The 69960-nt window shown below is 36.4% G+C and overlaps 3 protein-coding genes across 3 annotated transcripts; 2 read left to right on the forward strand and 1 right to left on the reverse strand.

The window, feature by feature from the left end:
- Nucleotides 1–5456: 5456 nt before the first annotated feature.
- Nucleotides 5457–26455, reverse strand: AP3S1 (adaptor related protein complex 3 subunit sigma 1). Its single transcript, XM_032212909.1, has 6 exons — nt 26194–26455; nt 23478–23569; nt 22178–22289; nt 17323–17394; nt 15568–15675; nt 5457–5659 (listed from the first exon to the last, which is right to left on the reverse strand). The coding sequence occupies exons 1-6, from the start codon at nt 26260–26262 to the stop codon at nt 5531–5533; spliced, it is 582 nt and encodes a 193-aa protein (XP_032068800.1). The 5' UTR covers nt 26263–26455; the 3' UTR covers nt 5457–5530.
- Nucleotides 26456–26553: 98 nt separating this feature from the next.
- Nucleotides 26554–34575, forward strand: ATG12 (autophagy related 12). The gene is made up of 4 exons (XM_032212910.1): nt 26554–26809; nt 28491–28627; nt 31437–31499; nt 31970–34575. The coding sequence occupies exons 1-4, from the start codon at nt 26602–26604 to the stop codon at nt 32027–32029; spliced, it is 468 nt and encodes a 155-aa protein (XP_032068801.1). The 5' UTR covers nt 26554–26601; the 3' UTR covers nt 32030–34575.
- A 1073-nt stretch (nt 34576–35648) lies between these two features.
- On the forward strand, nt 35649–57205 carry CDO1 (cysteine dioxygenase type 1). The gene is made up of 5 exons (XM_032212908.1): nt 35649–36680; nt 45980–46057; nt 52827–52984; nt 55499–55668; nt 56509–57205. Exons 1-5 carry the CDS (start codon nt 36502–36504, stop codon nt 56536–56538), a joined length of 615 nt encoding a protein of 204 aa, XP_032068799.1. The 5' UTR covers nt 35649–36501; the 3' UTR covers nt 56539–57205.
- The last annotated feature ends 12755 nt before the right edge of the window (nt 57206–69960 follow it).

Here is a 69960-nt window from a genome sequence, read left to right on the forward strand (position 1 = left end):
AATTAAGTTGTTAAACCATTCAAGCCTTCACTTGCAATATAAACATGAATTTTAAAAAAGAAATGGAGTAGCAAAAGCAACGTTACTTGCTTCCTAAATATAAGCCCATAATTATAATTATTGCAGAGTCCACATAATATTTTCTCCAAAGCAATAGCAATAGCAGTTAGACTTATATACCGCTTCATAGGGCTTTCAGCCCTCTCTAAGCGGTTTTACAGAGTCAGCATATTGCCCCTAACAACAATCCGGGTCCTCATTTTACCCACCTCAGAAGGATGGAAGGCTGAGTCAACCCTGAGCTTGTGAGATTTGAACAGCCAAACTGCAGAACTGCAGTCAGCTGAAGTAGCCTGCATTGCTGCATTTAACCACTGCGCCACCTCGGCTCTCTAAAAAGCAACCTATTCCATCTCACCGGGATTAATACTCTCTCAAATTTTAAAATTTAATAGATTAATATTAGCTGCCATGTTTTTGTTTGGTGACGGACCTGTTCCTTTCAATTTTTGCTCCATAATCCTTTCCAAGAGTTGCCTTTTCTTCTTCTTCTTCCAGGTCCTGCAATATTTGTTATCAATCTTTTTGGCAAGCACATTTATTTGAAAACCAGTTTGCTGCCAGATTATTACATACAAAAGCCTGAATGTTGAGCACTGCACTTTTGTAAGAGAACAGACAGTTAACACTAACTAGCCCTTTTGAAGGTTATTCACAATTGTCATTTACCAAAAGCTCAAGGAGTTTGTTACTAAAAGCTATTTGCTCAGTTTAGTGTTTCCTAGGTAAATCACATTTTGGCTTGGTGTAGTATGTTAGCAAATTGAAGTGAAATAGGAGTTTTTAAACGTGTTCAGGACATGAAAAAATGGAAGCTACCTCAAAAATAAAAAATTCTGCCCCTCCCTCATCAAGAGGCAAAACTCTAGTGACTGAAAATTACCAATAAACAAAACTTGAGCTACTTGCCACTAACTGCTGCCTGTCCATAACAAAAAAAGCAGTTAGGAGATGAGGAATTGCTGCCAGAACATCTGCCTTGCCCACACAAACCTTCAGTTGACCTTCTCTAGAGGAAGGAGAAAGGGAAAGACAGGATGGCTTTGCAAAAGGCAGGTCAGGCATGCATAATGACTGTTTTTTTGTGTTTTTGCAAGATTAACTCCCATAGACAATGTTTTCCTAGATCAGTTGATCTCAAAATATGGTCTGGGGATCCTTGAGATTAGGTTTAGGGAGAACCCTTCAGGGGGTCCATGAAGTAACATTTTTTTTTTTAAATTTCTGAGTTAAAATTTCTGATATTGACAATGACCTACACAGACAGTGACCTACTGGCACATAATGTCCATAAAACAAACATCTCTGAGGATTCTTGCTCATTTTTTAAGAATGCAAAGAGGACTTCAAAGAAAAATGTTTGAGAATTATTGCCCTAGATAAAGGTTGTTACTGTCATTTTTTGTCCTTTCTGCTATACTTTAGAAAAATGGCTTCAAATGCCCATGGCTGCATTTGGTTGAACTTTTTTAAAAATATTTTTATTATTTGTCCCAAATCTCTCATGGAACTCCAAATTGTCATGCTATATGGAAATAACTTTTGAAGGCAGGAGGAAGAACTGCAGTTTAGGCAGCCATCATGCAAAATGATAACTAAACTCACAGAAGGAAAAGCGTCTTGGAATTCTCTCATTTTCTGAGAAGTAAAGGAGGGGAGAAATGCTTTCAGAATCATAAAACTGATGGCAGCCCTTTTCTTATGGTCCAAAGAAGAAGAAGCCACGAATACTAACATTAAGTTTCTTCTAAGGATATAGTGAAAACATCTCACCTGTTGACTGCCATACCTTCTTCCCCAGTCTCCACCTCGCAAGCATCCAAGTCGCTCCCTCAGCCTTGCTTTACCTCACCTTTAAAGAGATCAAATGTCAGCCTTCGGTTCCAATGCAGCCAATTGTTGCTCACCTGTCAAGCCATGCTGTCAGCTGATTCGGTGTGCAGCCAGACGGAGGCAGGAAAGAAGGTAGGGATACAACTCTATTTTCCCTTGCGCCACCCAACCCTCAGGTTTCTGGAAGTGTAAGACCCCAACTTTCCCAAAATTCATTTCCATGGGAGTCATGTGTCCCAGCATTCTGTAGGTTAACCTTTTTAATTGATGTTACTTCAGTAACTGTTTCCCTGTATCTTTTGCTCAACTGAAGATCACAAACACAAGCTGAACTAGCTAACTCCTTCCCCTCTGCTGCCACATTTCCTCACACTAAACAACACTTATTTGAGATCTCAAGGAAAGAATGTACTGCCCCAATTTCAACTCTACACCTCACCCCTAAAAAATAGATTGGAAGCAGCAGAGGGGCCCAAATCTACCTTAGTCAGTTTCTATAACTGATTCTGGATTGGAATCTCAGATTCCCCAGGACTGATTTAATACTGGAACATTGCACAATGCTGGTTTCACAGAAACAATAATAGTTTCTAAATATATAAACTAAATGCATTCAGCGATATTCATTATTTAAAACCTAGTACACCGATTCCTCATTGATGCTTATTCCTGGTGTAGTTAAGTGATACAAGAGTAAAAATAAAAATATGTCATTCTAAAGTGTAGCCTTGGGGATGGACGCTTCAATGGAAAATGATGCCTAATATTTATACATGCCACCAAATATTTAATATACATTGCTCAATAACATTGAACTAGACCATTTTCTGGTACTGAGAAGAATGCCTATATTTCATAAGGAGCATGAAAAGGAAAGAAAGTTATTCTGAGGCTGCATTATGCAGAAAATTTCAGCAAGGAATCTTTATTTGAAACAGATTCTGGCTATTAAATTGAAGAAATTTAAGACATATTTCCTGTTTAGTACATAGAAAATTCCAGCTGCTAGAAAAACTATTCAGTACCTTGTATACTTTTCTTTTCCTTCAAGATTATGATAGTTTCAAAAAAGCCATTTTTTCAGCCTTTAAAAGGCAGTTGAAAATGTTATATGAACCTTTTAATCTGAAACTGAGATTGTGCATTATCAGTGTTTCACAGGACAATCAATTACTGAATAGTAGATATGGAAATATTTTAAAACAATTGTTACTGAAAAGTAGCATGTGCCAAATCCAGTGTCCTCTTCTATACACCACATGAGTAATGCAGAAGGAATTTGTATATTACAAAATATGCATTACTAAGGATATATTTTTTTCTTTTTGCCTCATGAGTTTTACAAAAAATAGACAGGAATCTCTTGGAGGAGGCATGATTAAATCCTTCCAGATGGTTTAAACTTCAACCCCCTTGCATAGATACGCTTCTTTTCATAATGTTTCCCTTTATCTTTTAGTAACCAATAAAAAGTTATGGTCTAACATCCCTACTTTTCATCACCTAATCCTATCAGATTACAATGGCACTTCAGTATGTGACTGCTTCAAAACTCATTAAATTTGGTATTCAGTGCATTTTGTTTGTTTGGTACTCAACACACTGCAATAGGAAAAGGGGGATAGCTGTGGAGAATGGACAGGAAGTTGACCATGCTGGGAAGGTTGCTGACAGTTGCCTTTCAAAAAGCACCTTTGGGACAACCATGACCTGGATGATTGAGAATCTTCATAGACAATCAGAGAATCAGGGCCAATTGCAAAATGACTTGGTATTCACAAGAAGTAACCAGAGCCCAACACCACCAAGGATTTGGTCACCTGATACCAGTGGTAAGTATTGATGGCTGGATATTGAGATCACTCTCAAACAGTATTCCCACCATTTCTGAGAGTGGCCTACCTTCTGTTTCTTACCATAACTACCCCTACCCATCACAACCTGCCTGTTCTCTTACCAATTCCCACCCCCAGGTCCTGCATTCAGGTCAGAACACTGATATCCTTTCTTAATCACCATCTGTCACACAAACGCAAAACATTTATACACCAAAACTGTAGCTTCCCAGCCTCTTCCAAGGCTCTAGCCATACCCAATGGCTTTCCTCCTTTCTAGGTGATAAGGCAATTTACATATCCAGACAAAGTGTAATCTGGGAAGATCTCCAAGCAGAGATCCCAACAGAGACATTCAGATCCCACTCCACTGAATGATAAGTTAGGTTCTTTTAGAGGTCTCTGAAATACAATACAGTGGCCTCCAACAGAAATGGTTGCTCACCAGCTTGGGAGACAATTTTTAGGAAATATTTGGTTGGGCAAATTAAGTACTCATTAGAACAGAAAGGTAGAATACAAATCAAATCAATAATTAAAGTTACATTTTTGATTGGACATGAGGGAAAGAATTGAGTCTCATTATCCCCTGCAGCTTCTCCTGGATATTATGAGAATCCACAGGAGGAAAAAAACCCTACCTTGAAGGATGTTCTATTTTTCAGATTTGTAGTTGCAGATTTTTTATCACACTGTAACTGGCTAAAATTAATCCTGATCTGGTCTTTAATTTATTAGAATAGACATAATGATGGCTTCATCACCAAGGATATTCAACTTTTTAAAACTCTTTAGCAAATATAAAGACTGGTAAACAACATGTTGAGATTCAATCATAAAAGAAGCCAAGAATACAACTGAAATGTCTACCAGTAAGATAAGTATGAATACAAAGGGCAGCATAACACATAGTCATGCTCAAAAGGAGTATGTTTCTGGATGAATCCTGACAAAAGCAAAATTTCAGAAGCCAGAGAGCGTATGAAGAATCTGAAGAGACAGAGTAAAAGAGAAGAATCATTTTGGAGAGAATATGGATGTTGAAAAGAAAAACAGATATTTGAAAGTTAATCTAGATTTCTTCAACTTCTTATTCAGAAAACATTAGATCATAGAGCAGGAAGAGAATTAAGCTACACGTGGAAAAAGAAAACAGTGAAGCCACAGGCATAATAACTACCAAGATCTAGTTCTTTACTGCTCTCCATATCTAAAGCAAAATGTTATATGAAATACACACATTTATGTTGAAAGAGCTGCAATTCTGCCTGTCCCCAATGGAGAATGCTGGTGAATCTTATATAAAACTTGTACTTAGCAAAAAATATAATTTCATTTTGGTTAAGACAAAATCACACCTATTAATAATTGTTAGATTTTAAAGAAGTATTTCCAATACAGTTCATGATAATTTATTCAAAAGGCAAGAGAAAATACAACAGTTGAATGTTTTCATGCAACACATCAGACAAAGAAATATGATTAGGATTGTTGTACTAGTTACAGTAGAGATTTTAATCTATACAAAAAGAGGTTATACAAAGAAAATAAATATTTTGAATTCTTTTCCAGAAAATTATATATTTTAGATTTGATATGCTTTAAAGGGACATTGAAGTATTATTTAGAATTCACAAAAAAACTACTTCTTTTAAATTTATTAAGCAAAACACAATTTCACAGTTTTACTACAGAAGATTTCTATGGAGTATGCTGATCTTTTATTCAATTAACAAAACATTGGTTTGGTAAACATTTGTGAGCAGCTAGTAATTTTTCATTTTTTACCTGGAGTGCACAAATTATTTAAAAGAGGGCAAGTTTGGCACTTTTATACTGATGTCACCAATATTAATATTTCTTGGGATCTCAGGAAGATTCATATTCTTTACAGCTGACACAGCCCGGGCTGGGGCTCCTGCTAAACCAGCCTGTATACAGAAGAAAAAAATACCACTAAGATGGCAATCATTACAATTTACAGTGAAGCATTACAAAAAATCATAAAGACACAAATATTAAATATTAGAAAAACCAGGTGATATTTTGGATTGGAATGAAATGGAAAATTCTGAAATATTCATCTGGAAAGGGGAAGTGGAAGCAGTTCACACAAAATCTAAAATATGGTTAATATGTGCAATGGCAACAATGAAAAATTAACATGTTGTCTGTAAAATAATCAGTTTGTGGTTAATTAACATTAAAGCTCATGCTAGCTTTGATTTTTACTGTTTCTAGGTATTGCACCATATACAGTAAACAGCTTGGGCCAGTTTTCCGATCCTTGCAAATGGTAAAGTTGGCAATTACTACAATATTGACACTTAGCATTTACTATACAATAGTAAATTGACAATTACTTAATTCTTACAGGATCTGTTTCATTTCAAATAGAAAAGAGTTTTCTTATAACATTAGATTTTAATCAAATACTCAACATTATACAAAAATAAACTTTTCACAGGATTTTAACCTGTTAGGTGTTTAGCTTCAGAGTTAAAAAAAAAACTAGTTTGATCTAAATCTGTTCTAATTATATGTTTAGAAATATGAATGCTAAACCATGATATAATAAATTCCCTTCCCCTCACACTTGGTGCTTTCGTTTCCAAGCTGCAGATATATACATCAAATTATTCCTGAACAAAAACTTGCTAGAACACAATCAAAATTCAGCTCATTTTTTTCCCATGCAGGAAAAAATTTAAAAATATTCTGTACATAAGAGTACAATTAAGTTTGAAGGATGTTATTTCAATTCAAATTTATTTCATTATTTCACCTAATACTTAAGCTTTAAGCCATTGTTTTACTGTAAGTGATAATATAAAAATAATAGTGGGTGAACAATGTATAAAGCTGTCTTGTATACTGTTATCAGAGTTCCTCAAATGTTTTGTATTTGCATGAGAACATTTCAAAATTGAATACCTACTAAAACAAAAAAATAAATGAAGCTTTCCAAATATGTTTGTACGTATTTTTACAATATTGAAATAATTAGAAAGCATTTTTAATATTGAGACATTACATTCCCTGTAGTAAAGTACTCACAATTCGTGTCTTCTATGACATTAAGCCTTTCTATATTTGCCTGGAACTTTGACATTGAGACACAGAAAATCTTTCTTAGACCCCAAAAGCAGCTTTGGTTAGGGCTTTCTAAAAGAAAGCACTACTGTTTTTTGTTTGGGATTAACACTTGCTATTATATTTCAGTACCATTTTAAAAAAGTGCTCCCTGACAAAACATTTAATTTATAATGTCTGTATATCACACTTGCATGTGACTTCAATGTATGTATCTGATTATTTTATTTCATAGCATTCACTTATTTTAAATATAAGTAATCTAAATTTATTTTAGATCCTATTCATCTTTTCATAAAGAAAAAAAATGGAATGCTAACTGATCATAACGTTAACCATGTTTGGGTGAACATAAGAGATACCAAGTTCACATAAATATTCCTAGGATTTAGGGCATTAATTCAGAATTTTTCATTAGCTGCCATTAATTTTCACCCCCAAAAGTTCAATTTGGTCAAGAACATTTAATCATAACATTATTTGCAAAATTCATAAAAGGATTATTGAGTAATACATTTAAATAGAGGTTAACACATTCTTGTGTAGAAAACATAATTGCCTTTTTTCCCCAAGAAAATGCAATCTCTGCTTTTTCAGCAGCTGGAACTTCCAAGTCCCAATCTTGTATTTTTGCAAGCAAGAGAAAAGCTCACCAGTATCAACACCATACAAATATTTCCCTTTAATATCCATCCCATTTTTTATAGTGTTGGTAGACAATTTGATATTCCTTGACAGTGCAAAATAACATTGTTTTATAATGATTCTTCAAACATTTTGTTTCTCTTGGTGGGTTTCCAAATACCAGAGAACTGTTTTTATTTTTTTTTAAGGAAAATAGTTTACACTCATTCTGGCACATACTTTCTTTAAGAAAGGAAAATAGTTTACGTGTACATCTACATCTACTTAAATAAAGCATATTTAGAAATACTTCGTATAAACTAGGATTCATGTCAGCTATTTAAAGATGTTGATAGACAATGTTTAATAGGATTTCCATGGCAAGAATTCAGTATATGTATCTATGTATTACTATAAATGGGGCAAACCACTTCAATTGTAATTCACTGAACTGACAGCTGCCTTTTATCCACCACCACAATTTAAAGTACGAACTAAAAATCACACCATACTTCTAAGACATAGTGAACTGTTCTGGAGTTATAATTACAGTAAGCAAAAAATCTACCAGTAATGCATAGCTATAGGCAATTGTGCCACATATGCATTTCTTTTCATGGACCCAACCAATTAATATGGAAAGAAGTAAAAGAGATGAGGAATCTAACATCCAATCTTAATAAAAATAAAAATCCAATAAAAATCCAATCTTCTACCATCACCCAGTTTATGATTACGGACTCCCTTTCTAGCTAACATCTATTTTGAGAGCTAAAAAGAAAGACAAAAAATTACAGCAATTGACAAAGGGATTCAGCATTCCTCATCTTAGCAGTTGTTCTTGAATGCATCAATTAGTCATTTTCTTACATGTATTAGAAAAGTTATAAAATATCCCATGGAGTTTCAAAAATTATATCATAAACAAGTTGCTGATGGCACATTTGTATGATTCTAATTACCCAATAAGTAAAAACCAATCTGAATCTTAGTAAGGTATTGCTCATGATCTCATAATGAGCACAAATGTTTCAGCATGCTCACATGGTATTAGAAATACAGTGTGAATTAATATACAGCTAAAATTACAACTAATCAAACAACATTTGCCCAGCTGCTTTGTAATCTCAATTTAAATAACCAAATAAGTTTGATATGTACTTCAAAATTCAATGGTCACTGAAAGATACAGGGTTGATTCCATAACAATATCCCCAGTAAGGGCATGGACACGGGGTGACTGATTTCCTTTCCTGTTCTTTGAAAACATTCACAGATAGTAGCCTCTTACTTTTGGCAAGATCCTTCCATTTTTTAAGCTAATCAATCATCAGCATGATCGCTAACCCAATCAAACAGCAAGATTCCCCCAGCCTTCAAAAGAGTGTCTTTTCAGAGCTTAAAGGGTTGCTTGTTAAAGGATGGCTGAGAAAGCCACCTCTTGTCTCTCCAACTTTCACTGACATTTGTCTGAATCAAACCTATACCAGATTGCCTTCAGTGATACTTGTAATCACAAATTACAGACTGAGCACTCTAACATGTTAAAAAGGCAAAGATGATAATAATACATTTAACCCAGCTAACACAAGTGGGAAAGTCATAGTCTTTCTAATTACAAAAATTGACATCTAGCAATGCAAAGCATATTTTAGATTCTTTTCAGGACACTATTTAGTAATATGGAAGTTGTATATTGTATTTTTTATACAGCACATTACATTGACACATAAGTGCTTAGCTTTATTGTTTGCTTAAATCATAATTATCCTCCAAATGACATTGTAACAACTCTATTTCAAGCTTTTTTTACAAGATAAATGGATAGATCCACCTCTCATGTGTTTGTGCTTGTTATAAAAGGTAGATCCTTTTATATGCACTTTTTAAATTCATTCCTCCAACATATTTTATAGAAGATATTACAACTGTTTGTGTTTTCTATCAACCCTTCTTCCCAGAACAAGTATGATTCAAAGCAGCAGGGTTATGAATAAGATGGAAGGATGCAGTACAGAATATAAAAGTATGATCATGTTCTCTTCTCATGAGGTTAAATAAATGAACAGAATTAGAGGAAAAAACAAAATGAAGTCTGCAAGTATATCAAAATGCCAAACAGATAGAAGACTTACACATACTCTTAGAAATTTCAAGCACTTGGATCACAGCGATAGTAATGGATGGACATGAATTTTTTTAAAAATTTGATTTATCTCCTTTTAAATTGCCAGACCCAAAAATAAAAACAGAATGCATATAAGCAGAAAATAAAAGAGCAATATTGCATAAAAATAAAGAAAGAGCCCTTATCTTGAATAATATATTTATATAATTAAAAATGGACTGTTTGGAATGCTCTTAACTAGACTTTATTTATTGGGAGGATCTAAAACTGTATTTTAATTTTGGACACTTTTAGCATGAACATGGCTTATTGTAAAGCATACAAACTTTAACTGGAAATAGATACATCGTTACATGATTTTTTATGATTATAGGAGAAAATTATATAGAAATGTTTAGCTATTAAATGATGTATAACAATTATCTACAAAGAATGATACAAACAAATATACTCTTTTAGGATTTTAAATGCTATTGATTAAAATTATATCTGACATGTAGCATAGACTGAGCTTTAAATGCTTTCTTATTTCAGTATTCTCTCATTTGCTAGCAGATGTCATAAAACTTCCTCAGAACATTAACTAACCATAGTAAATCTTAAACCAATCACAACATTGCCAATAATTTCTCAAAGCCCTAAAATGTTTTTCTCTTTTAATTATTTTTGTATTTAATTTCTCCAGATTTTGATTTTCAAAATGGATGTCTAATTTAAAATATTCATTATTAAATAGTATTTATATTTTTATAACTAACAAAAGTTCTCTGATAACTTTTAGATACATATAATTATTACTGGAGTTATCTAATTGTGTACACTTGTAACGCAGCATTGAAGCATTACATAAGAGCAGACAGTGAGATTGGCTTGGAGGATGCTAATTGCATTTTGTCACACTATTGGTAATGGGTTAAAAATACAAAATTCACTTCAAAGCCTTTACCTGCTATAAACTCCCTAGCATTACTGTGTAGTTTTAAAACTTGGGAGAAAAAAATACCAACAACCTTAACTGTGAAAACTGAGAATTTTAGCTTTAGAAAAATATGATTCTCCACATTTTGTTTTATTACAATCCAATGCAAAACCCTACAAATTTTTCCTATTAAGGGGAGTCCCTGGAAAAGGGGGGATGGTGGTAGGGATAGGGAAAATGGAAAAAAAAGATGTTCATTCATAGAATGAATTTAGGTGTCTTTCATTTGAACAAGGGGTCTATTACAGAAGTAGGTTGCTGCCAGTTTGGCTGAACTAGTAGCGGCGACGGAGGCTCTGCCCACCTGGCTAGACGCTTCTGCGCACTTGGGCTGGTAGTAAAAAAATTAGCAACCCACCTCTGATCTATTATATTCAACTCTTCAAAAATTTATGTCTAACAATTGATTAATTTTACAATATAAAAACTAACGTGCAGAGTTTGTACTACTGCATTCTCAGTAAGGATTAGAAATGGCAACAGTTTTGAATAAATATTAAAGAATTGATGGTGAGTAACATTGAATAAATATTAAAGAATTGATGGTGACTAACAATTTCTCCCTTCTAGCGCATCAGTTTTTAATGGCTGGCCTTGGTTTTAAGTGTTAGATCAAAGGTATTAATTACAGTCTAGTAAAGGGTAGCAAAAACTTCTTTTCATCCAGGATTTGAAATTAGCTTAAAATCTTATTTTCACATCTTCATTTTTTAAAAAAACAACATATATTGTCTAACAGATATTAATCCAATTATAGACATAATATATAATTATGGTTAAGACAGATGCTTGGATACGCTAGAAAGAAACAAAAGGCATGGGATAATAGAGTGGACATGATAGTATTCTGATTTCTGACTAGCTGATTATAACCAAACAATTGGGAACACCATATCTATATCAAATAAATTAGATTTGTTATTGATGTGGGCGTACAAATAATAAAATTACATTTTAAAGATAGAAAATCCAAAGCTAAACACTAATGAAAGAAGAAAACAAAAGTAAAAATATATGAATATATTAATGACAATCTATTAAATACACTACAGCAATAAAAGATGAAGGAAACCAGCACAAAAAGTGGGCTACGAAGACTAATATGGGTTTATCAACACATAATTTTTGAGTCTGGCCTAATTTATCAATTGCCTTTGACATCATTTTGCTTTCCCTTATTTTAAAGCAGCACATTTTTTCTGAAAATTAGCAATACCTGTATCTACCTGTCCTGTCTGGGAGACTGAAAGATAAAGGTCTGTAAAGAGAAGAATGGAAAGAACTAGAAAAGATCAGGTGGTTTGAAAAAATGAGGACTGACTTAAAACGACCAAATTCACACCCAGCTGAAGACTACAGGAAAAACACAAGAATACCAATTCTTCCAGGGAACACCTTCCATGTCACTGATAGTGCCTGACACTCAACCCAAATTTTCCCTTTTACCAAGCCTAAAGCTTTATTAATTTGGCTTATTTAAAAGGATATCAAAAATGGACAAGTAAATTTGCTCTTGTCTTGTTAAGAGAAGCAAAAGGTACTTCTGCTTTACCACTTCAGTTCATATATGTTGGGGAAGCAGGACCTTCTTTGTAAACAGTTGTCTACCTGTTTATTTTAAAACAAGGCCACTCCTTTTGAACAAAATTATCCAGGATTATTAGCTAGATTATGAAGTGAAGCCCAGCTGCCTAAAAGTGCAGCAAAACTGACACTGCTACTGAATGTATTTGAAAAAAATGGTATTTGAGTATCAACTGGAAATAATAGGGTCATGACTTAGTTTCAAAGACCCACATGCGGTATTTTGTGCATGCATCAGGGCCCAACATGATCCCCAAAAGTCATTCCACTTACACTTCAGGATAGTATACAGTGCAGTTGTGGGATGGGGAAGGAATCAGTAACATGCACACATGGTGTGCAAGCAGAAGGGGTAACGCCAAAGATTAGGATTAAGAGATGGCATGAAAACAACAGTATCTTCTCCAAAGTAAATACAAAGGAGGTTTTAAAGGCTTTCGTTAATTCATTCAACGATTATATTGCCTTTTTTCATTATTGATTTATTTTGCTCTGTAATAAGCACTGATAGAAAGTAGTGAAGTACTATTCCATTAGTACTTTGTTAAATACCTGTCAAATTTAATTTGCATACACAGAAAACAATCATTCAGTGAAGCAACAGAAATTATGATTAACCTGACCACTACACTGAAATACTTCATTATTTAAAATTCAGGAACAGGTTAATCCCTTAAAACATAATTTAATAAATAGGAACATATTTAGTTTACTAAAACTGTACTTCAAAAAAGACTAAGGAGTTCATTTATCTCTTGAACCACTCAAAGAAATTACCATATATTTAGACAATCTGTTTCCAATTTTATTATGCCTTTATTAGTTTTTTGCCCCAGCATATAACCTCATAACATAGGTATGCAAATTTCTGTGCTTCTCAGTCAGTGCTACAAAGCTCTTTAGCTAGAAAATAGCTTAAATAAAAATAATGATAAAAATGCAACCAAATGTTGAATAGAGATTTTATGAATTTTCAAAATAATTTACTTGAAAATAGTTTTATCAGTTGGAATACCTTTTTTATATGTAGCATGTATGATATATATTTTAATTATAGAGAAATAAAAATACTGTACATACAGTATACCTATTTATATATCACAATATTTATGTACCTGTTTCCATTTACCCAAAAGGAAGACAATCCTTGGTCAATCTAATTGAAATTAATCCTGGAGATTGTCTACCTCCCTACTGTCCCATTAAATATTTACATATAATATATATTTGCATGTGCTTTTTTTCTCTCTCTCCCCCTTCACTATATAAAATTGATAATTACCTGCATATGCACACATATGCATATGCCTTCTGTCTAACATACAACACAACCTCTTCTTTCTTTCTAGCAAAAATAGCAAATAAAGTAGCAGAAACGCAAATGGAAGAAAGTGCAAAGACAAAACAGAATGTAGAGGAAGCATTGGAAAGTAGCTGAATCAAGGAAAGAAAGAAAAACACAACTGACAGAAAACTCAACTGATATTTTGCATTGTGCTCAGCAAGCACTAAGCTTGGGTGTGCTTGTTCTGTAAGGAGTGAAACTCTAACCAATAACATTTACTCTCAAATAGGAAAACTTAGGAATCTTTTTAATTGGTATGAAATCCAGTAGCATTCTATTTCTTTTTAGTAGCCTCCACAGCAAACTGTGATAATGTCACAATCATGATTTACACACGGTGACATCAGATAAATGGTACAATCATCGATGTCAGGGCATGTACATAAGTTGCAACATTTGCATGATAATGCCATCATGTTCATTTTGTCATTTATCTCCTCCTCTCCACCACCCACATTTTTGTACAAGATATGGGAAAGTGTGCTAGCTGTCCAATCCTCTTGTTGCCCTCCATTGGAGATTAGTTGCTGTAGCAAGATAAAAGGAAGGAAGAATTCAAACCATCCATTATGCCTGCCTTACCAAGACTCAGGAGAGGATAAAAATGTCCCAAGTCCACAATTAGAAAGTAGCTTGCCTAAAGCTGACCTTGACAACAGCAATTAGTTGGCACTACAGATGGAGAACGTTCATGAACTCCGAATTTTTCTGAAGAGAGGCAAAAACAGTAGATACCAGCTTTTTTCAATCTCCTGCCTCTGTTCTAGCAATTCTCTTGGATTATTTGCAGATCGCTGCCTATAGTTCCTTCCTTTTGGGTAAATATGATATAAAACTAGGTCAAATTAGAAAAAAAAGCCTTAACCAGTGTTTTTTGTTACTGAAACTAAGATATCTGCAATCTTGACAGGTTTTCTTTTGCAGGCAAATAGCCATGAGAGGGCAGGAAGAGGAACATAGTTCTGGGGCAGGTGGAAAGCTTCTCTCCACAAGGCTGCTAAAGAGTAAATAAAGTTACTAAGAGGCAAAAGAATAGAAAATGTATTTAATGTTTCATTTAATTTGGTATAAGAAATGTATGATGTTATTTATAGTTTTGATATCCTCATTTTGTGGAAAGAAAATCAGTAGTTTTGTTGATTATTTAACAAACATTTTTACTTAACTCCAGATATATTACACTACTCTTTTTAAAAAAAAGAAAAAGTAATGCTATGATAACATGAACTTATCATATTTTAGGATTAGCAAAAGTTCTTGTGTGTTCAATTTTTTTAGGGCCACATGCTCATCTTATTAACATCTCTAAATTTTTATTTGCTACCAATATACTATTTAATGAAGCTTCCTCAATTATTTTTTTCTCTGAAGGTTTATCTGGTATGCAGGGAACACATTATGGGCACTTTCAAAAGTGACCTGTCAAAGCTTTTTCAGACTTGGCTTTAAGATTTAGGCTTCAACTCCCAGAATTCCCCAATTAGTGCTAGCTGGGGAATTGTGGAAATTGAAGTCCACAGATCTTAAAATTGGCAAATTTGAAAAGCACTGGTCTGAACTACTCTAAGATAAAATTTAGCAGAAGTTTAAATATTTTAGGCTGGTCTTTGCCACACTTTCTAGCATCTGAGGATTAAATAAAACATACTTCCAAACAAAGAAAATGGTTGGGGTTTTATAACATGCAAGCTTCTCATTTATTCTTTTAATTAAATGTATCTCAAAACATTAATATTAAATTGTGTACAGCACAACAAAAATGTGGTACACTACAAAAAAATATCCACAAGTACACTAATACGTTAATTATGGTTATCGCCATTTTAAACAAGCTTTAAGAGCAAGAAGCCTTGACTGAAGGAAGCTCAGAAATATTTCTATAGATAAATAAATGCAAATGGGAATCTGATATAAGAAAAATGAAAAGTTCAACTATTTAAGCACTCAACAAAGGCTTTATCATGCCACATTCTAAATGCTAATTTGTAGCAATCAAAATAGCCAAGTATTAACAAGTAGATAACTACTTTGGATCATGCAACTGTATGATCATGCTCCAACTGGCTTTACCACCTTTTATTCTTACCTCAGATTTTTCCAGTTTATTTTGAGCATCAATTTGGGTGACTATTTCATTCATGTTGGTCTCCAAAACCATTCCGCCCATCACCATTTCAGCCAGGATATTATGAACCTAAAAAGAACACCCAATAAACAATGGTTGCACAGATTATATCAATCCATCACTAATGCAGTTGTATTTTATTATGCTTTTCTAAAGTATACTTATCTTAACATAAATCAACTTTTCTAATATAACATTTGTAATAAATAAAATATATGTTCCTTTCATCTGAAGTACAAATGCTGTGTATCACCAAGAATATTCAGATTTATGTCCAAACTCTGCTATGAAAAATCATTGGATGACTTTGGTACACCTATTTGAAATCAACCTAATCTACCTCATTGATTACTCATGTGAGTGGTAGGGAGAACAGGGAAGTAGTATACATACCTCTTTGAATTCCTAGAAGAAAAATGGAATATAAATCTAATGAAAAGAATTTTGTTGAAATCTAAACTTTTGATTGTTATATCAACTAAAATTAAAAATTAAAAAAATATATATTCAGGTTTATCAAGTTTTCATACCATGTGTCAAACAGTTGACCATTACAGGCAAAATAAAACCAAGGATACTGAAACAAACATTTTAAAATAATTTGATGCAATTCAAAGAACATTTATATATGGTACATAAAATTATATAGTTTGAAACCACTGTCTTGGTATATTGACCAATTTATCACTTTATTTTGACTTGATCTGCTTTTAAAGTTTTCTTTTTATGAATAATGCATTGCCTCAGTTATATCACAGAGTTATTAAGATAATACTGAAAATATGTTTGCCTTGATAAAAGTTATTCATGAAAGAAGGCAGGGATAACACCTAGGAGTATAATGTTAAATGTGTTAGAAATGGCTCTGCCAACTCCACTGTCACTGCCATGGTGTCACCAAACACCTGATGGATGCACTAGATGTCACAGATCAGCTCTCAAGCAACTCACAAAATTCCTGAAAATTTAACAATCAGCTCTCACAAGCAGATACAAGTTGACACCAGAATACCACTATTTCACCCTGGATGACTAAACCAATCTGTCCCAACCTAGGTGACTTTTTGACATGAGGACTTCCCAGAACTCCCCAACAATCAAAGCACTGCTAAAAATTCTTGGGATTAAAATACACATATTGGAAGAGTACAAAGGTTATGAAAGCCTGTGCTGAATTAACAGAAAAGGTCTGCAGGAAAGCTACGGAGTTTTAGTTATCTAAATGGTATATCCCACTTGGACAGTTAAATTATAGCTGACTGCAGAAATTTCAATATAAAAGGAAAATTAGGTATTCTTCATTCCTGCCTTTACCACAACATTCTAATTAGTTGAAAACAGAGATAGCAGCATACTATTCCAAACATAGTACTGTATGTGGAAGAACAATCATTGTTTTTAGTTTATTTACAGCAAAGTTTTCTGAATCTTTAACTTAGAACACAATATTCAAGAGGCTGATTTCAAATAAAGCATGCAAGGATTCCATTAATAATTAGAATGTACTGCAGGTAATATACTTGTTTATTCTACAAATAAGCTTTAGAATGCCACAAATGTTAGTTGTGGCATTATTTTTTTAACTAAAAATTACTACCTTACCTATAATTGAAATTTGGGGAAAAAAGATATCTGACAGAAGCAAAAACATCTGGCAGAAACAAATGTTTCCTGTCAGAATATCATGACTTTACATTACAACATCTCACCACGTACCTTATCCACATGGAAAATTAAATCCAGTTCACAGACATTCTCAAAACACTTGTCTAAAGTTTCTACAAAAACCTGTAAAGGGAAAAAAACAAAGGGTCAAATATGAATAGCAACTCAATCTCAACATTATGAACAAATGTGGAAACCAAGTACTGTTTACTATAAAGAATTCAGCAAGTCAAATATATCTATAAGCCTTGTCCTTTGGAAGATCTCAGAAACATTACAGGTAGTCCTTGCTTCCAACTGCAATTCAGACTGGCAGTTTTGTTGCTAAGCTACATGGCTGTAAACTGAAAAAAAATCACGACCACACCAATTTATGACAGTCCTGGTAACGGTTAAGCATGACATCATGTGACCCTCACTTGCAACTCCCTTCTGGCTTCCCCGTTGATTTTGCTTGTCAGAAGCCTGTGGTAAAGCTTGTAAACAGCAATCATGTGACTGTGAGACATTGTAACTGTCATAATTGTACACGAGTTGCCAAGAATTGCGACCATATGATAGTCGATGCTATGACAGCCACAACTTCAAGGATTGGTCATAAGCCCTCCTATTCAGCACTGTTAAAACAGTTGCTGCATGAATGGTCATTAAGCAAGGATTACCGGAAAAGAGGTCAAATTTCATTAACATAATCGTCTAGCACTTACATAGAAACATAAGCTCCTATATTTCATGCTAATTCCTATTTTGACAATGCAGGAGAGCTAAATTACTGTTGAAAAGATCATTTTTAGTCTACTACTTGAACATTGCATTAATCTCAAATGTAGGAATTAGCCTACTAATCTATATAGGGTAATTTTGTAGTAGATGATTAGCATCCTTATATTGCTGCAATCTAGGACCAATAACTTACTGTTATAAACATCCGACAAAAGCTATGGTTTATTTTTATAAACATAGAAACATAATTTGTACCAAAATGCCATTGTTAAAAGTATGGCATATATTGAATGTATAGTATCAGAATATATACATATATTCTAAAAAAGAAACCTCCACAGATGTTTGCTCTAAATTTCATTCCCAATTTGACCAAGGATAACACCAGCTGTTCTTTGCTTGCTTGTTTTTCATCTGTGTATTTCTTATCTTATTGTATTAGATTTGTTGCTTTTTCAGTGAGCCTAGAATTATCCTATTTAATTATCAATATGGCTAGAAAATCAGTAACAGCCTATGATATCAAGTATTTCTAAATATGCTTAGAAACTCTTATAACTGTAAGCATAAAACTGGACTGGAAACTTTCCCAGCAAAATATGGTGGACATTATTTTAGGTATCACATAAATTAGACTCATCTGTTTAGGAGTGGAGTTCGTTTAGAATTGAAATCATATTTTGTTTTGAAGCAAGGCTATTCCCTTTGTTTACATAAAGGGGCTTATGGTTGCCAATGCGCTTAGTGATCCTTCTTCCTTCAGCATTCACCAACCAACAAGACCAATTTTGAATATTCCTCCAAGTTAAAAATGTAGCAGCTAACATGCTGCAAAATGCTAGTTTCAAGCATATTTTTATTTTGAAGAAAGTCTCTGGGTTTCATTCACTTTTAGTGCCACCAACCTAAAAAGAAACTACTTTGTTCTTGTTAGGGAAAAACAGCATTCTGGTTGCAGTACAGATGGGAGTTGCTGCTTATTGCCATTCAGACATGTATGAAGCAATTATAATTTTAATTGTTGTCATGTACAAACTTCGTTTATCAAACTGTAGAGTCAGGTTTCCACTATTTGTAAAGACACCTGTTTGTTAAGTACCAGAAAAAAGTATCCTATTGGCAATATGCACAACATATTACAATTTTAATTTGAGTGTATTTAATTAGAAATCTGAGAAATATAACTATCACAGTGGCATAAATCTCTAAATTGATGTAATAATATCCTGCTTTATGTTGCTTGTTAAACTCAAATAGCAGCAACAAAATTGCTGCATGGGTCTGTTTTCCCAAAAATTTAGAACAATAAAAATCATTTGAGGAAATACTTGGCTCTGGATCTACTGCTTGAAGCTATTTCAAGGCAGATATTTGAAGGTTCAACGCAGTTGTTTTGATGTCCTCCTGAGATCTTTTGAGTATCTGTGTGCATTTGCAAAAGACATTTCTGGGAACATGTATTTTGTGATGGTCTTAGAACAGCTGTGCATGTCACGTTTTCTCCAACAGGATTGAATGGAAATGCCACAAAAGACACACAAAACTCCTTCAGCTGCTGTATATTGACAAGGTTTGTATATTGTGGGCTCACTATCATGTTTGTACCTCTTTCTCCTATCCACCTTATGCAATGAGTTACATGAGCTTTTTGAGGCAGGAGGCATAGACTCCACTTGTCTCTTGTTATAATAACAACCAGATCTAATTTTAAAAAATCCCTCGACTATGTAAGAATTAATTCTTCCAGTGTTGTGGATTTGAGTTGCTGCTTTCTGGTGCAAGGAGCAGATTTGGAATAAAACACATCAAATTATAATGAGTGGGTACATTACAAACATTCTAAGCTAATGTATTTTAGCTAAAGAGAAAAGTTATACTAAGAGCCATTATGTAACCCTAAAAGTACTATTGAAATAGGATAAAATAAGACTATTCAGGTGTCTGCACAACTGTTTTCTGGTAGTGATGTTAACAACTCTAATTCTACAAATCACAATGTAGTATGTAGGCAGCATTTTAAAAACAACAACAGTGCACACAAAAAACTGATGGAAAGTTAAGGCAGCAAGATTAGGGAAATTAAAGCTTCACAACTGCAAACTTATGTTTTCAACTGCAAAGATGAATGGAAGCCACTAAAAATATACGTTGTTGTTTGTCAGTGAATAAAGGGCCATTCATTTTCAAATCATCACAATCAGAAAAATAAGTAAAATTAGCCTCTAATGGTAAGTTAGCACCTAGCTCCCTCTACTGCTTTATTATGAAACCAACAGTTAACAAGTTTATATAACAAGTTATAAAGAACTGGTTTAGGATGTGGGGTAAGACCTGGAACAATGTTCTAGGTTTTTGAAAACGTTTTGTGCTCTGCTTATGCTGTTTTATATTGTTGTTCTTTAATTTTCATAGTTTTATTTTTTTTCTATTTTTACGTTAACCACCCAAAAATGCACTTAATATGCTTACTGGCCACACAATAAATCAAAGAATGGGATTATCTCTATATGTAGGCAGCCCAAAAGGGATTTCATCAGTTATGGATAAGCTTGTTCCTAATACCATAACAGAAACCATATTCTACTTATGCTATGCCAAGAAACTCACAATCCTTAAACTTGATCAAAAACAATTTTAAAAAGCAGTACAATTTCCAAATAAGTCTCAATTGCAACATCATATTTCAAAAATTCCAGCTTTGTCATTAATTACCTTCCTCCAGATATTTCTCCTTTATTGAGTAATATATTAATGTGAGAATAGGGAACTTGTAGGCAAATGAAATAAACAAAATGTAAATTTTGTTTTGCAACAGCAAAGGATTACGATTATTTACAACAATATATCTTGAAATAATGAAGAACTACAGATAGTCAACATACAATCATTCGTTTAGTGACCCAAGTTACAATGGCACTAAAAAAAAATTACTTATGATCGTTTTTCACACTCAGGACTGTTGCAGCATCCCCATAGTCATGTGATCAATCAGAATAGAGCTGGAAGGGGCATTGTAGGTCTTCTAATCCAATCCCCTGCTCAAGCAAGAGACCCTATATCATTTCAGATAGGTGGCTATCCAGTCTTTTCTTTAAAACCTCCAGTGATGAAGCACCCACAACTTCTGAAGGCAAGCTATTCCACTAGTTAATTTATTCTCACTGTTAGAAAGTTTCTTCTTAATTCTAGTTTGTTATTCTGCTTGATTAGTTTCCATCCATTGTTTCTTATCTTTCCTTCTGGTGCTTGAGAAAATTGACCCCCTCTTCTTTGTAGCAGCCCCTCAAATACTGGAATGCTGCTATCATGTCACCTCTAGTTCTTCTTTTCTCTAGACTAGCAACATCAAATTCCTGCAACCATTCTTCATATGTTTTTATCTCCAAACCCTTAATCATTTTAGTTGCTTTTCTTTGCACTTTTTTCCAAAGACTCAAATATCTTTTTGTAACAGGGTGACCAAAACTGGATGTAGTATTCCAGGTGTGATCTTACTAAGGATTTATAAAGTGGTACTAATACTTCACATGATTCAGATGCTTGCCAACTGGCATGTAATTTATAAGGGTTGCAATTTCCCAATGTCACATGATCACCTTCTGTGACCATCTGACAAGCAAAGTCAACTGGGAAGTGAGATTCATTTAATTCATGTTAAGTTAACAACTGTAGTAATTCACTTAAGAATTGTAGCAAGAAAGATCATAAAATGGGGTAAAATTGACTTAACTGTCTTGCTTGGCAACAAAAAGTTTGGGCTCAGTTGTGGTTGTAAATCGAGGACTACCTGTAATCTTTCACAAACTTAAAATTATCTCCCTTATATTCATATTATGTAATTTTCCAATCACAAAGAAGCCTCACCAAGAGGTTTTTTTAGCACATTCCAAAGAATGTTTTAAAGTTTACATCAACTCCTTAACCTTTGCATTAGGGTGTTGCAACTGTCGTTATTTTCTGATACTTGCACTAATATTTAACACTGAGAAAATATTCAAATAAAAATATTGAGATATTTGAGAATGTAAAATCAATGAGTAAGAGATCAGTTTAATTGTTATCCAATTATATTATTTTAGCAAAATAGTACTTCTCAGAATTTCTAATCTTTATTATCAAGTAAAAAACAAACAAAGAACAAGCAACAGAATACAATATTGTGACCCTCTCGTAGATGACTTACTTGTATTAGATCTAGAATCCCAAGTTCACTTTCAGAAGAATCAACGCAGAAAACAAAGTACAATGTAGCATAATGGCGATATATCAATTTGTTGTCAGATCCACCTATTAATCTAAAGCAGAATACAACGTCAAAGAGCAATTAACAACATTCCAATGGTTTTGGTTGGTAGCTAAACAAAGAAAAACATGACGCATAATTGTGGCAAAAAAAAATAAGAAAGAAGGGTGTCAAAGGCAACACATAAACATTCAAAATATTTACATACCAGTAAATAGATCTTCTAAAGCAGGTTTAACAATGGGATTGACGGTCTTTGCAGCCAGGGATTGCAAGTTTTTTAGAAATACATTATCTTAAACACATGGGAGAAACAGTTACTATACCTGGGGGGGGGGGGTTGTTAAGTGAAACAGAAGCAATATGCCTCACTTTAAACTTAACTGCTTAGTTCCTGGTTTTAGGTAGAAAAAAAATTGTGCTGGCACAATTTGATAGTTTGCTGTTAAATGTTAGAGGCCTAAGACTGAGAGCTGGAATAGTAGACCACATGCAGCTTATAGCTTACTATCTCATTGAATAAAAAGATGCAAATATATGTAGAATCGATCAACAATGATATTCAAAAGTTGTTGTGCATAAGGCAGCTATTCAATGACAAGGATATTATTTAAAAAGTGATAAAGATTTTCAGTTCAGGACGATTGCATAAATTTTATTTAATAAAAAATTATTGATAATCTCAATTTATATATTTACATTACTGTTATTTTTATATTTAATAAATGTTCCGCAATAGCAGATATAGAAACACGGTGAGGATAAATTTTACCAAAGTCTCCCCTTCATAAATATATTGTGTTCACACAATAAAAAATGAAAAAATTAGAAGGTTCTTAGAGAAGATCTAGATTCTAGAATGACTAAGAGAAACAATCTGCAAACTGAGTGCTAATGAGGATTTAAGATTACAAAATAATGGTCTAACAAAAAAATTACATGTTTTTCAATGAAAGAATTCAACTATGTCAATCCCTATGATTTAAGGTTCAAATTATGATTCCAGCTAGTGGTATCAGAAGAGTGTGAAAGAACCCAAATGCCATGTTTCCAGTTATACAGGTTCCATATTTCTCTCTCTCAATCTTTTAATCTCTATATATCTCCAGAACAGGCTTGGTAAAGTATCAGACTTGGTAGAGATTACAGTTTTCTATTTCACTTTAAGTTTTTACTTTAAACCAACACTCAGCACAATGTATACTGCACTGACTCTAGCTTCTAATTTGATCATACTTACAAGCCTCCTTCTAAGAAATTACAAACATTTTCATCACGTTTTGATACTAAATGGAATGTTTCTCTGATAATCTGTTGCTGTATATCTTCACTCTGAAAAGAAAGGAAACATGTTGATGTTTCCAAATACAAGCATTTCTCTGTCACGTGTATAGCACAACTTTTATACCAAAACCACATTATTTATTAAAAATGTAAGTCATCCTATTCCGTGACTCTAGGTATTCAAAAATAAAAATATTTTCTTTAAAAAGGAAAAAGACAAAAATAAAAGATGACAAGAATCAGACAGGAATAAAAAAGAATCAAGCACACTCAATCCAGGCGTTATTCACACTTGAAAAAGGCCTTGGGAAAAGCTTAAATAGCAACTGAAAAGCTGTTGTGTTATCACAGTTTATGTCAGACCAGACCCAAACAGACTTATGTTAAACCCCTCAAAAAGTTCACTGACTCATTGTGGGACTTTAAATAGCTTAGAATGCTGCTCCAGATGAAAATGTATGATGTATTGAGCATTTGGAGGAAAGTTCAAATGTAATATTTTATTTTTACATTATATAAAATTATATGTTATAAATCTAGTGAATCAGATTTTCCCTTGAATATCCAAATTTGTTCCAATGTTAGGTAAATCCTTTGAAATAGATCTAAGCTAATAAGGCAAGTTTCTGATCAACCTATTTAATATTCCCTATCAAACCCCTATAACAAATATTTTTCATATCTTTTACATTCTGGCCACATAGCCACTTTTGGTAGCATATCTACTTTAACCAGGATAAGTAAAGATGTTATAATAAAAATGTTTTCCGTAAACAGTCCAGATTTTATTTGGATAAAATCAAGAGTGTGTAAGTTTAGCATATAAAATAAAGATCTACTATGCAAAACTTTGCTGTTACCATACTAGTGCTTAATTCCCCCCAAAAACATATTTTCAAATATAGCCACTCCTTTAGGAAGTAGCATACAGACATTCATGATTTATTGCATATCCATGCTGCTAATCAGAACTGTCATATTTACATAATAAGACATTCATACATATCATCCTACACAGTTGGTTACATGTAGAAAAATATCACATTTTTCCATATATCGGCAAAGCCTCATTTTAACAAAAAATAAGCAACTCTTAAGTTTTGCATTTCTCTTTGGTAAACATATATTTGCTGTTATTTTCTCTCTCCCATCAGGTACTAATAGCAGCAAGCTAAACACTCGACTTTTTAATTTATAACAGTGCACAGGATCAACTTATATTATTCCAATGCTGGGATAATATAAGCTAAGCATCGTATATCATCAACTTGAAAAAACCATTAGTTTTCAGGCAACATGAGAAGTTCATTGCATCCAACCAGGCTCTCCTGTTTCCTACCTTACACTAAAAAAAAAACCTTCACAAGTTGTTGCAATCAGATTACAACCTGTATCATTCCCAGCCCATTTGGCCAATGGTGAGACGCTGGAAGCTGCATGTGGGCAAAGTTGCTTAGCAATCCAGCTGGGAACAACAGGAGCTGCAATCCAATGTTTAGAAAACACCAGATTGCTACAGCAGTCGTATATTTATTTCATAAAAAATTAGATTTCTTTTATTTTTGACTTTTTTGACTTCGCTTTTTGAATTTTCCTTTGTAAAGCAAAGTTATAAGCATGAACAAATGGTTTTTACCTTTCTTGAACCTCCTTCAGATTTGCCCCTATTCAGGTGTGTCCTTTATCTTTCCTATGAGAATATGGGCACTTGTACACTGCTCTAAGCAGCTGGTCAGAAACAACCGCTCTAATTTAGCAGATTGCAGTCTGTGCAAACTGAGATCCACCATTATCTTCTCCGCCTCTCACGCAAGAGCCCATAAGAAGACGCGTAGTACATACAATTATCTGCTACAATGTCCTACCTGTCAATGAATACTCCAGCTTCAACCACAACAACAGGAGCACACAACAGATACAAACCTATAGTAAACTGTTCCAAACTCGATTGCAGAAAATACGACTTCAGTAACAGAGTGGTCAATGCCTGGAATGCACTATCTGACACTGTGGTTTCCTCCCCAAACCCTAAACTTAACTGTCTATTGTCGACCTCAACCCATTCCTAAGAGCTCTGTAAGGGGCGTGCATAAGCGTGCCTACTGTCCCTGTCCTGATGATATTCCCTTGTATTCGTATTCATTTCATGTATTCATAATCATGTTTATACTTATATCTGTTATCTAATTCATGCTTGACGAAATAAATAAATAAAATAAAATAAAATAAAATAAAGAAGCCACTAGATAAGAAACCGTGAAGGATCCGACTCGGGGGCGGGGAGACACTATTGCACACGTAAACATTTTAGCCAATAGCCTCCTTTCCATCCTTTCTTCCTAGAGCCGAATCGGGTTCCTCAATCTGGCGCTCGCCGCAAGACGAAGGCTTTTGAGGGGATACTTTTCAGCCCGCCCCGCATTGACTTCCTCGTCGCGGCGTCGAATCATTCCCAGCCCAACCAGGGCCTTCAGGCGATGTGGGCGGCGCCCATTCAACCCGTTTCTTGGGCTCGTCCCGAATGATAAACCCACCGCCTAAGTAGGCTCGCTCGCCCGCCCGCCGCGGAGACAAAAAGCTGGCTAATGTATGGTTTTCTGTGTGTCGTCGTGCCAACGCAGCCCCCTTCCCCTCAGCCATCCAACGGCGGCCTCCCCCCTCCCGACACTCACATAGCGCTGATAGAATTTGGAAAGGCGCGGCTTCCCATGGTTGTTGAAAATGAGGATCGCTTTAATCATGGTGAGGGCGGCGGTTGACGACCCCGCCACTGAGGCGCGAGGAGGGGGGCTCGCGTAACCGACTCTGCGGCGCGCGACACGGCAGAAGCTCCTCCTCTGCTCTGCTCCGTCCCCTCCTTCTCTAAGCCTGAAGCGAGCGAAGGCGGAGTCAGAGACAGAACCGTTCTACGGGCTGCAGGCCGAAGGAGAACGTCACTTGACTAACTCGGGTTAACGGCGGCCGGGAGGGACCAAAAAAAAAAAAACACCGTAGAAGGCTGAACTCACCGTCACGTGCTCCTAATGTCAGATGTTGAGAAAGGGACGGGGGAGGGGCACCACTTCCGCTTTGCCATCACTATGTCGGAGACCAGCGAGAAGCCGGAGACGCTGCCGGTTGCTGCGGCTCCCGGCTGTTCTCCCGAGGAAGGGGGCCGAGGGGAAGGTGGGGAGGAAGAAACCTCTGAAAATGGAGGAGGAGGCGTCGCAGTGGGAGCGCTCGACGCGACTCCCCCCTCGGCTCTTTCCCCGGTGGCCGAAGAACCTACGGGAGACACGAAGAAGAAAAGTAAACCGTCGGGAGGAGGAAAGATCACCTTTTGGGCAGGGCGGGAGTAGGGGGGGAACTGGCCGCCGTAGATATAGCAGCTCTTTTTCACCTTTCCAGTTTCCTGTTGATTGTTCCCCTCTCCTTGTGATTCCCAGAGTCTGCATGAAAGTGCTGCCCCCTCCCCCGATCTAGGCCTCCTTACAATAAATTCACATTTTGCTTATTCAGGAACTGAGAAAATTAATAGTAGAACTTTACGGGTTTGACTGAAACTATTCATAGATTCCAGGTTCCCCTGAAATTCTTTTCTAGCTGCTGTTTAAGTCAGTTAATTTAAATTTATATTGTTTCATTTGTTTCCTAGTATAATTTGATTGCTTATTAGTAACCTATGACTATCACTAAGTGTTGATGAATGTAGTCTATTTTATTTTTCTTTATGTACAATGAGAGCATATGCACCAAAGACATCATATTTCACTAATAAAGAATTCTATTCTATTTTTTAAAAAAGTATATAGTTAAAAGCACAATGTACAAGCTTAGGACCATATGCAAAGCACCTTTAGCCATAATCATGGAGTAGAATCCAGAGCCCTTTGAAAAGTTGCTAATTTGCATCTTTCAAATGAAGAGAAGCTGTTAGATGCATGGCAATATGTTACATTTTTATTACATTTTAGAACTACCTATATCTTGGAACGTGCAAGGTCATTTTTAAAATCTTAAATAAAGCCATATTGTGACCTTAATCCCATTTCAGATCATCTGTATTTTAAATTGGTGAAAGGCACCATCTGCGTTTTCTTGCAGTTGAATGATAAACTGGGCAAAAATAAGAAAGGCGATGGTGGGGACGGGGTTGTATTGCTCTCTTGTGCTTGGAATTTATCACTATAACAAATCCATTAGTCAAACTCAATTCCATTGTGGGCCGCATCAGGATTGTGTTTGACCTGGGGGAGGCATGACTAGGGAGCATAGCCAGCTTGACATCACTCATGTCAGGGGTGCCTATGCTGGCCCGAACACGGTGCCAGCAAAAATGGAGCTGTTTTCAGGATGGCCTCATGGGCCAGATCTAAGCATCCCGTGGACCGGATCTGGCCCATGGCTTTTGAGTTTGACACTCCTGCATTAGGCTTTATTATTACAGGTTGTCAGTAAACATTTTAGTGTCTGCAACTGCATTTTATTTCACAATTTTTAGTAGCAATTCTGTATGTAGGTCAGCTGGATATTTCTTTTATTAATATTTTATTAATCATTTCCTGTTTATTGTGATCATGATATTTATCTTGGTTTTATCTTCTAAATATATATTTTAAATAGAGTAATACAAATTGGCATAATAAGCCAATGGGAACCAATTTGGTGTAGTGGTTCAGATATCAGCCTAAAAACCAGGAGACTAGGATTTCTAAATTCTGTCTCAATCAGTTAGACGATCTTGGGCTTGTCATTTTTTTCTGTCCTAGGAAGGAGACAATGGCAAATTACTTTTAAAAAACATTACTGAGAAAACTACAGGGGCTTATCGGACATGATTGAGTGGAAGAAAAGAAAATTATAGATTAGGATGTTTGCTTTTATCTCTAAAGCAAATACCCTGTATTTTTGAGACTTCATTCAGTATACTTTAGCATATATCATGTTTGATTTTTCAGTTTTTCCATTTACAATATGTTCTGTTTTCTAGTTGATGTGTTGCTCAAAGCTGTTGGAGATACTCCTATAATGAAGACCAAGAAATGGACTGTAGAAAGAACTCGAACAATACAAAGCCTAATTGACTTCATCAAAAAATTTCTCAAACTTTTGGCATCTGAACAGCTGGTATGTAATTATGGTCTCATGCTTAAATAAGAAACTGAAGGAAAGCATATCTTTTTTAAAAAAAAAACTGAATATGAGTGCCAAAAGTGGCTATATACTGTATAATGCCATCCTATTTGAAACTATTATGTAGATTCATAAAGGTTAGTTTCCTCATGACATCAAAATTAATTGTGGTTATAAAAGATTCCCTAAACTAAGCCCATATGACTGACTTGAAGTTCATATACTGCAAGACAATAAAATTGTATGCACTACAAGATATAAGAATAAAGATGGAGATTGTTTTGGACTTGTTTGCCATACTAGTCCATGATGTCACACAACTTGTTGAATGGTTTAAAGTTAATTGGTCCCCATTTTCTGACTTTGTTCCATAAAATTAAGTTCTTTGGTTTTAAGAATTAGATTTAATTTTATGTTGATTGATGGACACCTTACTTATAGCATTTGTTGGCACTTTAGCTCAGTTCCCAGAATTGAGATAGAGAAAAGATCCTGACAATTATTGCCCAAATCATTTATTTAAAATGGTTAGCAAATTACATGTTAAACATCTTTGTGTAATGCTACTTAACTGGCTATAAGATCAAGATTGGTAGGAGAGGAACAAACAGGATTTACACTGAGGGATTCCTCCATTGAGCAAGTGGTAACTTTATATCGTAGTGTTTGTATATGGTCTGAGCATGCTATTTATATGTACTTTTAAGTCTTGAAAGTAATTATAGGAAAATCAGATTAAATTTTTTAACTGTTTTATTATTTTTACTATTATTTATATTCCAACTCTAAGTATGCCATGGGTTAGAATGCCATTTAGAATGCCAGGAGCCATGGTGGCACAGTGGTTGGAATGCAATATTACAGGCTAACTCTGTCCACAGTCTGGAGTTTGATCTTGACCGGCTCAAGGTTGACTCAGCCTCCCATCTCTCTGAGGTTGGTAAAAAGAGGACCCAAATTGTTGGGGGGAACATGCTCCCTGTAAACTGCTCAGAGAGGGCTGTGAAGTGAATATATACCACATATATATATATAAGTCTAACTACCATTGCTATTGCTATTGCATGGACCTGGTTAGAGAATCATTGTGTTGAAACAAGGATATGTTTTTATCTTGCTTATAGTTAACTTACACATTAATGTTTCACCTACCTAAGCTTGCTTAATGGCCTACCCCACGCCTTCCCTTTGCTAGTAATAGGGCCATACTTTTGGGAACGGAAGTGGGATTGAAAAAAGCCTTACGTTCATTTGTCCAGTGTTGTGAAGTAGAACGTTTACAAATTAACCTCAGTAAACCCAAGGCAATGATATTTGCCAAGAAGGTCAAGGAACTTCCACACATGGTACAACCTGAAATTAAATGAAGCAAAATATATATTACAATTTACCTGATTTGGGTTTCTACACAGCTATAAACTGTTCAGAAATAATGCAGTCTAAATTTCAAAGCTACCCAGAAGTATTTTCACAACAGCCTTAAGTACTGGAGGTTGGAGTTCTAAAAGTGGAGAGTTGGGTATGGATCCCAATCCAAATTATAATCTTAAAATATTTTCCCCTGAAAAATCTAATGTTGATTCTACCAGAGCCCATAAAATTTCAGTAGAGCACATGGATTATAGCACATAGGTGATGTACAGTGGAAGCAGCAGCTGAGTATAGCTCTACAAAATACTACCACCTGAAATTTTTCACAAATTCATTAGATTATTGCTGTTTCCTATGAAGATCTAAACATTAAAGGTAATTTACTCTAGCCTATAGAACACATCTTCAAAAAAATTCCATGTGAAGGATGACATCATTATCCCTGTGACATAAAAACAGTAGACGATATTATTCTTGTATATAGTAACATTTACAAAAATCCGAGGGCAGGATTAAATTTCTACTGTTTTGGAAAATTTGAGGGTGAAGAAGATGATATTTACCCATTTATTATTTGATTCTTGTTCAATGCTATGTGCAATGTAAATAAATTTTATTCAATTCCTACATTAGTAGAATTTTCTGAAGATGCCGTAACATATTTTGTGAGAACAGTAGTTTTTATTCTTTTATGTAGTTGTTTATATTGCTATGTATTGGTCAGTGCTCATAAATTTAAATGAGTTGAATTCTTCACAATGGCTTCTATAAAGAGTTCAAAATATTTCTTCTGTGTTTTTAATTATTAACAAAAATTATAACTGTAGTAACACAAGCCCAAAAAGGAGGGTTAAAAGAAAACTCTATTCCAAATATTAGAATAGGTTCAAAATTCCTATTTGTTAGAGGTTACAAATTTTCCACTGAGCCCAAGTTATTCTTTTCAATCACCTAAGGTTTAATGATGCCTCATATGATGTGAATGCCAGGAAATGCCAGTTTCTTGGGTCAGCGGTAGGATGTTTTTCTCATTTCAATAATTGCAACACTTTTTGGGGGTGGAGAAAGGAGTTCAGTAGCAGTATAGCCTCTGTCTTCTATTTGGAGATGTTGTTCTTCCCTTTAACCTGATAATCGCAATACAAAATTATCATCAGTGTGTCTATGCTGAATTACTCTTTCTGAATAAGTATAAAATACTTGGATTGTTACGCAACATTTTAAAGATAAAAAAGCAGGAGCATGATGTTGGGCAATGAAACGTCTGCAAACAAACAACCAAGCTCAGGGGGCGTAAGGACTCCACAGAGAGAAAACATGTTAAACATTAAAGGGCATAAAGGACATAATATTGTTGAGCAGCATTCTTGTGTTTGTGTTCAAGTTTGTGTTTGATAAAAAGTTACCAATGTGGTATTTCTTTCTCATGCAGTTTATTTACGTGAATCAGTCCTTTGCTCCTTCACCAGATCAGGAGGTTGGAACATTATATGAGGTGATTACTGGTTTACAAAATCATTTCTGCTTCTTATAGTAGGAATTAAAAGGTCATTTGATGCTAGAAAGTTTAGTATTTGGGGGGTAGATACCAACTTTTAATCAAATTAACCAACAGACTTAATTCTAAAAACTTGCAATACCTCATTTAAAGGCATTAAATGTTCAGGAAATTTAGTAAAGACTTCTACAAAATGTTTTTTTTTATTTGAATGCACCATATTTAAGGATATAGTTTAAAAGTACCAGAGCTCTCACATGTTTTTAAGATGTATCACACCGAAACAAATAACAGTGTAATCAAAACTTTTTAAAATTGATTGTCCATAGATGGCAGCATTTCTCAAAAAAATCTTTGTATAACTAACTGAACTAACTATTATAAAATTTGCTAATATAAATTTTAATTAAGTATTAACATTTGTTGCTTCACTTCTTGTTAAACTTTTTTTTCTTGTTTTCTTACAGTGTTTTGGAAGCGATGGCAAACTTATATTGCATTATTGTAAAACCCAGGCCTGGGGATGAATTAATAGCTACAGTTGCTTAAGACTATTAGATAGTGGATTGTCTAAAATAATCTTCAGAGACATTCCCCATGGACAAATGAAAGAAATGTCTGCACTACTTCTTTTTCTTCTTCTCTTTTCTCTGTGACAGCATAGGAGAAAAGTACAGAAACACATACTGAGGAATGTTTATAGTACAATTTCTTTGATGATTTTCTTGCAGAAATTAATCTGCCATCTTTACAGCTGAATTTAGCATTTATTGTTCCAAGATTTGGCATGTCTGTTCCTGGGAAACAGGTTCATGCCTGACATGGAGAGTACATTTCAGCAAGCTGCGTGGAGTTTACAGTCTCGCTCTTTGAAGGCGCTTTATTGTATATGGAAAGCTTAAAAGCATCTACATCTGAGATAAATGGACACATTTTCTATTTGGTCTTGTCTGTGATTCTTTATTTTAAATGCAATTTATCACACTCTCTAAATCAAACATGCAGTAAATGTTCTCACCATGTATATCTCAATAGGTGCTGATGAGCAAAACTCTGGTCTGCACACCTTCTATTATCATAAACTTCATTTCAACTTACTTTTTTTTCTTTTTTGGTTTTAAACAGAACTTTGCCAAACATTACTTCTCCATGCACACAGAAAACAAATTTCCCTGTAATTTTTGCATTCTTTTTTGAAGTCTATAAGTGAAAAATAATCACATTCTTCTAATTAAGCTCAGATACAATCTTCATACATTAAATTTGAGAACCACTTCAAAAGCAAACCACATTCAGCATTCTTTCTCATCCATGGTATAAATATTTTTCTATTGTGTGGCCTTTACTTCTTTCCATTTATATGTTAATCCAAATGTTATGTGCAAAGCCACCTTCCTCATTGAAGTCATATCAACCTTTATATTTCATGTTTATATCTTTCAACAGGTTCCTTCAAGTTATTGAATCTTGTTACATTATTTAAAGAAATAACTATCAAATAATGATCTTTAAGAGTGATCATTGATCAGATTATTTTCTCTATTTTAATGTGAAAAAAAAACTATTTTAATATTTAATCATAATCTTATTCAGTCAAAAGTGAAATTAAGAAATATTTTGCTTTTTAGCTATGGTCTACACTAACTTGTTCCTCTTTTAAACTGTCTAAGCTATTCTTTAATCAAAATTGATAAAGCACGGTTTACCAAACAAGGATTGAATATGGGGAGAAGGGAACCATCTTATATAATTTAAAAGCAGGAAAATTGTTTCAAGCGTAATTGCTGTGAAGAAGGTCAGTCGTTCTCTTTTTGTTTTAGTAAGGATTTTTTGTTTTAGTATTCTTTAAATCCAAGATTGCAGAAATTATTTATTTATGTGTTAAATTTATTTGCCACCTGTCTTGCTGTGGCTACTACAGACAGCTTCTGAGAATTTTCTATAATATGTTGCAGTTATTTCATGGTTTTCCTTACTCCCTCTCTCTTATATTCTCATGTATTTATTATAAACAGTTCTTTGCTGCCTCACTGTTTGGAATCAGTTATGAGCAGTTCAGATTCAAAAGCAAAGTAATACTAATATAAAATCATAACAACATGAATCAGACAGATCCATCTCATCCTCACCTCAATTTCCAAATACACATTAAAGCATTATGTTTTTAAAAGTTTCTTGCATGTGCTAGACAAGGATATGGCTCTTTTATTTGGTGGAGAGTTATTCCACAGAAAGAGCTTTACTTCTTTAATTTAGGTTTAACATGGATGACCTAAGATCTTCCATTTCAAAAGCTCTTAATATTTTTCCTTGGCTTTGCAGACTTGCATGTTAGAATCGGGCAGTTTCTGACAGGCTATAAATTTCTCAATTACCAAACTGAATGCTAACCACCTGGAATAGAATCATGACCTCAATACAGGTCAAAATGTCAAAATACGCAACCATGCATAAGTCAGCTTTTCTTGATTGTGTCCACAGAGGAACCTGTACAAATTGCTTCATTTAATGGCTCGTATGGAAAGAATGCTATTAATAATAAGGAAATCAAACATTAATATGTATGTTTAATTCAGACAAAAATCCAAATAGACGTACTGATCCATTGGAAAATAAATTCCAAAGAAATTAATACTGCTTTTGAATCACCACATTTTTTGTTGTTGTTAGTTGCGAAGTCGTGTCCAACCCATCGTGACCCCATGGACAATGTTCCTCCAGGCCTTCCTGTTATCTACCATCTTCTAGTGTCCATTTAAGGTCATGCTTACTGCTTCGGTGACTCAATCCAGCCACTTCATTCCCTGCCATCACCTTCTTCTTTTGCCCTCAATCTTTCCCAGCATTAGGGTCTTCTCCAGGGACTCCTTCCTTCTCATAAGATGGCCAAAGTATTTGAACATTTTTACAAACTGAATTTTAAGTTCTTGAAAGACTAACAATATTTCTTCTTGCATCTTTAATATTTAGTATCAATTTTGTTGATCTTTTTAGCATTTCACATATAAAACAATATGTACTGACATTATTGAGTTAATTTGTGCAACCTTTTTGAAAGCCACATGTATGTTTCCACCAAAAATTTATATCATTTCTAGATAGTTCACATAAAATTGGATTTTAATTGGATTTGCTTTAGTACTAGAAATTATAAAATGTAAATATAAATATTTAAAATATTCAAAATGTTAATTCAAAATGTTGCCTAGCAGTCTGATTTTTGAAATAAATTCAGTTGGACCATTCCTATTCAGAAATCCCATCTGTTTTTGGATTCCAGCCTTTCCTCTTTCGGTCCTCTATTCTGCACCAAATAACAATTTATTTCAGAACAGGCAGCATGATGCACTATGGCAAAATCAGCATGGTCAGTTGTTAAATAGGAGCATTAAAAAGTTATGCCTGACTAACTCTCCAGTTGTGAAAATAACTAAATATATAAACTCAGCATATTTAAATTCAGAAAAAAAACATTAAACAAGGTGAATAGTACTGACGGATTTCACTGAAAAAATATATGTGTATTTTATTGAGGTGTTCTAAATGGAAGGATTATTTTGTGTTTTCAATACCCCAGCTGCAAATAATAACTGCAATGTTGGTTTTTTAGATGGGTTTTTAATATAGCTTAACACAACAAAGAATTTAGATAACATTACCCTATAAATGTAAAAATTAGGAGTAATTGTTACATTTAATGCACCACAGAAGGATTTAATAGTTGTGCAAAGAGTATTATGTGCATATGTGCACGTATGCGTGTTGATATAATCTGTTGTACCAATGGGTCAGAATTTGTTCATTCCAGTTCAGAATAGATGATACACAACTTTACTAAATGGACTTTATGCTGAAATTTCAGCTGATGATGCTACTGCCCTCTCTAGGTTGCCATGCCAGAAGTATGAATGATGTAAGTGGGAGTTTATCTTTGAGCTAATGATTGACTTAACTGCGTTTTGACAGAAGAACTTCAAACAGTTTTTTATGTTTGCTTTGGGATTTTGCACCTGTTATCTCCTGCTGCAATATTATTTTTAGCCAAGTTTAGAAATCTTTGGATGTAGCTGACCCCTAACTGCATCATTTCACCTTGGGTCACACACCCCGATGCTTGCCCAAAACCGTGCTAAATCTTAATTTCATTTTCAAAACGGCGTTACTGTGCCTACTGTGATAGGAAGAAATCCCCCCCTCCCCATTTTATTTCTTCACTTTTAAGCAAGCCAGTTGAAGAATATGGAAGAGAACTAGCAAGCAACCTGCAGTATCGAGCGCATTTCTATTCGAGCATAATCGTTTTGGGTTCTCCGGATCTCATGATATTGCCTCACGAAAAGTGGAAATTTAAAGCTCCGCTGTCGCACAAAACGAAATGCGGGTGGGGGTAGTTGGGTGTGAAGAGAACGAACGGACGTGGCATCTCTTAAGATTTGCGAGGCTTGTGGATAATCCGATCGAATCGGAAGGCTTCGCCTTCTATTGCAGTTGTCAAGATTAGCAATAATTGGTTACATGTGAGGGATCTTTGGGGGCTGGGACCTCCTCCCTTCTTCCATTGATGGGGCCTCTCGCTGTGCATTTCGCCCCACAATTCCGTTTGCGCTGCAGAGTTTAAGCACCGTATCGCTTCGGACCTTATCTTGTATGATAAGACAGTAAGAGAGCCGGGAAAAGCGGAGGGCTCTCAAAGAGCAGCTCCTTGAAGTCTTTGGCGGCGACGCTGGGGGTGTCTTTTATTTTAGCCTGCCCAGGGACCTATAGCTGACTGAAAGGACCGAGTTGGTACCTCCCTCTGCTCTCCTTAGATATTTGGTACGTTCCTCCTCTGAGCGCCAGAAGAGAGAGAGGGGGGAGAGAGAGAGAGAGAGAGAGGCTAGCGAAACCTGCAGCTTGAGTGCGAGCGTCTCTTTGGCGCTGCGGTACGGGGAGGAGAGTCGAGCTTTCATTGTCCATCTAGCGGGAAGACTTTCTTGCAGCGGAGCGGCAGCCGAGAGTTATGGAGTACTCGATGCAGGGAGAAGTATGGAAAGCGCAGACCTTGAAGGAGCTGATCGAGATCCTGCATCACTTGTTTGCCAGCGATAAAGTCAATGTGGCAGAAGTGCAAACTTTAATGGAATCTTATGAGAGCAACCCAGAGGAGTGGACCAAATATGCCCAGTTTGACAAATTCAGGTAATTGGGGGGGCGGGGGGAGGACCACTGGGAGAGAGGAAATGAATGTCTGCTATGCCGAATTATAGCCTCGGAGGCTTCAGTTGTTACTGAAGGTAGAGAAAGAAATGCATCTGGTGCTCAGCCCTTATATACAAACCCGCTCCCTTCCGTTGCCCCCTCCCGATGTAAGGTGTGCCAGACTTTGTTAACGCGGATCGCGTTACATGTATCTAATTTGCAGCTTTCATTTTAAAAAAAATCATGCAAAACGAAATAATGTTTTGTTACCAACCTGGTTCCCATGGCTGCAACTGAGATTAAGTGCGATTTTATAAAAAAGAAAAATAACTTGGATCGAGGGGTGGGCCATGCAATCCAGCGCTGGTTGCCAATTTAGAAATGAATGGGGTACCTTAGAAACAGCTGGGGAGAGATGCATTGGCAAAACTCCCAGGCTGTCTTGCCCAGACCTACTTGCAATGTGACACTTTTTATGCTGCAGAACCTCCTTGGTTCCCATTCGAAGTGCCCCGTTTCCCGGAACCAACCTTCCTGTCAAAGGAGGTCTTACTAGTTTTGTCCTGCCTTTGCAGCCCATATGTTAGGATCTGTATTATCTACACCAATTTTTCTACCATTTTTGCACATTTGATTATTAGGTGTGACATTATGTTGGTCACCTGGTTTTCATTTTTTGTGATTTTCCAAAAATTTCTGCATTTATGCATACTACATCTTGAGGAATGCATCTGAATGGGAATTAGGAGCAATATAACCATGTCTATTGCAGAAGTGTGAATGTAATTTAAAAGAATCTTTGGCTGTCTAGTAGAGATGTAGAGTGATGGCTGCCAAATACAATTGAAAATCAAATCACATAGAATGGCAAACTACAATACGACCTTGTATTTCCCATGTAATATTGCAAAGTTGTCATACTTGATTCTGATGCTAGTTTGATTTATAATCCATAGGGTGTACTACTTATAAATTGCACTCACAAACTCCCTAACAAAATTGCATGTTATACGAGCCCAGCCTGTATGGTTAGTTTCTAGCTGTATGTCTTTTAAACCCAGGAACTTCATATGAACACAGTTGTCCGGTTGGAATTGACCCAATTTGTGTGTTCTGTCAGTAGTTACTGTCATGTTGATGGGGTTCTGTATGACTGCAGCAGGTATTGGATTCTTTTTCCATGTGGGAATGAGATCAAAGGATAAACATCCTTACTCCGTAGAGCTATTTTGACATGTGCAGGTTGATTTTAAACAAAAAAGAACTTTGTCCCTCTGACCTCAAGGAACTGAAATCTAAGTAGTGCAGCTGAAATATCTGAATGATCATGCACATTTGTGAATAGCCACTATAATAAAATAGTTATTACTACCCAACATTTATGCAATTCATTGCCCTTTAACCTTATGGTTATCACCTACCATCTTCCACATCCACAATCATATCTACAAACATATTTCTGCCTCAATAGAAACTTCATGTGTATGGTTAATTAAGTTTTAGTCTAGGAGATGTTGTTATTCTTTAGGCATTATGAGACTCTTTGTGGTCTATGTCACAACAGTCCAACAGGCATATTTCTCTGAAAGATAAGAAATATTAAAGAAAAAATAACCTGCATCCAGTGACATTGAGTATAGCAACATACTGTATATCACGTATATTGGTTTCTGCAATACAGAAAGGAGGTAAGTACGTGCAGATTCAACTCACCTAGCTTGTAGGGATTTGTTAAGTAATTCTCTAAAGCATAAAGCTGCATCTTTCAAGTAGTAGCAAACTCCCACTACCGATTTGAGTTAATTGCTGTTTATCCTTCCATATAGCCTTCTTATATCTGGTATTGGTCATAGTGCTTGGAAATGCTGGCAAGCACAGCCAAGAGAAAGCACCGGGTCAGAAATGCTGCCCTAACCATTAAATTATTCTTCCCATATATATAATAAACAGAGAAAGGTCAAAATGTGAGTTCTTAAGGTACATCCAAATCGATATGGTTGTTACATAAGTTAAGGATTGGCACAAGTTGATTGTTATTCTATGACCTGGTCACGTTTGCCAAAATACCAAAGACACTTCCCAAAGTTTGGAGAGCGACGACTGCTATTCAGAATATAGATGACCTCAGTGACTGATATAGCTGGCATGACTCTTCGTGGTACATTACATTTCATATATATGAGGTCACAAAGATTTAGCTGACTCCTTATCAGTTTTCACGTTCCAAGGTAAATAATGGCATTGATTACTTTTCTCTGGAAGCTGTTAAAAAGCGTATGTGATCTTCACTCATTGGTTAGTAAATGCACAACTGTCATTCAAGGCCATCTTAGTAGCACATGGTATCTTACAAAATTATCTTTCTCCTGTCCTTCCAGTTTTTCTGTGAAGAATGTTCCAAATACCACTGAACAAAGAATCCTAAATACATCTGTAAAGTAACTTATCTTGATCTACAGAAATCAAAATCTCTATTAACTTTCACATCTTTCTGGGCATCCTCACTATTTTTGGTAGTAATGTACTAATTGGATTATTCGGATGTACATATTTTAATTTGGAAATGGAATTGAATGTTACTATCACTCCCCACACTCTCTGTCATAGATGGTTAAATGCTATATATTTCTGTTTGCAACAAAGCCTGTGGTTTTAACAACGTCTGGAGGATAGTAACACCCAGAAGCCTACATCCCTGTTCAGACTAACTAGGGTTGAAGCCAGATGGATACATCCGGAAGACCAGGAGTTCCCTACTACAGATATATAGGGAAAGAAGATGAAACCATGAGCTAATGGTTGCTTGGCATTTCATTGGTTGTCTCCTTTCCCTAAAGTAAATATATTCCATAAATTTAAAGGAAACTGCTTATTTGAGGCTCAGGTGATTGGAATGGCAAGACTGGAGTGACCAAAAAAACTAAGGTGCTTGCTAGTGATCAACTCTGCAAATTGAGTATTAGATTATTTACATCACCCATCATACTGACAATTAAAAAGAAATGATAGCAAGCCCTCTGAGATGCAAACTCTACATTTTCTGATTCATAAGCACTAGTTTTGGATGGCAATGGAAAGTTAGGTTTAAGGCCATTTGTGGACACAAGCATTTTGGTTGGCTTCATACACTCCCTTAATGGCATTATTACCATACTAAGAGGAGTGATAAAATTGTCTGATATTGTATTATATCAATGCATACATGAATATTATCAAGTTTACAAGTAATAAAGCAAGCCACAATAAAGTTATTAAATGCAGGAAGTCTTTAAAAATTACGCAATATATCTTGGTATATATAAAGAGATATGATTAGCTCCCCATAATAGATGACTTAGTTACGTATATAGAAATAACTCTCAGGAATTATCTTTAAAATGCTACAAGGTCCTGCTAACAAAAGTCACAGTTTTGGTGGTTTATATACTTTCCTCTCTAAGTCCCTATGAAGAAACTTTGAAAGAATGAGATACGTTTAGCCTTGAGAAAAAAATCTAAGGGGAAAGATAAAATGATAACACACTTCAAATACCTGAAAGAAGGTCACATAAAATGGGGCAGGACGTGTTTTTTTTCATTCCAGAATACAAGATTTTGGATACTGGACTTAAGTTACAAAACTTTCCCCCCAGGGGAAAACTTTTCTAACTGTGCACTTTGACAGTGGAACCAATTATCAAGGGAGATTCTCCTTCATAGGTTATGTTTATTCAGATACTATAATCTTTCTGAATAATTGGTTGGTCATGACTCATCTTGAGCACCATTTGTTTTCCTAAAGCATTCCTTGAAGTAAGTAACAATCCTTGTTTTCCTCTTCTTGAACCTTTTTGTTGCCTCTACTCCAGCTGATGGTCCTCAAGACTCTGATAAAATTCAAAGTAGATACCACAATCCTAAGTCTGATTCCTCTTGTTTAGGTTAGGTTTAGGTTTATTGGATTTATATGTTCATAAACTGTCCTGCAGAGAGCTTTACAAAAAGGGTCTCTGCTCACAAAAATGCTGTTACCCACACAACACACCAGAGCTTTGTATAAACCAATAATGAATATAGTTTTATCAGTGATCAGATTGGAATGGAATAGTTTCCAACCCATCTGTGTCATTTTCAATGGTATCAGTGGTGTATGTGTGTGTGTGTGTTCAAAACTGGCAAGATGGCAGTTACAGAACTGCTAAGAGATTGTTGCTACACACACACACACACACACAGTGGGCAAGGCTTTAATCATGAGGGATGGCCTTTGACACATATACACTGGTCACTTTGGGTAAACGAAAATCTGTTTTTGAGTCATAGTGTATCATAGTATCAGGAAATATACATATATAGTACATATATCCCTGCTTCATATTTACATTGTGAACTGGGCCTATCAGTTAAAAAAACTGACTTAAGGTACTTGGATGTTCATCTCCCAAAATATTTTTTAATTTGAAAGAAAAAAATAATTTTACTAAGAAGTACAATATGCAGGGATGTGGTGGCTCAGTGGCTAAGACACTGAGCTTGCCAATCAGAAAGCCGGCAATTCAGTGGTTTGAATCACTAGTGCTGTGTAACGGAGTGAGCTCCCGTTACTTGTCCCAGCTTCTGTCAACCTAGGAGTTCAAAAAATAAGAACCACCTTTGATGGGAAAGTAACAGCTTTCCATGCACCTTTGATGTTTAGTTATGCCAGCCACATAACCATGGAGACAATCTTCGGACAGTGCTGGCTCTTTGGCTTTGAAATGGAATGAGCACCGCCCCCTAGAGTCAGGAACAACTAGCATATAGGTGTGAGGGAACCTTTACCTCTACTTACAATATACAAGTAAAGGTAATGCAAACTATAAAATAGTAAAAAAAAAAAACAGAAAAAAAAGAAAAAGAAAAAATATTTAAAAAGAAAAAAGAAGATAAAAAGGAATTTTCCCCCTACTTCCCAGCAAGTATCAAACAACTTTAACAACTTACTATCAGCTTTTCAAATACAATAATCTCTAACCCAGTGATGGGTAACCTTTTCCAGACTGAGTGCCCAAAGTGCATGTGTGCCCAAACTCCCATTAATGCCAGAAATCTTTAAGTATATGTTTTGAATCACTTTTTACATATACTTCTGGATCAGTGACGTGCAGTGAGGTTTATGGCTGGTGAGGCACTGACACAGGGGTTTCAGTTTTTTTTAGATTTGTGGACTTCAACTCCCAGAATTCCACAGCCAGGCATGCTCAGTTCCGGTTTAAAGCAACAGTATTTGTTTTTCTCCTTTGCAAAAAAGTTTTCCTTCATTCTTTTTCTTCTTCCTCCCCCTCCTTCCTCGCTCTCTCCCTCCCTCCCCCTCTCTCAAACAGACACACACACACAGAGAGAAGCTGGATCCCTCTCTCACTCACTCACTCTCAAACAAACACAAACACAGAAGTTGGATTGGATATATTTTCCAGTGGCTTGAAAGCAGCTCCTCTGCCATACCCTGCCCCACACACCCCTGCTGCCTTCCGATCCAAGCCTTTGATTGCAGGTGGAGCCACGTTGCCTTTTCAAACTTGTAATCAGTGAAGCTGGGCTTATATACTTTTATCCGTGTGTGTGTGTGTATGTGTGTGTGTACATGCATGTGTGCATGCGTGTGTGTGTGTGTGTTTGAAAAGGCAACGTGGCTCTGCATGCAATCAAACTTTTTGAATTCCTCCCCCTCCCTCCGACCCACACATGTACCTTTTCCAGCTGTTTCAGAGAGGATTTCAACTCTGCTCTTGCCTGTCATCATGAAAAGAAAAAAAAGGAAAAGGAAAAAAGCATGAAGTCAGGCTGAGGTAGTTGCTGCCAGAGCCTCTAAAAAGCCTCTAAAAAACGCCCTCTACAGGAGGCAGGAGAATGATGTGCCTCATCTACGTCAGGAATTTTTCGGCTTTTAACCCTTGCTTAGCTCTGCTCGAGTGATCATAAAGTCAGATTAGATGAGGCACCTTGTTCTCCTGCCGCCTCCTGTAGAGGGCACTTTTTAAGAGGCTTTTTAAAACAGTTAAGCACTAAGCAGAGTCATCCATGGTGATTCTGGCAGCAACTAGCTCAGCCTGACCTCAGCTCTTGCCTTTTTCCTTTTCCTTTTTTTTTTCTTTTCATGATGACAGTGGTGAGGCTCTGCCTCCCCTGCCTCCCTTGACTGCACATCCCTGTTCTGGATGCATCCATTATATTATTTGCTTCTAATGCCTTCTAGGATCCAGACTTCAAAAACCCAACTTTTTTTCCTCTCAAAGAATGTAAACATCTAGTTTCCCACAGAAAGGATTTTATAATTTATTTCCAATTTTTATTACAAATTCTTAAACTTTCTAAAAACACTCAAAACATTATGTTTTCCAAAAAATAATATTTTTCCAAGTGCTTAGAATTGTATTTAAAACTACTTTTACCAAGGGGAAGGAACCTTACCCAGTGAATACAGTAAAAACATGCTGATTTAAATAGTCTTAATATTTCCCAAAAGAATAAAAAGGTTAAAAAATGAAGTTCGGCCAAATTTTGTCCTTAAAAGACCATTTTACGATGGATATGTCTAGTCTAACATAGAGAAGGACTAGGGTTGACTTGATTCCAGTCTTTCAAGGTTTGAGGTACTGCCCTAAAAAAAAGGGGTTGAGCCTATTTTCAAAAGCACTGGAGAGTAGGACAATATGCAACGGATGGAAATTTATCAAAGAAAGATCTGATCTGGAACTAAGGAAAAAATTCCTGACAATGAGAACAGTTAACCAGTGCAACAGCTTCCCTCCAGAAGTTCTGGAGATTTTAAAGAAGAGATTGGACATCCATTTGTCCAGAATGGTGTAGGATCTCTTGCTTAAGCAGCGGGTTGGATTAGAAAACCTCCAAGGTCCCTTCAAACTCTGTTATACTGTTACTGTTACTTTGACTCCCAACCGCTCAACAACTCATAAACCATCTACAAAACCATGGTTCCTGCAGTCTACTCAACAAGACCACCTATCTGGAGTGCATATGAGTTATCTCACAATCTTTCCTTTCTCTGAAGAGATTTTGTAAATTCAGATATAGCATCCAATCACTATCTCGGTCATAAATGCCATTTTCTGTCTAGCTCACCATAGCACTCATCAAAAATCCACCTCATTACCCAAGTATTGACGTATGCTTTATAATGTTATTATTAATTACGTAAGAGAAATACAATGTCATGTAATAACAGTGCTCTGCCAGATTTTATTTTCTAGGGCTGGATACTCTTATTATGTTGTATATCATATATTGGTTGCATCATTTTCAATAACACATTGCCTGTATACAAGTGAGTTACCTGCATTTCAATTCTTTCAGTTTTTTCATTTTGAAAAAAGTCTCTGTCCAGATGTTTTCTAAAGTGCTCCATGTTTGGATAGTGCTCTGATCTAAAACCATGTCCATTCTGCTGGTAATATTTAAAATGGATAAATGTGAATTGTGAATACTTAAGAGAGGTGTTTTCTAGTGAAAATGCATTAGGAAACTCTCCTGATTTGCAGCTTTTAAAAAATCGGCCTTAATTCAAAAGTTTTAGAGAATTTCTGTTCAGTTTTTTCTTCTGTTCTGCAAGCTCTAGTCTGTTATCTTGAATCTTACTAAAGAACTTCCTAATCAGAGATTCTTGAGTAACACCTGCCATTGACGCTCTTTATCTTATTTGTCATAATCTCTTGTTATGTATAAAATTAATATTTTATCAAGAAGATCTTGTCCTTTTCCTTTGGTTGCCTTCATGCATACGTGTCCAGGCATATATGTATACATTATATATTATTACATAACTTTTCCTTTCAGGTGTATACCTCACACAGAAAAATAATTTTCCTTAATATGACTACAAATATTTAGAAATTATCTAATCTGAGAAGCATTTGAGTTACATTATTAATTGGATTGTGAATTTGTTTTTAAGTTTGTTTTGAATTCTAGCACTATATAAATGCGGTTTTTTAAATGATTGATGCTGTTTAGTCCTTCTGAACTTCCTTTTAGATGAGAGAGGGATCTTGGAAAATATTAGTATAGTAGTATAAAGAGGTGAAGAAAAATGCATGTTATATAATGCTGCTGGTGGAAAATAATTATCTTTGTTCCTCCAGTGTTCCAGAAGTATCCATCTGCATAGGGTGAAGTGTCAGGCATGGGAAACCGAAAATGAAAATCCACCCCTCACACACACACACACCAACCATAGAGAAAAATTCCATAAGTAGACTCACATACTCATTGGAACTCACTAACCTTTAAGGTAGTGTTTTCAAAAGAGGGCGGGGGAATCTTGAAAGCTGGTGTCCACTATTAATCACTGCAGTGGTGCAGTGGTTAGAGTGCAGTACTGCAGGCTACTTCTGCTGATCACTGGCTGCCAGCAGTTTGGCAGATCGAGCCTCACCAGCCTCAAGCTTGACTCAGCCTTCCATCCTTCTGAGGTGGGTAAAATGAGGACCCAGATTGTTGGGGGCAATATGCTGACTCTGTAAATCGCTTAGAGAGAGCTGTAAAGCACTGTGAAGCAGTATATAAGTCTAAGTCTGGGATGGCGAACCTATGGCATGCATGCCACAGGTGGCACACAAAGCCACATTTGCCAGCATGGCAGCCCTCAGCTCTGGCTCCGGCATGAATGAATTGCTGGTTGGCCAGTTGGGCCGTTTTTCGTCCTCCACAGGCTTCAAGAAAGCCTCCGGAGTCTAGAGAGGGTGAAAATCACCCCCTCACATGGGTATTTGCGCATGCACAAGTGGGGGCACACATGTGTGATAGTGCTCGTGCACACAGTTTTGGCACACCTTTAGAAAAAGATTAGCCATCACTGGTCTAAGTGCTATTGCTATAGACTAATAGTGAAGAGACCAGACTAGAAATCAGGAAACTATGAGTTCTAGTCCTGCCTTAGGCATGAAAGCTGGCTCACAGGGTTGTTGTCAAGAACATAGGAAGAGAAAGGAGTATGAGGTACATTCACCACCTTGAGTTATTATTTATAAAAAATAATAAACATAGGATTTTAAAAACCCCTAAATAAATAAATGTATGCTTTAGTTTATGTCCTACTGTTTAAATCATTTGACATGTGATTCTTGTCCAGCAAGAATCTGCCTGTAAGGTAAGTCAAAGAATGCAAAACCAGTGAATAAAATGATTTAATGTCTCAATAATCTTTAACATGAAGGTTTTTTGGAACAGAATGGCAGCCTGCCTATGCCATTTCATGTCTTTTAAAAATTGTTTCTGCTTCTCGAGGGTAAAACTTACAAAGACTCCCTGTTTTATCATTTCAGATACACAAGAAATCTTATAGATAAAGGAAATGGAAAATTCAATCTGATGATCTTATGCTGGGGAGAAGGCCATGGCAGGTTTGTAATTGAGAAGATACTTAATTTTCAAAAGTCTGTGGACGCAATTTTACAATGTGAATACACTTGAATGTACCCTGAAGAGAATGTTGTTTATGTTGTAACTTAGTAATAGATGGTTGAAGTCCACCTTTCCAACATATTGCTAACTCTTAAATTCATAGATCAAAACCAAATGTGTAACAATTGTCAATGGCCACATTTTTGTATACTGGATTACTACTCATGGTCACTGGTCATCTGGTGAGGCTTCATTAGTGCTTGCTGATTTCTCTTGAAGAAGATTTTGTCTTTCCGTAAGAGTATAATGCGTGAGGATCCTGTCTTGACTGCAAAAGCTAGCCAGAAAAGACAGCTTGCTATAATTTCAGAAAGCAAATGAAGATGCACTTTGTTCTCAGCCTGCATTCAACAATCACAGGATTAGTTCAAAAGAAAACCATGTTTTATAATTGCTGCTACTTTAAGTCCGCATCTTCAGAACTGAGACTCTTAACGTGACTTCTCATAAGAGAATGATTACCAAAATGGTAGCTCCAAAATGCAATTTCCCCATACACACCAAACACTTTTTTTTTTTTTTTGCAATTTTGCATACTCATTCATGAGTTTTCTTGGCACCGGTAGATAAAGTTTTCCATTGCACTTTCTGCAGGTTTTTCAACTTCCCGCTCTCAATCTCTTATGCTTTCCCATTCAAAGATCAATCACACCTGATCCTGAGATCAGACCAGTGGTGAAATTAAAAAAAATTAACTATTGGTTCTGTGAGCATGGCCTGATGGGCGTGGCAGGGGAAGGATACTGCAAAATCCCCATTCCCTCCCCACTCTGAGGCTAGCCAGAGGTGGTGTTTGCCAGTTCTCCGAACTACTCAAAATTTCTGCTACCGGTTCTCTAGAACATGTCAGAACCTGCTGAATTTCACCCCTGGATCAGACAGAACTATTTAAAAAATAAATAAGCATCAATTACAGAAGCTCTGATCCTAGAAGGGCAAATCCCTACCCTCCATGCTTGAATCTTCAAATATTTTTAATTTTTAAGCATTTTTATTCAGCGTTAATATTATTTTAGTATAACTTCACATTGACCCAAGAACTAGTCTATCAGTCCTATCCATACATATCATGTTAAAGACTGGAGAGTAATTCATTTATAATATTCACACCATTTTTATTCTAACCATAACAGTCCCAAATTGTGGGTATTAGTTTAAATTCACCCAATTCTGGCATTTTAAGAGCAGAGCAATAAGAACAATTAGAGGTCCAGCATCACATTTGATGCTGACAGAGTACCGTATGGTAAAAATAAGATACATGGTTATTTCCAGAGACATTGTGTAAGGAATGGATTATTAACAGCATGGGAACAAGTAAAAGGAAAACACTACTTAGAAATACCAATGTGGCTTTAAACAATGGAAGCGGTGACACACCCAAATATTAGTAGTACGAAGAATATTATTAGATACAAATATATTTTAACAGAAAGGGGGGAATTAAAACAAAAACAAGAGTTAGAAGAACAAGGGATTGATATAGGTTGGTTTTCGCAATTGCAAATACAATCAAGATATGAAAAAGATAAGAGAGAGTATGGCTTCAATTTGGGAAGTTCAGAGCTGGATAAGATACTCATGAGGACAGAAGAAAGAATGATTAAGAAACTATATAGCTATCTACTAAGAATCAGATTAGAAGAAGTGGTTAAGGGTACAATGATAGCATGGGCAAAGAATTTTGGCTATACAATTGAGTTAGCAAAATGACAGCAACTATGGCAAAGGAACTACAAATTAACTATGTCAATAGCATATATAAAATGTTTTATAGATGCCACATGCCATCCAAAAAATTAGCCAAGATGTTTAAAGATAAATCAGCGGAATGCTGGAAATGTCAACAATTTACAGGTTCATATTGTCATATGTGGTGGACGTGTGCAGAAACAAGGAACGATTGGACTAAAATAAGAACATGGTTAGAGAAAATGTTGCAGAGAAATATAAAGTTTAGACCCAATATATTTTATTGCTATGCTTCCATAGAAATATAATAAAGAAGAGACACTTATTTGATTATACATGGAACAACTGCAGTGAGAATTGTATTTGCACAAATTTGGAAATTAGATAAGATACCAACGGAAGAAGAGATAATAAAAAAGATTTTGGACTGTGCAGAAATGAATAGGTTAACTTTGAGAATAAAAAATAAAGAGGAATCGGTGTATCTCAAGGCATGGGGAAGATTCTATGACTGGTTAGAAAATGAAATCTAGAAAACAAAGTAAGAGAGAGATATAGAACCCAGATGATACACTATTAAATGAAAAAGGGGGGAAGACGGGGAAAACAGAAAATAAAGTATTAATATATAAGTATATGTTCAAGAGTGAGACACAGATGAAAAATAATTGGGATATGATAGTGAAGAAAAGGGAATGGGAAATGATAAGTATAAAGCTATAACCGGGTTTGTGGGAATACCATCCCGAAAATACACCAGGTGAGAGAGGGGAAGAGATAACCACAATAACAGAAAATGGAAGGAAGAGAGAAGGAGAAGAGAGGAAAGGAGAGGGAAGGAAGAAAGAGGAAAGGAGAGGAAGGTTGGAAGGGATAGAAAGAGAAGGAGAGGGCAGGAAGGGGAAGAGGAAGAGAAGAATAGGGGAGAGGTAAGGGAAGAAGGAAAGGGAAAGGAGAGGACGGAGGAAGTAGAGGAAGGGAGAAAAGAAAGGAAAAGTAGGGTGGTGACAATACAAAATAGGTGTATGGGATGGTAAGCAAAGCAACCCTGAATATATATTTTAACTTTTTATATGGAAAAATAAATGTGTAAAAGTGATAAATATAAATAAAAATAATAATTATGTGAATATATACCTGTAATTGTATGAAGGAGACTAAAAAAAAGAAAAAAACTTTTTTCACATTTGACACTGACACAGCCAGTGAGCTGTGTACAAGGAGTCTATGACAATTTGCCACAGCCAACTTCCTATAGGACAAGAATGACACTAATATCAAAGAAATAGTGGAATAGAAACATTAAAGAAATGATTTGATTTAATATTTGATTTGATTTAATAAATTTATAAGCCGCCCAATCCCGAAGGACTTCGGGCAGCTTACAGAAAATAAATTTTAAAAAGTAAAGAGTTAAAAACAAACGGAGGAAAACAAATTAAAAGAAGCACATCATGCACCCAGTCTAATCGGGGCTGGAGCTCGGTCAAGAGGTCAACAGCCCCAGGCCTGCCGGAATAGCCAGGTTTTAATAGCCTTTCGGAAGGCCATGAGAGTGGGTAGGTCCGGATCTCTGGAGGTAGTTCATTCCATAGGGTCGGAGCGGCTACAGAGAAGGCCCTCCCCTGGGGAGCCGCCAGCCGACATTGTCTGGCTGACGGCACCTGGAGAAGACCCGCCCTGTGCAATCTTATCGGCCGTTGGGAGGTATGCGGCAGAAGATGGTCTCGCAGATATCCATGTCCTAGGCCATGTAGGGCTTTAAAGGTAATGACCAGCACCTTGAATCATGCTCAGAGACCGATAGGGAGCCAGTGCAGCTCACGAAGGATAGGTGTAATGTGGGTGTATCTTGGTACACCCAGTATTGCTCGCGCGGCTGCATTCTGGACTAATTGTAGTCTCCGAACACTTTTCAGGGGCAGCCCCATGTAGAGCGCATTACAGTAGTCAAGTCTTGAGGGACAGAATAAAATATGATTTGCAAAAATTAAAATATTTTTTAATTATTTTAAATAATTAAATAGAATTGTTAAATTGTCCTGCAGAGAGTTGTCCCATAGTGAGTTGGCCACAATGAGTTGGCTGTGGCATGTTCTCCCATTTCGATGTACAAGACCCTCTGAGAGCTGGAAGAATCCGCTTCTCCAGAACTCAGTCCATAGAATGTGGTTTCATGATTGCCTAAAGTGCAGTGATTCCCACATAGGTTCACCACTAAAAATCATACACATCAGAATGTGAACAAATTATGGTACATAACAAATATTGGTAGACATCTGGATTCCTTCATAAACATTCATCCAATCCTTTCAGTCAGCGACAGGTTTTCAATGCCAGCTACAGATGAAAACAAACTGGATGAGCATTGTCCTTTTGGCATACAAACATATGGTATAAGTGGGTTTTATAGCTTAGCCAGAAATAGTTCTTGAAAACAGTCTGTCATTTTGTTTTGGGTTTTTGCAGGACTGCTATCTTGATTGCTTTTGTCAGAACCAGCTGCTTTAGCACCACTTGGTGACTTCCTTCTTTGTGCTTTATTACAATGGTAGCAGGGTTTTCATTGCTCTGATCAGCCTCTGTAAGATGGCTCCAGGGTTTGACTGAAAGAGCATTGTGCTGTGATGGCTGCTTAAAACCAGAAGTAGAATGCTCCTCTTGGTCCCCACCCCCCACCCCAGCCTTTTCAATCTGGTCAAGAGAGTCTGCCAATATCTCTCTAAAATGTCGTTGGAAATGTGGCAAAGGATAACGTATCCCTTTTATATGCAAGAATGGCTTGGAACCCTGAAGTCTGAAACAACCGTCGTCCTCAGCCCTCAAGTGGCTTCTAAGGCAAAGGTGGGCAGCTATGCTGGCTTAGGAATCCTGGGAGTTGAAGTCCACAGGTTGTAAAGTTGCCATAGATGCCCATCTCTGCTCTAGAGCAAAACCAGTTTCCATAACATGGAAGGATATGAGCTTTGTAAGACAGAAAATAACCTGCTCCCTTTTGTAGCTCATTAGTTAATAGGGAACAGAATAATATTGCTTCGGTTTTGTTTTGTTTTGTTTGCTTTGTTTTTCTGGAATGTGTGCTATTAATATTGGAAAATTATTGTGGCTCATTTCCAGTTTAGTTTGTACCCAGCACATTCCTGTTAATTCCTATACTAGATCAGATCAGAGCAAGCACCCACACCACTCAGTTCAGCAAACATTGAAACAGTAAACTAGCAAGACTGTAATAAAGGCTGGCAAAATAGGGAGGGAGACACGAACCACAAGCAAAATTTACATTGTCTCAACAGTTTATCAAAAGGCACAGAACGTTCTACTGCAAACAGTATTGTGGGGAATTAGCATGGACAGTGTCAACCTAAGTGGCCTTAGGCTATTGTAGCTTTATTTCCATTCCAGAGATGGAAAGTGGGACACCAGGTGATCCCGCTTCTATTCTGCATGTGAAGGAAACAATTTCCTGGATATGGATGGTATACATAGCAAGTACAACCATATTCACAATTTTACCTATCACATTCATGGATAAAATTGAAGGATTACAAGTATTTGGGCACTTAGAACAATTAATTAGCATGAAGCTCTGTCGGGGAGGCAGCAGTAGTGTCTAGTAAATTTGCAGTTCTGCTTGTAGTCAAAAGCATTTAAGGTGCCAATATCGCTTAATACATTCCAGTCCCTTATAACAAAAGTAGGACTCTGAGAACAAGGCTACTGCTTTCCCACTATTATTGGTAATGTCGTATGGCAACAAAGTCTGTAACAGTAAATCTATGGTTAAGAGTTGTTTCTACATAGTTTAACACTGTTTCCAAACCTAAATATTGCCTGTCTTAGGTCTATTTCTTTCTTAATTAACATTCCCAGTCCCTTTGAAATATGTGTTCTTTATAACCTAGATACTTTACTTTTTTCTCTCTAAAATTGTTGCACAATATAACAACGTGGCATTTATTTTCTATTACAAAACAGAGACAGAAAAAACAAATAGTGCCAAATTGGTTTTTAATAAAAAAAGATATGCAAATGTATTTTATAACTACTATTTTCCCTATTGAACATCTGCAATAAACTTGGTTGCTATGTTTGTTAGCAACTTGAATCCTGAAGCCAAAGACTCAGAAATATGGCATTAATAATGGTGGATCTTAAAGCATGTTAGGAGTGTGTGTGTGTGTGTGCGTGTGTGTGTACGTACGTACATGTGTACAGCTTCAAGTAAAAAGAAGAAGTAAAGATGGTGGTCCTTTTGGCTAGCCTGAATAATATTTCCTTTAATAATGATCTTTTCTAATCTTTAATAATCTTTTCTTTATTAATTTAATAATTAATCCTCCTTAATGCATGGGTAGAATTACTTGCTACAATACTTACTTAGATTCAGTCCAGGTAAATGTTTGTACAAAAAAAATGTAAAATATGTGTACCTGAACAATTCCCAACACCTTCACCCTGGATCATTTAACTAAAATGCTGGGATTAAGTTTAGCAACACTTGGATATTTACAGTTGGCTCCTTTAGAGCATTGTAAAGAGTAAACTCTTTCACACAGAACTCAACCCCTAGTTACTTCAGGGATATGTCTGTGTAGTTATCTTGCCAACAATGTAGAACTGATTTACCATTTGCCTTCCTCCAGGCTACTCCCCCGCCCCAAATGTCTCAATCAAACCTAGAATTGTGGACTTTCCTGGCAATCTGCAATCCAAATACTGTAGCAGGTCCAACCCTTATTTACCTTTTCAGATCAGCCAAAGATGGTGGTTTATTGCTGTTACCTAATTGGAATAGAACATTATATTCATGATAATTGAATTTGTAGGGCATGTTGTGCCGTGCAAAACAGCAATTAATCATTTTTGTTTATTGCCAATATGCTGTCTGGGAATTCTGGAAATTGCATTTTAACTCTTTGGAAGTTATAGAAAGCTGATCTAGGACATATGTATTTTATATACCTTACAGGCATCAACCTTTCTGACTTTATGCATTTTTTGAATTTGTTTTTGTAGCAGTATCCATGATCACACAGATTCGCATTGTTTTATGAAGCTACTTCAAGGAAACCTAAAAGAAACTTTGTTTGAGTGGCCTGGCAAAAAAGGAGTTGGAGAGATGCTTAAAAAATCAGAAAGAGTGTTAAAAAGAAATCAGTGTGCCTACATTAATGGTAAGTCATTTTGCTCTAGTGTCTTTAAATGTAACATTCTTTCCCCAGTAATGATAGAGGCGTCCCTGTCAATTCCTACTCTGTCCTTTAAAAAAACCCTTCATTTTGCAATATTTGCTATCATAGTTTTTACCTGGGGAAAAGAAACCTCAAAAATTATGGTTTTTATCCTGGATAGCATGTTACTGGGTATAAGGAATAAGGTGACTTCATTGGAGACAAAATTGAATTGATTTTTAGAAAATAACTTTATTGATAACAAAACAGAGAAGAAAATATGTTCAGATCATGTTAATACACCAATCCTTGAATATTTTTCTAACCTTGGAGGCAAGATAGAGTGAATAGATAAAGAGCAGAGGTTGAACATACACCAGTCAGTCCTTAATTTAAAATACTGGCTCAATTTCCTTTCCTAACACAATGGAATTTTTCCATCAAATTTCTCTTTCTAATCTGTATTATTTTGACTTACTGTACATATAATAACTACTGTAAAATGTGGGATTCTATATAATTTTGATAGCAGGGATTTCATCTAGAAAGCAGAAGACCATAAGTTCTCATTTGACCTTAGACATGAAAAACAGGCTGGGTGACTTTGGGCCAGTCACTCTCTCTCAGCCCAACTCACCTCATGGGATTGTTGTTGTGGCAAAAATAGGCGGAGGAAGAAGTATTAGATACATTTGCCACCTTGAATTATTTCTAAACATAATGAATGTGGGATAAAAATACTTTTAAAAAACCAGTAGTCTGATCCCAGAGATTATCTTCCTGTCTCATAATAGCTACCCAATTTTTTTTAACAATCTTTCACTTACCTTGCTGCTGCTGAGATTTTCCTTATCTTCAAACCACATAATTTTCCATTACATTCCTGAGAGTTGTCTTCAGTTTATTTATTCTGCTTGTCACAGTGTTTTTCCTTTCTCCCAAGTTGTCATCTTATCTATGCCTGGCCATCCATAAACTTCCTCAGCTGCTGCCCCCATTTTTAAAAAGGTTTTTTCTCTTCATACCATCTTTCAGCTATATGGTCACACAAATTACAAGCTTAGATGTTGAAACATGCTTTTAAACTTGGAAAAGATTGTTCTGTATATGACTATGCCCTTGAATAATAAAGAAACCCAAACCATCCCTGACTAAACTAGAAGCTACTTTTGGTATTAGGTAACGTTGTGGCTAATGCCCTCTGGGTACCTGTCCCCCCATTTGTTTGAAATAACAAAAAAATAAAATTGTGTGATTCCACATCTATATAATGGCAGGTTTAGTATCTTCTTTTTCTCCAAGTGGAGGAAAAATGGGTGCCTAACCTAATCTAGCTGTTTTTCCTGGCCATTTTACCTTCTTTCCTTTATCTTTTAGTTATAAAAAGATGCTAAATATTTATTGGCTATTTATTGCGCTTTATTTTATGTATATGTATGCTCACTCTGGATATTCACTTTATCATGTTTGCACTGTGACAGTAAGTAGCTAATCGATATGTATGTTTGAATACAAGTTGAATATAACAGGTTCCTTCCTAATCTGAATATCTTGATTCATACAGCCAGCTGGGATTGCTGTTGACCTGATTAAACATTGCATGTGAGCGCTATCAAAGACTTTAATTCATCGTTTTTCTTTTCTGGGATTTCTTCCCATTCAAATTGAAGTTTTATATAATGAGAGTAACTTCTGTTTCTACAATTCTCCCTTAGTGCAAATCTCCAGCTCCTGAAACAAATGAACCTACCAAACAATCTAGTAACAGACAACAAGTAAAAATGGCAACTGCCCAATAAAATGCAGAGGAGACATGTTGGCTTGTAATCCAATCATGCCTCCCGGTGCTTTGTGTGGTTCTTTGTCTGTCTATCTGTTGTTGTTTTGGAAAAATCTTTAAAACCCATAATAGCCTTTTAAAGATTGAAATCATTGGAAACAGGCTTAGGAAGCCCTTCATTGCTCTTTCACCATTTTGCCTTCAATTTTAACAAACCAAGATGGAGTCTTAAAGTACCCTTTTGTGGTGCTGGTCTATGTCCTATGGCCAAAAAGGAGCACTGTCTTTCTAGATTTGCATGACATAGCATGATTCAGAAGTATAAACTTCAGTTACTCCAGAATGCCTTACTGGGAGTCCAAAGCTGATTAAGAAATAAACTAGATTCCTGGATATGCATGCTAGACCCTTTGAAAGACCCTTTTGAATATAGCATATTAATAAAGCAGCTGGTGACTCACCTAGTGCAGGGGTCCCCAACCACTGGTCTGTGAACTGGCACCAGGCCGCAGCATGCCATAAACCAGACTACGCAAACAAGCGAAGCCCACCCGTGGCATGCAGGTGGCAGGTGAAACCACGCGTCCTCTGATCTATGGTAAAACCTCTCTCCACAGAACCAGTCCCTGGTACCCAAAAGGTTGGGGACCGCTGACCTAGTGGACTTCATGGAGGGGTTGAAAACTTGGATCTGCCCAATCTAACTATGAACCGCATTGATTTGTTATTCTTTGTAGATTCCATTGGTTTGCATCGTGTGGAGAACCCAAGCCATACCGAAACAGCTGTTAGTCTCCACTTGTACAGTCCACCTTTTGAAATCTGCCAGACCTTTGATCAAAGAACTGGACACAAGCAAAAAGTTAAAATGACATTCTATAGTCAGTTTGGAGAAAGGACTCCATATGTAAGTATAACTACTTGTGTCTTGACATTTGTGGTCATGCTGATAGAAGCAATGAGGAAGTAGCCAGGAAACAAGCTTGACTCTTACATAACCATGCTTAGACAAGGATATTAAAAACATGATAAGTTTATGCCTGAACAGAGCTTCAGGATTATGGAAAAGAAAAACAATACACACTAGGTTTATTGTAAAATTTTCTGTCCTGACATTTTTATTATTAAAAAATAACTTCCAAATAAAAGATGATGTATATTTTCAGGATGGCATATCTTCATTTTAATATTTCATATTGCGACTCTATGTTTTTTTAAGAACATACAGAGTAAAACTAAAGTTTTACTACAGAATAAGACTAAAAAGAAGTGGGGTTCTCTTTGAAAAAAGAACAAAATATTGGAACTTGGGTAACCAGATCAAGCTAAAGTCTTTATTCTGACGATGTGGTTTTCTCAGGGCAGACATTTGAAGAAAATTGCAGTTTTCTGTCTTCAGTGTTGAAAACACTGGTCTGCATGATAGCCTTTGAAAAGTGTCTCAGCTAAAAAAGAATAAAATCAATTATTGATTATTAACCATTACTACTGATAGTTGTTTAACACTAATAAATGATGATAATTATAATACTTCTTTAGGTATTTTACAAATCAATTCCATTATTTCCACTTATATGAAATGAATAAAAGTGAATCTGTTTTATACCTCAGAAAAATTATTGGAAAACATAATAGTACCTGATGTTACATTTTTCAGTCATGCGGTTATTTAAAATTTCTTGCCACAGTGACATCTGCTTTCTTTAAAATAACTGAAAACTCTCCATTTCTTTCTTTCTTTCTCTAGACTTCAGCAGTTTCTCAAGAAAACAACTGAAAAGCACAAAATTTACTGAATTATATATTCTTTTATTTTGTTAGAAATTGTTTGAGCAAGAGCAGAAGAATTATGTGGCTAATGCCAGTAACAAGCTGTATCTTTATGCAGGACTACATAGCTGTCCTATATGAAAAACAGCTTTTTAGCTATGATTTCTTTCTCTCTTTCTTTCTCTCTGTCATACATAAACACTAAAGTGCAGAATATAGAAGATTCTTGCAGACAACCAACAAATAAGAACATTGGGGGAGGGGCAGAATGCCTCTGATTAATTCTACTTCTGAGACTGTGTACACAGACATTGTACTTAGCAGGACTTCAGAATGAATATGTACTACTTAAATTACTTGTATATAACTTGTCAAACTCCACTCCGTGTTAACATTAATTCCTATCTAGTATATACTTTATGATGCAAACAATTCTTTTTATCATGCATATAATAATTTGTTGGAATTTTAATTGTGCATTTTAAAAACTAACATGTGCTAGTACTATTTTTTTTTAGTAGGAGCAATAAGGAATATCCTGTACAATGTTTTATTCAGAAAAAAAGGTCTGTGATTAAGTTAAGGGTGATGAAAGGGCTCAACTGTTAATGTTTCAGTTGGATGTATTGTTAAAACCTGTCCAATTACCTTAATAAAACTGCTTTTTAGACACATTTGTACTATTGATTTTTTTTTCTACATAGCATTAATAAATTTGGTCCACAGAAATTGCCTGATCAATAGTTTTGTTAGTCCGAAACATTATTAAGGACAAGAGGAGAAAGAACACTGATTTTTATTTTTATTTTATTTTCTTCTGAACCTGGGACGCGTATAAACATTGTATCTAGCACTAGAAATTAAAAGGCACCAAGGAAGTATTCCATTTTTTTCTTTAACAGGGTTCTTTGTTGTAAAAAAAAAAGGGATAAAAAGATTTGGCTGATTTACTAATTAAAATTGGAACTCTTTTTCACACAACAAAGGCTGTGTACTTGTGCAGAATCTGACAGCAATTACTTGGGAGTGTGCTTCAGTGAACTAATAGAGCTTATATTATGTAAAGCTGCAAAAATAGGGTTGGAGACATTTTCTTCCAAAATATGTTCAATTCAGTGACATTTGTATAGTTCTACTAAAATTCAAAGCCAGAATTACTGAATTTTACAATGATTGTTATTTTACCAGCTCGTCATTATAGCTGTACTAAATGTCATGGAAGCTACCTTGAAATGTAATTATATAACACCCAGCTTTCAAGGCTCCATCCCAGAAGTTTCAATATGAGTGGGTATGTATACATGTGTGTATGGCAGCTCAAGCATCATGTAATCATAAAATAATATTGTAAAAGTCAATCAAGAACGAGTTTGGTATAGCGGTTAAGACACAAGGTTACAAATCAGAAGTCTGTGATTTCTGCCTTAGGCACAAAGGCTCTTTCTCTCTCAGATTTAGGAAGAAGGAAAAGATAATATTCTTTCCAAAATGCTGCCAAGAAAACTGAGTAGTCCAACTGACTCAAAAGGCAAACACAGAAACACAAAAACCATATACCTACATGAAACAAATCATTTTATGGAAAACAATGTGAAAGCCTAATACCCATTTTGGAGTTAAAGTCTTCTATAACAAGGAGGCCAGTATAGAGAAGGATTGTATAGGAGTCTACATCCCTTGGATCTTTCCTAAATGGAGCTCGTAAGTATGGGATCCTACTTGCACAAAAAGAGAGTGCAGATACCACCTACAGGAGACCATACACAATTTAATGCATTAGTTCCAGGTTGCCTCTAGTAGAGGCAACCCAACCTTATTGTAGCTTTGTCCAGGATCAGGATTTCCGTACCATCTTTAATTTGGGCAGGAGGTCATTGTAAATTTGAGAAAAATCAGCATATTGATGATACCTTACTCAAGCCAATTGGTGACCTGTACTAGTGACTTAATATAGATTTTTTTTTAACAAAGGGAAAAGTGTTGTATGAAACAAGACTATATTAGAGTATGTATAGGTTTGACTTCATTTCCCATTGCTTCAGCCAAGTGAAAACAGTCAGAACAGACGAGGAAGCTATTTAAAGGGCAAGTTGGGTAGCCTAGGGTCAGCTGCTGAAGGTTTTTGCTTTTCTACCAAGCAAAACAATGTAAATGTAATTAAAATTGAGTTAAACTATACCTTTATCCAATATTCCAAAAGATTGTGTAGCTGTGCTGTAAATTTATCTACTGTAAATTTACAAGTAGATGCAAGTTCTAACTCTTATCACGTACGGCTGGCTGCCTCATTCTTAGGTGAGAAGGAGATGTTCCCGAGAGGGATGACTGAAGAAAAATCAGGAGTCTGTGCCAAGAGTGTATAATCCCTCCAGGGTCATATAAGGCATGACACTTATCCCAACTGCCCAATTAAAACAAACAGGCATCTATAGTGAGCAGCAGCTATATAGGAAGATGATCAGTGTAGTGTAATGGAATGTGTGCATGACCTTACGGAACAAGAGGAAGAGATACTGCCTAGTAAACAACAGACAAGAGAGGCAGGAGCTCCCATTGGCTCAACACCCACTGGAAAGAACCCACCCTAATGGATCAAGCAGTTAAAACTGGTGGTGGCAAGTTTATACTTTCAGATTTGCACTAATCTGTTCACATAATCTTACAATAAAATAGAATGTGTTCATCTAGTTATGGTTTGTGTCTGGTTTACCTGGCAGCCTGACAGTAGTGACACCATAGAAGCACAATTTCTTACTTTGTAGGACAAGATAAATGACTCGTGTATTTTACCAAGAAAAAAAATAAGGATTGACAATATAAAGTGGTTAACGTACTGTATAATGCTGAATGATGGATCCTTCAAATCAAAAGTCATTCAACATGCTACTGAAGAAGAGTTACAGAACTTTCAGAATCCTTCTAGTGTTTATGATCTGGTCAGATTAAAACCTTTAGGCTGTCTATTACTGAAGTTGCCCTGCAAATATAGACAATCCGAAACTGCAAAGAGAAGAATGAGAAGGGCAAAAGCAGTATTTGCATTGCCCCAAGGAGCCAGCGGGCTGAAGCTACAGCCTGACAGGTCCCAACCACCTGTGCCTCCATTTGTGCTGGCCATGCCCATCCCCCAGGCTTATTTTTGGGGTAGGGGTAATATTAGGCCCACCCCGCAAAAATTAGGGTTGGGCTTATTATTGGGGTGGGTTGTGTTTTCGGAGAAACACAGTAGTACGAATAGTAATTGAGTATAATGGGTCAGTGTGAGTAACATTAATGAAACTACAGACAACCTTTCAATGTGACAATTATCCAATTTTATGGTGCAATCACTGATGCAGAAGAATGGGAGGTTGACAAGTTTTATGGTCACCTTCAAACTGAAATTGTCAGAATGTGTAAGCAAGATATGTGCTTATGGCTGGAGACTGGAATGCCAGTGTTGGAAATATTGAGGAGGAAAATGTAATTGGGATTGTGTGGCTTAGGAAATAGAAATGAAGTAGGAGTATAACTAATCCATTTCTACCAATTTAATGGTTTCTTAATTGCTAACACAGTCTTAAACAACCAAAAACAACACCAGCAGTATATAGCAACAGCACTAGCACTTAGACTTATATACCGTTTCATAGCAGTGGTGATATTCACAAATTTTTACTACCAGTTCTGTAGGTGTGGCTTGGTGGGTGTGGCAGAGGAAGGATAATGCAAAATCTCCATTCCTCTCCCACTCCAGGGGAAGGATGTTGCAACATCTCCATTTCCACTCTACTCTGGGGCCAGCCAGAGGTGGTATTTGCCAGTTCTCCGAACTACTCAAAATTTCTGCTGCTGGTTCTCCAGAACCTGTCAGAACCTGCTGAATTTCACTCCTGCTTCATTGTGCTTTTATAGCCCTCTCTAAGCAGTTTACAGAGTCAGCATATTGCCCCCGACAATCTAGCTCCTCATTTTACCCACCTCGGAAGGATTGAAGGCTGAGTCAAGCTTGAGGCTGGTGAAATTTCAACTGCTCAACCTTAGTTAGCAGTCAGCTGAAGTAGCCTCTAGTGCTCCACATTAATCACTGCACTACCTCACATATACATAGACATTGCCAGACAGAGTAAACAAAAATCAAATTAACTACCTTATACCTTGTATATTAAAAGGTACAAGGTGGTAGAAGAGTTCTGATAATAGCAAAGACATGGGCAGGGCCTAACTGGGGAACATATTATGAACTGCTCCTGTGCAAGTTTCAAATTCAGCTGAAGCAGAGGGAAAAAATCGACCACTATATATTACTATTTTCAAGAACATCAAGAATCACTTTGAAGTCCTGAACCTCATTGATAGGTAATGAGAGGAATTCTGGAATGAGATCAAAGAAGCTGTTAAGGATGAATGTGAAAAAAGGTTGCTAAAAATTAAGATAGAGACAAAAACAAGCTGGATTGAAGAATAAAGACTCAAAACTGCAAGAAGAGAAGACAAAGATCTCAAAAAGAAACGCAAAGAATTTCAGAGAACTGTTAGACGAGTCAAGAAACAATGTTACAATGAAATCTATAAAGGCATTGAATATGGAAATACATGGCAAAAACACACAGGGCAAAATAAGGAACATTTTCCAACAGATTTCCTAAGTGAAAAGCAGGTTCCAACCTTGAATTAGTATGTTAAAGATTGCCTGTGGACAAAGAATCAGAAGGAATTTGGCAGTAGCAACAGCAATAACACTTAGACTTATATACCACCTCACAGTGCTTTACACCCCTAAATGGTTTATAGAGTCAGCATATTTCCCCCAACAATCTGGGCTCTCATTTTACCAACGTTGGAAGGGTGGAAGGCTGAGTCAACCTTGAGCCAGCGAGATTCGAACTACCAAACCTCTGGGCAGCTGGCAGTCAGCACTGCATTCTAACAAATGCTTTTGAAAGATATAGATTTTTGTGAACTATATCTACTATGGACTAATATGGGTCACCGCCTACAATGCCTACCATACAGAGATATTTAATCTTCTTTGATTCTAAAGTCAAAACAGATGGAATGAACAAATGCCAATTCTGTACAATAGAGATATCAACATGCAAGGTATCGTAGAAATTATTCCCTATTTACACGAACCATTGATATTAGAACATGAAGCTAGATAAGTGCTCTGGTCATTACCAAATCAGAGGGAACTGATGGAATACCTGGAAGAATATGACAAGCAAGAAAAGAATATGCAAAGGTTGTAAGTAAACTTGGTCAGCAAATCTGGAGAATAATACAATGACCAACAGTTTGGAAAATGTTGCTCCACATACTCATAGCAAAGAAAGGATAGGATGTGCAAACTATTGTACAGTATCCTTAATTTCACATGTTAGACTATAAGCAAGAGGCCCATCTTCAAATCCACTTGTGGGCTTTCCATATTCAATCAGTAACAGAAAACTGAATTAGACAAATCATGATTAGAATCTGATGTGGTTTTTCTGAGCTTTGCTAGAAAATAAAAAAATATCCATGTTGTTAGATACTAGTTTCCACCAAGGTCCTCTGTTCCGGCGGGAACAGAGGTTTAATCTCATTGGTTGAAGGGTCTGACAGCTCCCTATGAAAAGGCTGCTGTCAGACTCAACCTTTGCTGGATTGTACATACATGTTCTGTTACAATAAAGAGCTGTTGTTGCCTTTAGCCTGAGTGTGCATTTCCATTACCCAATCTAACACTGGTGACAAGGATGGGATTGGAAGGCAACTAGGCAAACCAAAAAGAGTGTAGCAATCCAGAAAGTAAATCCAGCCCAGAGCTCAGCGCAGCTTCAAGCAGCCATTTTTGAGCAGCAAACTCAAAACGCCCTCAGAACACAAAATGGCCACCGACTCCAGGAACCATACGATTTTTTTGGAAATATTACAAATAGTCCTGGTGTCACTATCATACACATAGCACTCCAGATTAGCCACCCATAATTTTATGCAAGTACTGAAAAGCATTGGAGGACACCTTACCATAATTCCCATTTTGAATAGCAACTGTCTTCAAGCAACACTACCTTAAATCTATTTATTCCTTGAAAAATTGAGACTCTTATTCCTAAATCTCTTGGGAAAGGAAGAAAGATAACATGGATGATGATGTTAAAAGCTCCTGAGAGGTCAAGAAGAAATAACAGAATCATGTGCCTTTTGTTAATCTCCAGGCAGAAATAATCCATCAGAGTGATTAAGGCAATTCTGCTTATCTTTATTTGAAGCCAATTTGAAATGGATCAGGATTACCTGCTTTCTTTAGGATTACCAGCAACTGAGAAGGCATCTCTATTTCATTCAATTTATCCAACATGACAGGTAGTTAAAAACTGCCTTTACCAGAGAGATCCTAGGCAAGATTCTTAAGATCTAATAATTTATTCCTTTAAACAAAATATCCTGCCATGTCACATATATAATTTTAATGAAGACATTATAGATAATCTCATTCAGAGAAATTATAAAGCACGCTGTGAAGCTACAGTACGAGAGGTAAATGTTACTGCTCCAAGCAGCCCATCCACATCTTTTGGCATCAGAAATTAAAAGCAACCCAGGGAGAAGGAGGAGCCACATTGCAATGTTACAACGTGAGGTCTCGATACTCTGAGACCACCATTGACACTTTTGCCGCTGGGGGGGGGGTCCATTGACACCTAAACCGTCCCATAGAGATGGTGATCAGGAAGACAAAGCCTTGCTGGTCTCAAGGATATAGCAAAATCCCTGATAGACCCAAGGGAAGTGCTTCAAGCCCGCGGTAAACAGGCAGCCCCTAGGCTGATGAAATCGAGACGCTCTGGAAGGAAGGAAGTGAAAAGAGAAAGTGAGTCCATCTGGTGAGGTATTTTTTCTATTTTGCTAAAGACTGCCCAAAGAAGTGTTTCTTTAAAGCCAAATTAGACCCTTAAACAAAAGAACTGAGCGGCAAAAATAATCCTAATGGGATCGCTGTGGAAAGATTTTTTTTCCTTTGTCTTTCTATTTTTTGTGGATTGAAATGCTCGTAACATTCTCCATCTCTCTTCTTAAAGTGAACGGATTGATTTTTTTTCTTCTGCTTCTTGTTGCTTTATTTTTTTGACTTCTGGATTAAAATTTCCCTTTTTACTTTAACAATTCTTCCTACTACTTGTTATTAAACCATGCTAAAAGAAATCTAAAGAACTTTGTTTCCTATTGAAGGTGAAAATTAACTGTGACGGAGGTTTTTTTGAAACAATGTATCTCTCTTCTTATTTGACTTCACTAACTTCGCAGCTGAAGGGTTTGCAACTTGTTTACAGAAACGAATAAAGAACCAAGGGCACAAACTGTTTTCACAGGTGCCTCTGAGAATTATTTTGGCAGGGAAAGGAAGGAAGGAAGGAAGGAAGGAAGGAAGGAAGGAAGGAAGAAAGGAAGGAAGGAAGGATAGAAGGAAGGAAGGAAGGAAGGAAGGAAGGAAGGAAGGAAGGAAGGGGGAACAGAACCCTTCCCCTTTGAAGAGCATAAAATAACTTGTGTTCAAGTCAATTTAAAATAAATGTAAGAGAGGCCTGGAAGACTAGAGTGGCAGTCATTATTAGTTTTTTTTCTTTTTCTTTCTCTCTTCTGTTTGGAAACATGGGTCAATACTTAGATGAGGAAACCTTAAAATTCCAAAATATCTTGGCTGGAATTCAAAATCTATTGGAAGGATATGGGAGAATTGAGAAGAAGTTGGAAAGACTAGTTTTCATCACAGCAAAAGATGATGAGAGGAGATGGGGCATAAATAGTAAATGATTTTTAGCCAATTATAATAACAAGGAAATGTTAATGAACATTGTTTAACAATATATACATGCTATGGTATTGGCTAAAGTAACTTGGATATAAATTTTAGTCAGTGAGTTGGAAAAAAAGGGGAAGAAAGGCTTTATTAATTGACTTTTACTCAAAAGATGCTATAAAGGTATAATGTTATTGGAGGATTCTTTGAAATAGCTAATGAATGCCATTTTGTGGTTGTATCTTTAAGTATGAATGATTTGAGGTAAAAGCATGTTCAAATAATTGTAGTCAAATGAGAATTGTGGTACATTGATAGTAAGATATACAAAGATTTTTGACTTAAAGTATATAATCTTATATGAACTATAAGTAATGACTGTGGAAGAAATGTATGAAAGTTATCTGTAACCAATCGACACGCTTTCTACAAGAAGGATGATTCTTTTTTTGTGTGTTTTTGTTCAATTAAAATTTTAAAAATTAGAAAAAAAGAAATTAAAAGCGACCCAGTGTAAAACTATACAAGAGTTTATTGTATAAAAAGGTGACATTTGGAATGGACCAGTCTTTTAGGGAAAAATGCTCATTTATCCCAACCTTGGCACAGTGAAACAGCATTATAGTGTATTGCCTGAAATCTAGCACTGGGCCTTCCCTCCCTCCCAACTACAAAAAATTAAATGCCTAATCCAGGACAGCATAGATAGAGCATGTACACTCTGTTCGTTTGTTCATTCTTTAACATTATTTTTGTGCTTTTCACAAGCCTGCCAGGGTGTAACCTTTCCAAGGTTAAAACATGCAGTCTGCTTACGATCGTTGGCTGACATTTTAAAGGCTTCTTTTTCCATTGGTTGGCATGCTCCCGCCTTTAATGTTCAAAATTATTCTAAAATCTGCTTTTTAATGAAATAAAAAGTTTGACAACTCGAATGCAATGTACCTTTTAAAAACACTGCCAAAGAATAATGTAGCATTGCCTTTCATTCAATGGAGCTTCATTTCTGAATAGGTCTATACAAACTTGCTACTCTCATGGCAAATGCCTCAGAAATGCAAAGTTTTTTTATATTTACCAAACCTTTTTTTTTCATTTTGTATTACTTGTCATATCAACATATTAACTTGGTGTGCAGTTGTACAACAGGATAGCAAACAGAAGTATTTGTTGAATTGTCACAGGAGCTTTTGTAAATTCTTGCAGTGATGGGCCTCTTCCAACATCTGCCATAAGCCTCAGGGCATTGGAAGAAAAAAGATAGAGAACACACCTTTAAAAAAAGTTTGGTTTCTGTCCAAGATCTATGCCAAAGTTCTGTATAGTTCCTTAACACATTGTTCTATCAATTCTGAGTTTGGCATGGCCCTCCCACCTGCCACCCCTAAATGTTTAATATGTACTCTGGTGCAGGGAGAGATTTCAATACGTGTAGATTTTCCTATCTGGGACACAAACAAAAGCAGTTGGAATTTCCCCTCCAGAACTATGTGGGCTATATTCACTTGAATTTAGTGAGCTAAGATAATCTATTTGAAGTCAACATAAAAGGAAATTGCAGACAATTCATTTCAATGCAAAATTTATTCTGCATCTTTGATTAACTACCTTTTAATTCTTTTAATTCTGGAGAAGATCAAATGTGATTTGGTAGCAGAGATACCAAATGTGTTCATTTACTCAGAATGCATGCCTGATATATGAGTAAGGATAGTAGTTGTAGGAAAATGAAACTTCTATATCCCTCATCCTGTCACCACTAACCATGACTGGGATTGATAGAAACTGGAATTCAACTAGCAATGAAAGCACCCCTGGAGTATATATGGGTTGCAGAATACTTGAGGAAGATGCAGCATCTGTGCATTGAGAGTCCTAATAATTTTCTGTCAATATTTCTGCTTACCCTCTATTCTTGCTTTCCTCACAATACGTAGATAAGAGTTCCTGGAAAAGTGACACAATGGGACTGGAAGTGCAGTAGATCCATCTTTGCAATAGCCAATTCTTGTACAACATGGTACAGCTAAATATCTGCCCTTGGTAATGGCCTATGAATATGAAAACATGTTGGTAATTAATTTTAGAAGATGTAAGGATAAAGCAGGAGTGGGGAATAATGCTGGCTCATTCATAATGGGTGGAATGGATTTACTAATGAAATATAATAAACTTTTCTCCTGGAGTTTTAGTAATTCCTGTCATATACTTCAAGTCAGTTCATGCATCATATTAAAGTACAATGTGTGTATCCGTGGTCTATTAAATAGGCTACATTTAAATAGGTTTTCATCTACTATGTTTTACAAATCATAATATACATTTAATACTGAAAATCAGAATTATACAAGCCAAACATATGAACGTGTGTGTTTAAAGGGGGCAACATGAGTAAATTAAAAACTGACTGAATTGTTTAAAGCAGCCATCTCAAGTCCCACAGGGCGATGTGATTAGATCAAGCCTGCTGGGTCGCCCTGGAGATGGTGAGGGACAGTCCCCTGCCTCTTTGACCCCAGCCCACCCCAACCCAGCCAACTCCCCCTGGGTGCACGCATAGAAGATGGTGAGCACAGGGGCACTGGCAATGCCCTCCAGCAGCTGCAGCTCATTGGCTCCTTGGCTGCTCATTGGCCAGCAGTGATAGTCAGCTGGATGTGAGCCCTTGGCATCCAATAAGCTGTGTTCAGCCCTGCCCTGCCCTGCCTTGCAGCAGTGGCACCACCAGCAGCAGCAGCCCTGTCCAACAGGACCTCTGCCGCTGAGGCTGAAGAGACAGAGTTGCAGATGCAGTGCCAGGTAGATGTGCCACTTCTCGGCACTCAAAATGGCCAGGGCGAAGCAGAAGAGGTGGCCCTTGGGCCTTGGAGCTTTTGATTCCTTCCACCTCTGCAGTGGGCTGGGTTTCTCCACCACACCCCTCACACAACTGTCCTTGCCCACTGGCACCAGCACTGTCAAGCCTCTCACTTCCCCGCAAACTGGCTTTGCCTTCCTGTTCAGGCTCTGCAATCACCTGCCAGTTTCCGGTTCAACAATATCTTAATAAATAATCTCTGACAATAGAGTCACATATACGGTACCACTAAACAAAATATTCCTGCCACAAGACACACATCCTGGTACAGGATAAATTCAATTGATCTCCAACAATACTATGGCTCAGAAGACTGAGAAAATCCAGTGAGTCAACTATTATTTCTGCACATGGGTAGAATCTTAGCAGTTGCTATGCTTGCTTGCACGCCTCCTCAGTTTAAAATCTGCTGGTGAGATCTTGTAGGTCTACATGCATTTCTAGAAAAATTAAGATCCCCATGTTTTGAAGGCGTAAAGAAAGTGGATTTTCTCCACTAGAACCAACAGCCCAGTTGGCAGATGCAATCACAGTAACGGAGGATTCTCTCTTGAGTTTCAGAGAGGTCTATGAAGCTTAGAAAGCATTCAGATTTTCATATTGTTTAATCTCCTAAAATACAGGTAGTCCTCAATTTACAACCAGAATTGATACCAGAATTATGGTTTTAAGTTATCGTGGTCATTAACCAGGTTACCATGTGGCCCTCACTGATTTAATGACCTTTTTGCTGCAGTTGTTAAGCAAACATAGGTCATTAAATAAACCTATTATACTCCATGGGCATTTTTGCTGGAAAACAGAAGTAAAGTCAGGTTTCCAGCGAAAAATGCCAAAAATATTGCATCTATGTGACTGTGAGATTCTGAAAACATTGAGGGTTGTCAAACATCCAAAATGCGATCATGTGATGGGGAAGCTGTCAACCGGTCATAAGTAGTTCTAGGGAGATCTTCATAATTTTGAATAATCACTAAGTAACCAGTCATAAATTGAGGACTACTTGTATGTATTTGTGCAATATTTATCCTTGGTAAAGGCCTAGGATATGAAAACATGTTGGAAATTAATTTTAAAAGATATAAGGATAAAGCAGGGGGTGGGGAATGGTGCTGGCTCAGAAATTCTGGGAGTTGAAGTCCACAAGTCATAAAGCAGGCCATCAGTCCCCACCCCTGGGATAAAGGTTCCTGGTGAATACATATTATTGTATTGTTGTTATTGGTATTGTTGCCATGTTATTGGCAACAATACAAAAGTGCCAGAGGCTTCTTTCTGGATGTTGTTCATTTTAGACTAGATCCCTGATATTTACCAGTGGCATCTCATTTAAATAATAGTCCTGCCTAACAATTTAGCTGATGTGACTTGTTCTGTCCCAACCCATCTGTCCTGAGTCAGCCACGCCCAGTGAGCTGTGTCAACCCAGCCACACCCACCTACTCTCGCCAACTTGGTTGTGACTACACAGCCTTGCCTACCACGCTCACCTGGCTGCTGTGAGTTGTCATAGTCTTACATGCAACTGGCACTTTGAGGGCAGCCATGATACTGATGTGGCCCTCCATGAAATTGAATTTGAGACGCCTGGTTTAAAGGCTTATTTTACTTCAATTCCTTTTTCATTAAAGGCTTGAATGCTCAAGAATCCCAAAGGTGTTGGAGGTTACATTATCTCTTTGTACCTCTGAGGCTCTGGGACCATTCGCAAACAGAATAGAGAGGTAAGAAGGGTGTTCACAAGTTGTTTCTGTGTTGCTTTTTCAACTGGCCTTTTATTATTTAAGTGCACCTTGGTGTCAAGACACAAGGAGGGAGTTTTCACTTTCTTCTCACTTTCTCTTCAACATGTAGATTAGATAGGCTTTCCTAACATGTATATTATTAAATACAGTTGCAAGAAAAAGTATGTGAACCCCTTGGGATTATGTGGAGTTTTGCATGAATTGGTCATAAAATGTACTCTGAACTTGATCTAAGTCACAACAATAGAAAAACACAGTCTGCTGAAAATAATACTACACAAACATTAGATGTTGCCATGGTTTAATTGCACATAACATGTAAACATTCACAGTGCAGGGAGGAAAAAGTATGTGAACCCTTGGTCTTAATAACTGGTTGACCCTCCTTTGGCAGCAATAACCTCAACCAAATGTTTCTTGTAGTTGCAGATCAGACCTGCACAACGATCTGGAGTAATTGTGGGCCACTCCTCTTCACAAAACTGTTTCAGTGTAGCAATTTTCTTGGGATGTCTGGTGTGAATCGCTCTCTTAAGGTCATGCCACAGCATTTCAATCGGATTGAGGTCAGGACTCTGACTGGACCACTCCAGAGGGCGTATTCTGTGCTGTTGAAGCCATTTTTGTGTTGACTTACTTGTATGCTTTGGCTCATTGTCCTGTTGCATCACCCATCCCCTGCGGAGCTTCAGTTGGCAGACAGATGGTCGTACGTTTTCCTGCAAAATGTCTTGATAAAATCTGGAATTCATTTTCCCATCAATGACAACAATCTGTCCAGGCCCTGAGGCAGCAAAGCAGCCCCAAACCATGATGCTCCCTCCACCATGTTTTACAGTGGGGATGAGGTTTTGATGTTGGTGTGCTGTCCCTTTTTTTCTCCACACATAGTATTGTGTGTTTTTCCCAAACAACTCAATTTTGGTTTCATCTGTCCACAGTATATTTTGCCAGTAGTGCTGTGGAACATCCAGGTGCTCTTTTGCAAACTTCAAACATGCTGCAATATTTTTTTTGCAACAGCAATGGCTTCCTCCGTGGTGTCCTCCCAAGTACTCCATT

This window comes from Thamnophis elegans, chromosome 3 (assembly GCF_009769535.1).
Source record: "Thamnophis elegans isolate rThaEle1 chromosome 3, rThaEle1.pri, whole genome shotgun sequence".
In the NCBI taxonomy this organism is placed as follows: Eukaryota; Metazoa; Chordata; class Lepidosauria; order Squamata; family Colubridae; genus Thamnophis; species Thamnophis elegans.

What these genes read in the sequence shown, in the direction of transcription:
- CDO1 (XM_032212908.1), top strand. Translation starts at nt 36,502, where the DNA reads ATGGAGTACTCGATGCAGGGAGAAGTATGGAAAGCGCAGACCTTGAAG. An exon ending in TGGGGAGAAGGCCATGGCAG is followed by an intron (nt 46,058 to 52,826) that starts GTTTGTAATTGA and finishes TTGTTTTTGTAG; the next exon opens with CAGTATCCATGATCACACAG. An exon ending in TCAGTGTGCCTACATTAATG is followed by an intron (nt 52,985 to 55,498) that starts GTAAGTCATTTT and finishes TATTCTTTGTAG; the next exon opens with ATTCCATTGGTTTGCATCGT.
- ATG12 (XM_032212910.1), top strand. Translation starts at nt 26,602, where the DNA reads ATGTCGGAGACCAGCGAGAAGCCGGAGACGCTGCCGGTTGCTGCGGCT. An exon ending in GGGAGACACGAAGAAGAAAA is followed by an intron (nt 26,810 to 28,490) that starts GTAAACCGTCGG and finishes TCTGTTTTCTAG; the next exon opens with TTGATGTGTTGCTCAAAGCT. An exon ending in AGGTTGGAACATTATATGAG is followed by an intron (nt 31,500 to 31,969) that starts GTGATTACTGGT and finishes GTTTTCTTACAG; the next exon opens with TGTTTTGGAAGCGATGGCAA.
- AP3S1 (XM_032212909.1), bottom strand. Translation starts at nt 26,262, where the DNA reads ATGATTAAAGCGATCCTCATTTTCAACAACCATGGGAAGCCGCGCCTT. An exon ending in CCAAATTCTATCAGCGCTAT is followed by an intron (nt 23,570 to 26,193) that starts GTGAGTGTCGGG and finishes CTTTCTTTTCAG; the next exon opens with AGTGAAGATATACAGCAACA. An exon ending in ATAAACTGGAAAAATCTGAG is followed by an intron (nt 5,660 to 15,567) that starts GTAAGAATAAAA and finishes TTCTGTATACAG; the next exon opens with GCTGGTTTAGCAGGAGCCCC.